General features: G+C 43.2%; 2 protein-coding genes and 1 non-coding gene across 3 annotated transcripts; all 3 read right to left on the bottom strand.

The window, feature by feature from the left end:
- Positions 1 to 30,240: 30,240 nt before the first annotated feature.
- Positions 30,241 to 47,308, bottom strand: LOC106585114 (calcium-activated potassium channel subunit alpha-1). Its single transcript, XM_014170958.2, has 28 exons — positions 47,204 to 47,308; positions 46,456 to 46,751; positions 46,199 to 46,294; positions 46,050 to 46,111; positions 45,841 to 45,931; positions 45,621 to 45,732; positions 44,094 to 44,172; positions 43,535 to 43,610; positions 42,911 to 43,081; positions 42,290 to 42,381; positions 41,855 to 41,965; positions 41,641 to 41,746; positions 41,044 to 41,126; positions 40,813 to 40,882; positions 40,560 to 40,715; positions 40,190 to 40,299; positions 39,797 to 39,865; positions 38,618 to 38,704; positions 38,423 to 38,508; positions 37,943 to 38,009; positions 37,064 to 37,205; positions 35,679 to 35,903; positions 34,964 to 35,234; positions 33,818 to 33,916; positions 33,402 to 33,532; positions 32,537 to 32,731; positions 30,545 to 30,648; positions 30,241 to 30,481 (listed from the first exon to the last, which is right to left on the bottom strand). The coding sequence occupies exons 2-28, from the start codon at positions 46,735 to 46,737 to the stop codon at positions 30,352 to 30,354; spliced, it is 3,303 nt and encodes a 1,100-aa protein (XP_014026433.1). The 5' UTR covers positions 46,738 to 46,751; positions 47,204 to 47,308; the 3' UTR covers positions 30,241 to 30,351.
- Positions 47,309 to 48,118: 810 nt separating this feature from the next.
- On the bottom strand, positions 48,119 to 66,822 carry LOC106585115 (nucleolysin TIA-1). The gene is made up of 12 exons (XM_014170960.2): positions 66,530 to 66,822; positions 64,990 to 65,086; positions 56,706 to 56,804; positions 55,733 to 55,787; positions 55,383 to 55,470; positions 55,112 to 55,187; positions 54,856 to 54,964; positions 54,543 to 54,638; positions 54,364 to 54,448; positions 54,100 to 54,241; positions 53,860 to 54,011; positions 48,119 to 49,441 (listed from the first exon to the last, which is right to left on the bottom strand). Exons 1-12 carry the CDS (start codon positions 66,565 to 66,567, stop codon positions 49,303 to 49,305), a joined length of 1,176 nt encoding a protein of 391 aa, XP_014026435.1. The 5' UTR covers positions 66,568 to 66,822; the 3' UTR covers positions 48,119 to 49,302.
- Positions 66,823 to 67,148: 326 nt separating this feature from the next.
- trnag-ccc (transfer RNA glycine (anticodon CCC)) lies at positions 67,149 to 67,219 on the bottom strand. The gene has a single exon. It is a non-coding gene; the product is annotated as a tRNA-Gly (tRNA).
- Positions 67,220 to 72,089: the final 4,870 nt, after the last annotated feature.

The following is a 72,089-nucleotide window of genomic DNA, read 5'->3' as shown; positions in this document are numbered from 1 at the left end:
CCATAATTCCCACGGAAGGTTTCCACCTCTGAATATTCCCCAAAATGTGCAACCCTAGCAACAACAAAATACCATTGTGGAAACCATTTTCATGTGTCTGCGTCCAGTATGAAGGAAGTTAGCATTGGCTCGTGAAACTACCTCTAACTAGCGTTAGCACAATGACTGGAAGTCTACAGGAACAGTTAGCATTCTAGCTGTTCCTGTTAATCCGACTCTGGGGAAGTAGATAAATGGCTTCATTGCCAAAATCTCAAACTATCCCTTTAATATGGAATATTTTATATACACTGAGTGTACAAAACATTAGGAACACCTTCCACTTTTTCCCTCAGAACAGCTTCAATTTGTCGAGGCATGGACTCTATAAGGTGTTGAAAACATTTCACAGGGATGCTGGCCCATGTTGACTCCAATGCTTTCCATAGTTGTGTCAAGTTGGCGGGATGTCCTTTGGGTGTTGGACCATTCTTGATACACATGGGAAACTGTAAAGTGAAAAACCCAGCGCCATTGCAGTACTTTGCACAAACCGGTGCGCCTGGCACCTACTACCATACCCCGTTCAAAGACACTTAAGTCTGGGTCGCAAGTTTGCCAGGGTGGGGGTCCCTGGGCAAAAAAAGTTTGAAAACCCCTGCTCTACTGTACTGTACTCTACTTTTCTTTACTGTACTGTTCTCTACTGTTCTCGTACTGTACTGTCCAAACTTGTGAAACGAAGATGTCTATGATTGGTTCAGATTTGGTCCGGCCAGGGCAAACTGACCAAATTTCAACAACTTTTCAATGTCCATGTACGTCCGATGTTGGTCGGTGTTCAGTTGGTGAGGATGCAATTTACAGTAAGTGGAAAGAGGGTAGGTGTCATAGTAGGTGTCAGTAAGAGTCGGAAGAGGCGGCATAAACTGTAGAGAGAGTGGCAGAGAGCGAGAGAGAGAGGGAGAGATAAGGCTGGTCCTGGCCATTCTGCCACCCTAGGCGAGACAAAAAAATATGTATTTTCCAGACGTTGACGTTAGGTTCAATTTAGGGTCTGACTGAAAGGTGGAAATACATATTTTCCAGACGTTGAAATCAGGTTCATTTTCGGTTCTGAATGAAAGTTGGAAAGATTTCATATTTATAGACATCTATGTTATGGCCAAATTAAGGCTGGTCCATACCGGACAAAATCTGAACCAAACCTAGACGACTATGATTGGTTCTGATTTGTTCCGGATTGGACCAAAAACCAACGTCAGTGGACATGGAAGTCAAGGCCGGTCAGGACTGCACCAAAAAAAAACGTCCAGTCCGGACAGGACCAAAGAAAGGATGTCCAAAAGACGTCGGCTCGTGCTTACTAGGGTGTAGCCTATCATGTCAATGGCATTTTATGAATGCCCATCCATGTGGTATGCCCACCATTTGTAAAACAGGACGTTGCATTGGCTTTATTAGTACTGATTCCTGTAACTAATATATTTGGCTATTTAAAGCTCTGAATATCAGCTACCCAACTTAATCAGGAGTTATCCTGAGCCTATTTGCAATGTGTTTACACATCGGGAAATGCATAAGTATTTTCTTTTTCGCTATGATCAGCTCATAAAACATGTACGGATACAAACGTGAAACCACTGATCATGAACATTTTGCCCACGGGATGAAACTCCAAGACAGCAGTTGTGAGTAGCCTGATTGTCCATTCCATATTGTCCATTTTACTTTGACCTGTCGTGTTTTTAGGATATGTTGTTTGTCAGCACATTTTTTTATTTGTTTGGGCGCCATTTAGGTTAGGCTATTTGATCAGAGAAAACTGCATGATGTAAAAAGTTTCCATCTTTAATACATTGTGATGCATTTTGTCTCCAGCCAGTGGTCTACAGAAAAGGTCACATACTCTTTCTACCTTATGCTATATCTGCTACATGATTTACATTAGATAATTTTTTTGACTGAAAAAAAATGTTGGTGGGGTTCCGTAGTGATGCGTCTCTCCAACAGCACCCTGGAGAGGCATGCTGGGAATGGACAAGATACATATTTTGCATCCCTGCCTTTGACAAAGTGGGCACTGCTTATCACAGGGTGGCATGAGATCTCACTTAAAAAGCCCATATGCCACTGGTTGAGAGAAACTGTCATTGTTTTTGGGCAGAATTATGTGAGGTTGTATGTGTTGTTGGAGGTGCATCTTGGTCAGTTTAGCTCAAAAATTGCCGCCCTCGTCAATCTGCCGCCATAGGCGCCGCATAATCCTGTCAAATGAGTGGGCCGGCACTGGGGAGAGTGAGAGATTGTTCAGACTGTTTTTACAGTCAGCAGATGACATAAAGAGAAAAAAAACTGTTACGAGCTGAACACAAAAGTATGTCAGTGGAAGGGAGAACAGTAGCAAGCAACCTAATTGTGGTTTATTGACTAGAATGATTTCCCATTGGAACTAACTAAATTTCAGTAATTAATTACGCTACAGATTTTTGGGTGATTCCATTACCAACTTGGTAACAGAATTACGAGTTTAATTCACTTAATAATTCATAAACAAACTTGATATCAGTAAAAACACTATAACTAATTGGTAGGTCTATCTTTACTTTTTACTTCTGTGAACTTTCTTTATCCTCCCTCCTCATGAGAGAATTTAGAAAAATTCTTAATGATATGTAAGTTTTGCCCCATACGGAAACAAATCATATTTCAAATATAATTTTAGATACATTTTTTATAATACATTTAAAATTGGCCAAATGCATTTTTTTTAAATGTATTTAACACATTTTAAATACATTCCAACATACATTATGGAATGTATTTCAAATTTATATAGATAAACATAATGTATTTCAAAATACATTTCAAAATACATAAAAAAATGTATTTTTGAATACATTTTCACATGTAGTTATCAATATATTTGGTAAATATATTTGAACATGTATTTGGAAATATTTTGTCAAAAATACTCCAACATGCATTTAATTGTATTTGCAATAAATATATTTTTTTATTAAAATGTATCACAAATAGAAAAAAAAATCACAAATTATAATGTAACAAAATAGTCTTAGAATTTGTTTTTATTTCACCTTTATTTAACCAGGTAGGCAAGTTGAGAACAAGTTCCCATTTACAACTGCGACCTGGCCAAGATAAAGCAAAGCAGTGCAACACAAACAACAACAGAGTTACACATGGAATAAACAAACATGCAGTCAATAATACAATAGAAAAAGTCTATATACAGTGTGTGCAAATGAGGTAGGATAACTGAGGTAAGGCAATAAATAGGCCATAGTGGCGAAATAATTACAAAATAGCAATTAAACACTGGAGTGATAGACGTACAGAAGATGAGTGTACAAGAAGAGATACTGGGGTGCAAAGGAGCAAAATAAATATAATAGATAACAGTATGGGGATGAGGTTGTTGGATGGGCTAATTACAGGTGGGCTATGTACAGGTGCAGTGATCTATGAGCTGCTCTGACAGCTGGTGCTTAAAGCTAGTGAGGGAGATACGAGTCTCCAGCTTCAGAGATTTTTGCAGTTCGTTCCAGTCATTGGCAGCAGAGAACTGGAAGGAAAGGCAGCCGAAGGAGGAATTGGCTTTGGGGGGGACCAGTGAAATATACCTGCTGGAGTGTGTGCTATGGGTGGGTGCTGCTATGGTGACCAGTGAGCTGAGATAAGGCGGGGCTTTACCTAGCAAGGACTTATAGATGACCTGGAGCCAGTGGGTTTGGCGACAAATATGAAGCGAGGGCCAGCCAACGAGAGCATATAGGTCACAATGGTGGGTAGTATATGGTGCTTTGGTGACAAAACGGATGGCACTGTGATAGACTGCATCCAACTTGCTGAATTAAACTTTAACAGGCTCTTTGGATTTTTTTGTATGTATTTAACCTTTATTTAACTAGACAAGTCAGTTAAGAACAAATTCTTATTTACAACGACGGGCTACCAAAAGACAAAAGGCCTCCTGTGGGGACAGGGGTTGGGATTTAAAAATAATATATTTTATATACATACAGTGAGGAAAAAAGTATTTGATCCCCTGCTGATTTTGTAGGTTTGCCCACTGACAAAGAAATGATCAGTCTATAATTTTAATGGTAGGTTTATTTGAACAGTGAGAGACAGAATAACAACAAAAAAATCCAGAAAAACGCATGTAAAAAATGTTCTAAAATGATTTGCATTTTAATGAGGGAAATAAGTATTTGACCCCCTCTCAATCAGAAAGATTTCTGGCTCCCAGGTGTCTTTTATACAGGTAACGAGCTGAGATTAGGAGCACACTCTTAAAGGGAGTGCTCCTAATCTCAGTTTGTTACCTGTATAAAAGACACCTGTCCACAGAAGCAATCAATCAGATTCCAAACTCTCCACCATGGCCAAGACCAAAGAGCTCTCCAAGGATGTCAGGGACAAGATTGTAGACCTACAGAAGGCTGGAATGGGCTTCAAGACCATCGCCAAGCAGCTTGGTGAAAAGGTGACATCAGTTGGTGCGATTATTCGCAATTGGAAAAAAACACAAAAGAACTGTCAATCTCCCTCAGCCTGGGGCGCCATACAAGATCTCACCTCGTGGAGTTGCAATGATCATGAGAACGGTGAGGAATCAGCCCAGAACTACACGGGAGGATCTTGTCAATGATCTCAAGGCAGCTGGGACCATAGTCACCAAGAAAACAATTGGTAACACACTACACCGTGAAGGACTGAAATCCTGCAGCGTCCGCAAGGTCCCCCTGCTTAAGAAAACACATATACATGCCCGTCTGAAGTTTGCCAATGAACATCTGAATGATTCAGAGGACAACTGGGTGAAAATGTTGTGGTCAGATGAGACCAAAATGGAGCTCTTTGGCATCAACTCAACTCGCCGTGTTTGGAGGAGGAGGAATGCTGCCAATGACCCCAAGAACACTATCCCCACCGTCAAACATGGAGGTGGAAACATTATGCTTTGGGGGTGTATTTCTGCTAAGGGGACGGGACAACTTCACCGCATCAAAGGGACGATGGACGGGGCCATGTATCGTCAAATCTTGGGTGAGAACCTCCTTCCCTCAGCCAGGGCATTGAAAATGGGTCGTGGATGGGTATTCCAGCATGACAATGACCCAAAACATACGGCCAAGTCAACAAAAGAGTGGCTCAAGAAGAAGCACATTAAGGTCCTGGAGTGGCCTAGCCAGTCTCCAAACCTTAATCCCATAGAACATCTGTGGAGGACGCTGAAGGTTCGAGTTGCCAAACGTCAGCCTCGAAACCATAATGACTTGGAGAAGATCTGCAAAGAGGAGTGGGACAAAATCCCTCCTGAGATGTGTGCAAACCTGGTGGCCTACTACAAGAAGCGTCTGACCTCTGTGATTGCCAACAAGGGTTTTGCCACCAAGTACTAAGTCATGTTTTGCAGAGGGGTCAAATATACTGCTAAAAAAAATAAAGGGAACACTTAAACAACACATCCTAGATCTGAATGGAATAAATAATCTTATTAAATGCTTTTTTCTTTACATGGTTGAATGTGCTGACAACAAAATCACACAAAAATAATCAATGGAAATCCAATTTATCAACCCATGGAGGTCTGGATTTGGAGTCACACTCAAAATTAAAGTGGAAAACCACACTACAGGCTGATCCAACTTTGATGTAATGTCCTTAAAACAAGTCAAAATGAAGCTCAGTAGTGTGTGTGGCCTCCACGTGCCTGTATGACCTCCCTACAACGCCTGGGCATGCTCCTGATGAGGTGGCGGATGATCTCCTGAGGGATCTCCTCCTAGACCTGGACTAAAGCATCCGCCAACTCCTGGACAGTCGGTGGTGCAACGTGGCGTTGGTGGATGGAGCGAGACATGATGTCCCAGATGTGCTCAATTGGATTCAGGTCTGGGGAACGGGCGGGCCAGTCCATAGCATCAATGCCTTCCTCTTGCAGGAACTGCTGACACACTCCAGCCACATGAGGTCTAGCATTGTCTTGCATTAGGAGGAACCCAGGGCCAACCGCACCAGCATATGGTCTCACAAGGGGTCTGAGGATCTCATCTCGGTACCTAATGGCAGTCAGGCTACCTCTGGCGAGCACATGGAGGGCTGTGCGGCCCCCCAAAGAAATGCCACCCCACACCATGACTGACCCACCGCCAAACCGGTCATGCTGGAGGATGTTGCAGGCAGCAGAACGTTCTCCACGGCGTCTCCAGATTCTGTCACGTCTGTCATGTGCTCAGTGTGAACCTTATTTCATCTGTGAAGAGCACAGGGCGCCAGTGGCGAATTTGCCAATCTTGGTGTTCTCTGGCAAATGCCAAACGTCCTGCACGGTGTTGGGCTGTAAGCACAACCCCCACCTGTGGACGTCGGGCCCTCATACCACCCTCATGAAGTCTGTTTCTGACCGTTTGAGCAGACACATGCACATTTGTGGCCTGCTGGAGGTCATTTTGCAGGGCTCTGGCAGTGCTTCTCCTGCTCCTCCTTGCACAAAGGTGGAGGTAGCGGTCCTGCTGCTGGGTTGTTGCCCTCCTACGGCCTCCTCCACGTCTCCTGATGTACTGGCCTGTCTCCTGGTAGCGCCTCCATGCTCTGGACACTACGCTGACACACACAGCAAACCTTCTTGCCACAGCTCGCATTGATGTGCCATCCTGGATGAGCTGCACTACCTGAGCCACTTGTGTGGGTTGTAGACTTCGTCTCATGCTACCACTAGAGTGAAAGCACCGCCAGCATTCAAAAGTGACCAAAACATCAGCCAGGAAGCATAGGAACTGAGAAGTGGTCTGCGGTCCCCACCTGCAGAACCACTCCTTTATTGGGGGTGTCTTGCTAATTGCCTATAATTTCCACCTGTTGTCTATTCCATTTGCACAACAGCATGTGAAATTTATTGTCAATCAGTGTTGCTTCCTAAGTGGACAGTTTGATTTCACAGAAGTGTGATTGACTTGAAGTTACATTGTGTTTTTTAAGTGTTCCCTTTATTTTTTTGAGCAGTGTACTTATTTCCCTCATTAAAATGCAAATCATTTTATAACATTTTTCAACATGCGTTTTTCTGGATTTTTTTGTTGTTATTCTGTCTCTCACTGTTCAAATAAACCTACCATTAAAATTATAAACTGATAATTTCTTTGTCAGTGGGCAAACCTACAAAATCAGCAGGGGATCAAATACTTTTTTCCCTTACTGTACACTACTGTTCAAAGTTTGGGGTCACTTAGAAATGTCCTTGTTTTTGAAAGAAAAGCATTTTTTTGGTCCATTAAAATAACATCAAATTGATCAGAAATACAGTGTTGACATTGTTAATGTTGTAAATTACTATTGTAGCTGGAAACGGAAGATTTCTTTTATGGAATATCTACATAGGCATACAAAGGCCCATTATCAGCAACCATCACTCCTGTGTTCCCATAGCACGTTGTGATTAGCTAATCCAAGTTTATAATTTTAAAAGGCTAACTGATCATTAGAAAACCCTTTGAAATTATGTTAGCACAGCTGAAAACTTGTAAATAGTACCCGCAAAACACCAGTCTCAACGTCAACAGGGACGAGGCGACTCCAGGATGCTGGCCTACTAGGCAGAGTTCCTCTGTCCAGTGTCTATGTTCTTTTGCCCAACTTAATCTTTTCTTTTTATTGGCCAGTCTGATATGGCTTTTTCTTTGTAACTCTGCCTAGAAGGCCAGCATCCCGGAGTCGCCTCTTCACTGTTGACGTTGAGACTGGTGTTTTGCAGGTACTATTTAATGAAGCTGCCAGTTGAGGACTTGTGAGGCGTCTGTTTCTCAAACTAGACACTCTAACGTAGTTGTCCTCTTGCTCAGTTGTGCACTGAGGCCTCCCACTCCTCTTTCTATTCTGGTTAGAGACAGTTTGCGCTGTTCTATGAAGGGAGTCGTACAAAGCGTTAAACGAGATCTTCAGTTTCTTGGCAATTTCTCGCATGGAATAGTCTTCATTTCTCAGAACAAGAATAGACTGACGAGTTTCAGAAGAAAGTCTTTGTTTCTGGCCATTTTGAGCCTGTAATCGAACCCACAAATGCTGATGCTAGTCTAAAGGAGGCCAGTTTTATTGCTTCGTTAATCAACAGTTTTCAGCTGTGCTAACATAATTGCAAATGGTTTTCTAATGATCAATTAGCCTTTTAAAATTATAAACTTGGATTAGCTAACACATCGTGCCATTGGAACACAGGAGTGATAGTTGCTGATAATAGGCCTCTGTATGCCTATGTAGATATTCCATAAAATAATCTGCCATTTCTTTCAAAAACAAAGACATTTCTAAGTGACCCCAAACGTTTGAACGGAAGTGTATATATATAAACATAGGACAAAACACACATCACAACAAGAGACAACACAACACTACATAAAGAGAGACCTAAGACAACAACATGGCAAGGCAGCAACACATGACAACACAGCTTGGTAGCAACACAACATGACAACAACATGGTAGCAACACAACATGGTAGCAGCACAAAATATGGTACAAACATTATTGGGCACAGACAACAGCACAAAGGGCAAGAAGGTACAGACAACAATACATCACGCAAAGCAGTCACAACTGTCAGTAAGTGTCCATGATTGAGTCTTTGAATGAAGAGATTGAGATAAAACTGTCCAGTTTGAGTGTTTGTTACTGCTGTCGCTAGCTGCATCGAACTGAAAAGACGGCCAACCCAGGGATATCTGTGCTCTGGGGACCTTTAACAGAATGTAACTGTCAGAACGGGTGTTGTATGTGGAGGATGAGGGTTGCAGTAGATATCTCAGATAGGGGGAAGTGAGGCCTAAGAGGGTTTTATAAATAAGTATCAAACAGTGGGTCTGGCGATGGGTATACAGAGATGACGAGTTTACAGAGTTGTATAGAGGTCAGTGATGTGTCCTATAAGGAGCATTGGTGGCAAATCTGATGGCCGATGGTAAAGAACATCTAGCCATCCGAGAGCACCCTTACCTTACCTGTAATCTAGCATGGGTAGTATCGTCATCTGATTCAGGGTTAGTTTGGCAGCTGGGGTGAAAGACGAGCAATTACGATAGAAGAAACCAAGCCTAGATTTAACTTTAGCCTGCAGCTTTCATATGTGCTGAGAGAAGGAAAGTGTACCGTTTAGCCATACTCCCAAGTACTTGTATGAGGTGACTACCTCAAGCTCTAAACCCTCAGAGGTAGTAATCACACCTGTGGGGAGAGGGGCATTCTTCTTACTAAACCACATGACCTTTGTTTTGGAGGTGTTCAGAACAAGGTTAAGGGTAGAGAAAGCTTGTTGGACACTAAGAAAGCTTTGTTGTAGAGCATTTAACACAAAATCCGGGGAGGGGCCAGCTGAGTATAAGACTGTATCATCTGCATATAAATGGATGAGAGAGCTTCCTACTGCCTGAGCTATGTTGTTGATGTAAATTGAGAAGAGCATGGGGCCTAGGATTGAGCCTTGGAAAACTCCCATGGTGACAGGCAGTGGCTGAGACAGCATATGTTCTGACTTTATACACTACACTACACTCTTTGAGACAGGTAATTAGCAAACCAGGCCAAAGTCCCCTCAGAGACACCAATACTCCTTAGCTGGCCCACAAGGAAGGAATGGTCTACCGTTTCAAAAGCTTTGGCCAAGTCAATAAAAATAGCAGCACAACATTGCTTAGAATCAAGGGCAATGGTGACATCATTGAGGACATTTAAGGTTGCAGTGACACATCCATAACCTGAGCAGAAACCAGATTGCATACCAGAGAGAATACTATAGATATCAAGAAAGCCAGTCAGTTGATTATTGACAAGTTTTTCCAACACTTTTGACAAACAAGGCAAAAGAGAAATAGGCCTATAACAGTTAGGATCAGCTTGATCTCCCCCTTTAAATAAAGGATGAACCGTGGCTGCCTTCCAAGCAATGGGAACCTCCCCATAAAGGAGAGAGGTTAAAAAGGTTGGAGATAGGCTTGGCGATGATAGGGGCAGCAACCTTAATGAAGAAAGGGTCTAAACCATCTGACCCAGATGTTTTTTGCGGATCAAGTTTCAGGAGCTCCTTTAGCACCTCGGACTCAGTGACTGCCTGCAGGGAGAAACTTTGTAGCGGGCAGGGGTAAAAGAGGGAGAAGCATCAGGGATAGTCGCATTAGAAGGTGTGGGGGATGAGGAAATGTTGGATGGGCAAGGAGACATAGGCAGCTGTTAGGAGGAGGGTTTATTCTCCACATCTTTAACCATTTCCCAGAACTTCTTGGAGTTAGACCCACAAAGAGAGAACTACTCCTTAAAGTAACTAACTTTAGCCTTCCAGATAGCCTGAGTGCACTTATTTCTAATTTGCCTGAATGAGAGCCAGTCAGCCTGAGTATGTGTGTGCCAAGCCTATTGCCAAATGCAATTCTTGAGGTGGAGTAATTGCAAGGTCACGGTCAAAACCAGGGGCTGAACCTGTTTTTAATTCTCATATGCACTTATGTCAGTCTCATTAAGACTGAAGAAATGGCAGTGTACAAGCTTAACCTTTCATGACAGAACACAACATAATAAATTAACTGGCATGGCAATCCGTCTCATAATCTGCTGCTCGAAAATGAATGTGTTTACATCCCCTGCTATATTGTGGATCAAGAGTTACCTGTCTAACATAACACAGTGGAGGTTCTTTTATGAAAGCATCTCTAACATAATCTAGGTAGAGTCAGGCATTCCCCACGGCAGCGGGCTAGGCTCCTTACTTTTTTCAATCTTTACTAATGACCTGCCACTGCCACTGAGTAAAGCCTGTGTGTCTATGTATGTTGATGACTCAACACTGTAAACGTCAGCTACCACAGCAAAACTTAACTAAACTTTTACAATACAAAACATACACATACAAACCACAACATGACAATTCAATAAAGACTTGCTAAAGTGCTGAAATTCGGCACCCGAATGTTAATCCACTAACCCCAAAACATAATCAGTTTTCACCATCATTGTAAAGCCCTAGTTATTTTGTTGCTTTGACAAGGTTATTTATGAAGATTAGTATTTATTTCATGGTTAGTGATTCATTCACGTTGGTTCCTCATTTTAAGGTCAACTCTGTTACGTGAACGGATCTCTTGTTTTAATATGGTGATCCTAATTCTTTAAAAATATTTATTTAAAAAGAAACATTGGACATCTAATAGTCAAAACATAGTGTAAAAGCAGGTGAGCTGGTTCTACTCTTTTTGGTCATTTTCTGGTGTTTTGTGGTGAAAAACTAAGTGCGTCGAGCATAACCCGTCAACCCGGGTGACATGTTATAAATAGAAAGGCTAGAAATGTTTTAACAATTGAACAATTGCATTCAATTGCCCCTCCCTGTTGCACACAGCAAGCTTCCATTCTCCCTGTCTCAAGGGAGATTCATGGCTGATTTAACTAGTAATTACCAGTTGGAGGGCCATTCAAGTGGATTTTTCACCGATGTGGTAAATTCCGACCTGGTTATGAACGCACCATAAAAACCGCTAACCATCCACTGTAGGGCCATGTAATACCACTCCCCACTGGGCACACACAGGTTGAATAAACGTTGTTTCCACATTATTTCAACGAAACTACATTGAACCAACGTGGAATACGTTGAATTGACGTCTGTGCCCAGTGGGTCATTGGAAGCACAAGACCTAGACCTGCACTTTGACATATTGTGGAGCATTGTCCGATTGATAGTTTTTGTTTAAATTGATAAAATCAAAAATACAATTCATAAAAACAGCCTAATGCCCACTCTCCCGATCTCGATTTTTGACATTATTTAATTAAGCTGAAGAGAGCCACTTACTATAGTAAAAAAATATATACAGTACCAGTCAAAAGTTTGGACACACCTACTTTATTTTTTACTATTTTCTACATTGTAGAATAATAGTGAAGACATCAAAACTATGAAATAACACATATGGAATCATGTAGTAACCCAAAAAAGTTTTAAACAAATCCAAACATATTTAGGATTTTTCAAAGTAGCCACCCTTTGCCTTGATGACAGCTTTGCACACTCTTGGAATTCTCTCAACCAGCTTCATGAGGTAGTCACCTGGAATGCATTTCAATTAACAGGTGTGCCTTGTTAAAAATTAATTTGTGGAATTGCTTTCCTTATTCATGCATTTGAGCCAATCAGTTGTGTTGTGACAAGGTAGGGGTGGTATACAGAAGATAGCCCTATTTGGTAAAAGATCAAGTCCATACGATGGCAAGAACAGCTCGAATAAGCAAAAAGAAACAACAGTCCATCATTACTTTAAGACATGAAGGTCAGTCAATCCAGAAGTTTTGGCTTGGTGGCCAAAGAAATTATCTCCATGGATCAATAAGTAAAAAGTAATTCAAGAACCCAAATTAGGAACCACTTTGGCCACCCTTTAGACTAGATGTAATAGCCATACATTTCTGGAATATTGTCAGGCATTACATGCATTTGAGCAATGATTAATGTGCATGCATTTTAAGGCATCATATACATTTAGCAAAGATGCAAAAGTATCTACATATATTTGAAATACATTTTACTTGACATTAAATATATAAAAATTATTTTTCTTTACGTATGGGTGGTAACGTAATTAGATAACATTTTACTTGACTCCCAGCGTCATAACACGTTATGACACAGTCATAACTATATCATAATATGACATAACAGCTGACATAATGTGTCATAACCTGTCATAATATGGTCATAACACTGTCACAGCCCATATATTTACACCTGTTGTGAAATATATTGCTTTATTTTATGGCTGGTTATGACACCTACATAGGAGTGTTAAAACTCACATTTATTATTTTTTCCCTGCCAAGAAGTTTCCTTTGTTTTAAAGTTTGTTTGTTAAGTCCCTTGTTGTTGTTGTAATTCAGTCTTTACAGTCATGTTTTTTTTCATCATATTTTAAATGACTTGCAGAAAACACACTTTATGAAACTGTTAAGAAGCATTATGACCATCACAGTCATATAAACCAGAAAAGCCAATCACGTACATGCCCTTATGTCAGTCATCAGTCAAAAAGAGGGAGTCTGGTCCTACTCTTAAAATCTGCTCCCACATTCATCCCAGTTATCAGCTACAGAGCATTGGGGTAGGTGCATGTCTGACATCAATTTGTGTACAATTACAATGATAATTTAATATAGTCAATTTCAAAAAATGTTACATAACATAAACATACTGTGACAAGTAGGCTATGATGTAATGGAATGTTTGGCCTTGTGTTGTAGGTTTTGTGGGTTTTGACACTCTTGTGTAGGTGTCATAACCAGCCATAAAATAACTACCATGGTAGGTTTTGTGGGTTTTCAAAATCTTACTGTATGTAGATATCATAACCAGCCATAAAATAATGTAATATAAATTATGTCACAACAGGTCTAAATATATGTGTCATGACAGTGTTATGACCATATTATGACAGGTTATGAAAAGTTATGTCAGCTGTTATGACATGGTTATGACTTTGTCATAAGGTGTTGACACTGGGTGTCAAGTAAAGTGTTACCCGGAATTACAAGGCACAAGGCAATGCTTCTTAAACTTACAGAATGTAAATCATATCTCCAAAACTAAATATAAGTGTTGATATTAGTTGGCAGGGGTCTTCAACATTATTGGTCAGGGATGCAAACTGGTGAGGGCCCAAAAAGGTGACCGTTTTTTTTTCTTCACTGAAACATGCTAAATAAATCCCTGCTAGGGGGAAATGCAGGTTAACTAACTAAACAACAAAGAATATGATCTATATGATCAGTCTCGTTGTGTAAAATAAAAAGTGTTTAATGTGAACCTAACTCACAGCTAAAAATCTAAAGAAAGCAATCCAATGTTATTTGTTGCCAATACTTTACTGCAAATGACACTCAGGTTGTAACGCCCTGACCTGAGAGAGCCTTTTTATGTCTCTATTTAGGTTTGGTCAGGGTGTGATTTGGGTGGGCATTCTATGTCCTTTTTTCTATGTTTTTGTATTTCTTTGTTTTGGCCTGGTATCAGGGACAGCTGTACATTGTTGTCGCTGATTGGGAGCCATACTTAGGCAGCCTGTTTTCCTTTGGGGTTTTGTGGGTAGTTGTTTTCTGTCTTGTGTTTTTCACCTGACAGAACTGTTGGCTTTCGTTTTTGTTTCTTTGTTTAAGTGTTTCGTCATTTATAATAAATTATGACCACTTACCACGGTGCATCTTGGTCCCCTCTTTCAGATGATCGTTACACAGGTCTTGAGAAAAAACAATACACTAATATTGCAATTAGCCATGACAGCCTTTATAATAGAACGCTTGTGACCACACACATCTAAATATTGCACTTGGGGGGAAAAAAACATCTTAAAGTAGAAATGAATGAAACAAACAGGCATTCTATTTTGCTCTATTATAGTGGCCACAATAGTAGACATCGATCAAGTGCACAAGGCTACATGTGTGCAAAAATAACGTTAATTGAGTAAAATATTAAATAATCCCCCCTCACTCACACACAAGTGTTATTGTCAAGTTCAACACAACTAAAGCAATATCTTTGGGCTACACTGCACATTATTACATTGTACACGTTCTGCCTGTGGACATCTGTTCTACAATGTGCCAGCAGAGCATGATACCCTTTGTTGGCATAATTGATGTCTTTCAAGCTGAGAGTACACCTGGCATTCCCCTTTTTATCCACTGTATTGAAAAAGTGAGAAATAGGGAAAGTGTGTGGTGTTCCTTTCGCCTCTATAGTGGCATCCAGCTTAAGCCAGGCCCAGCTCCAGCTACACTTGATCCCTGAATCCACTTGTTTAACAAGCAACGCCTCATTTTCACATAATTCTTTCATTCTGAAAATTAACCACATACTGTAAAGGGAAAACATTAGCTCACAGATAGTAGTTAGTTCATTAGTTAGTTAACATTTCACACAGATTGCCAGGGTCCAGTAAGCAACTAACGCGTTATAACTTGAGGAACGACAAGGAACGTATACCAGTTAATACTATAGATAATTGGTTAGGTTACCAATGTTAGCTCATCTGAAACTGTCTGACTTTATTAGCCAGCAAATTTTCACACCATAAACTCAATTATTTGATCAGTTAAGTTGGCTAATGTTGCTCACCATTTCTCTGGCTAGGTAATGGAGAATTCGATCCAGCTAGAAAAATTATTAACAATGCTTGTTCCACCACACTTTCTCCCTCACCTCAAACTTTCCAAATGGCAGTTTTTAGGTTACAGCTCATGAAGTACCTTCACCACCTTCTCAGCCTGTATCTGAGGTCAGGCTCTCACCTACCTCTTCATTATCCTTCAGGGGACACGCTGCTGTAACTGGCAAACTGCCTTTCCACTCTCTACTGTCCAGAGCGTGCGCTGATGCTGTAACTAGCAAATTGATTGGCTGAGCCTTGGATACACCAGTATTGCTCCAAACACACATCACTAGTTTGCTTACAGCCAGTAGTGCATCTGTGTATTGGTGTATTTCTAATACCTTAAGACTTTTTGATTGAACCTTTATTTAACTAGGCAAGTCAGTTAAGAACAAATTCTTATTTACAATGACGGCCTAGGAACAGTGGGTTAACTGCCTTGTTCAGGGGCAGAACCACAGATTTTCACCTAGTCAGCTCGGGGATTCGATCTAGCAACCTTTCGGTTACTGACCCAACGCTCTAACCACTAGGCTACCTGCCGCCCCCTTACACAACATCTAAGACCTCTTTTCCATCTGACCAGAAATCAAAGCCTTGCATATTGAACATTTCTGAGGATTGAAAATAGTAGAAAATGTTTATATGGCTTCATTTCTCGGAAGAATTGACTCTTAGCTTTCATTTGACACCCAATTCGACATGCTCCTATGATCTTCACGTTGGTGCTCGTGGGTCATTTTACATGGAAATACCCTATATCATCCCCATCTCTTTTCCTTTCTCCAAATTAAATGTCTCTCTCTCCATCTCTCCACTCCACCTTTATTCTCTCTGTCTCTTTCCCTCTCTCTTTCTCCAGTTTTTCCTCTCTCCCCTGCTCGCCTCCCTGCCAGGAGCTTTTGTTTTTTAACAGATTAATTATTGACTTAAACAGGGCCAATTAATCAGCAAGTAATGGGGCTGCTGGGAGGCCGAGAGAGAGAGACCATGCATCAGAGGTAGAGAGGAGCACTGTCAACCCGCACGCACAGCCCTCCTCAATCACTCCCACATTAACACCACAGAGAGGGGGAGGGCAGGGAGGGAGAGAGCGAGGGAGGGATGGTGAGGAGAGTAAAAGGAGGGTGAAAAGAGAAAGTGAGGGGTAGGGGACATAAAAAATAGAGAGAGGGATGGAGTCTGGTACAAGTTGGAAGCTCAGTTGGTAGAGCATGGCACTTGTAAGCATGGCACACGCATGACCAAATTGCTCTAATGGCGTCGGAGAGGACGGCAGATGTTTTTGGGGCTCCTGACCAATTGTGCTATTTTGTGGGTTTTTTTGCGCTGATCCTAACTTTTTTTACATAATGTTTCGGCCATCGTTTCATATGACCGAAAAGAGCTTCTGGACATCAAAAGAGTAATTACTAACCTCGATTTGGATGAGGAGTTCTAATTTCCAAAAATCGGAGGGGAAGGACATACTGCTCATCCCAGACCAGAGCCAAATCCCTGTCACTCGGAGGAGCCGGCGCAATAGGGATATCTAACGAGAATGCAACAGCGAGTGGATAAGTTGCCATTACCCTCTGTTCTATTGGTGAACGTGCAATCACTGGACAATGAACTGGATGAGCTCCGGTCGAGACTATCCTATCAACGTGATCTGAAGAACTCTAATATCCTATGTTTCACAGAGTCGTGGCTGAACAAGAACATGGAAAATATAAATCTAGCTGTTTTTTCTATACATAGGCAGGACAGAACAGCTCCATCCGAAAAGCAGAGGGGGGTAAATCTAGCTGGTTTTTCTATACATCGGTAGGACAGAACAGCTCTGTCCGATAAGCAGAGGGGAGGGGGGGTGTGTCTCATTGTCAACAACAGTTGGTGCGGAATCTCTAACATTAACCCTCTAAAGTCTAAGCCCTGTCTAAGACCCCTTAAGGTACACTATACACGTGGACACCTCTTCACATTATTGAATTTGCCTATTTCAGCCACACCCATTGCTGACAGGTGTATAAAACTGAGCACACAGTCATGTAATCTCCATAGACAAACACTGGCTGTAGAATGGCCTTACTGAAGAGCTCAGTTACTTTCAGTGTGGCACTGCCATAGGATGCCACCTTTCCAACAAGCCAGTCCGTCTAATTCTGCCCTGCTAGAGCTACCCCAGTCAACTGTAAGTGCTGTTATTGTGAAATGGAAATATCTAGGCGCAACAATGGCTCAGCCAGGAAGTGGTAGGCCACACAAGCTCACAGAACAGGACAGCCGAGTGCTGAAGCCTGTAGTGCGTAAAAATCGTCTGTCCTCGGTTGCAACACTCATTACCGAGTTCCAAACTGCCTCTGGAAGCAACGTCAGCACAAGAACTGTTCATCAGGAGCTTCATGAAACGGGTTTCCATGGCCAAGCAGTCGCACACAAGCCTAAGATCACCATGCACAATGCCAAGTGTCGGCTGGAGTGGTGTAAAGCTCACCGCCATTGGACTCTGGAGCAGTGGAAATGCATTTTCTGGAGTGATGGATCGCACTTCACCATCTGGCAGCCTGATGGATGAATCTGGGTTTGGCGGATACCAGGAGAACGCTACCTGCCCCAATGCATAGTGACAACTGTAAAGTTTGGTGAAGGAGGAATAATGGTCTGAGGCAGTGGTCTTTCATGGTTCGGGCAAGGCCCTTTAGTTCCAGTGAAGGGAAATGTTAATGCTACAGCATACAATGACATTATAGACAATTCTGTGCTTCCAATTTTGTGGCAACAGTTTGGGGAAGGCCCTATTCCAACGTCTAGTGGAAAGCCTTCCCAGAAGAGTGGAGGCTGTTATAGCAGCAAAGTGGGGGGACCAACTCCATATTAATGGCCATGATTTTGGAATGAGATGTTCGACATGCAGGTTTCCACATACTTTTGGTCATGTGGTGTATTTACAAATAAATACGTGACTGGCTGGGGAACTAATTAAGCTTCATAATGTAAAATAATGTGACAGGTGAAATAAGAAAGGTGATCTGCTTTATCTCCTAATGCATTGCACAAGTTCACTGCTGGTATTTACTTAATAAATAGCTATAAATATTCAAATGTATTGGGAAAAACTTCAAATAGTTTCATATTGAAGGTATTGGAAAAAAAACATCCTGTGGCTATTTCCAAATACCCTGGTATATGGTATAACGCCAAACTCTAATTCAATCTCTCCCTATCCAAGTCTGTTGTCCCCACTTGCTTAAGATGTCCACCATTGTTCCTGTATCAAAGAAAGCGAAGGTAACTAAACTAAATGACTATTGCCGTGTAGCACTCACTTCTGTCATCATAAAGTGGTTTGAGAGGCTAGTTAACATATCACCTCCACCTTACCCGACACCCTAGACCCACTACAATTTGCATAGCGACCCAACAGATCCACGGATGATGCAATTGCCACTGCACTGCACACTGCCCTATCCCATCTGGACAAGAGGAATACCTATGTAAGAATGTTGTTCATCGACCACAGCTCAGCCTTCAACACCATAGTGCCCTCCAAGCTCATCAGTAAGCTCGGGGCCATGGGTCTGAACCCCGCCCTGTGAAACTGGATCTTGGACTTTCTGAAGAGCCGACCTCAGGTGGCAAAGGTAGGCAACAACACCTCGCCACGCTGATCCTCAACACAGGGGCCCCACAAGGGTCTGTGCTCAGCCCCCTCCTGTACTCCCTGTTCACCCATGACTGCGTGGCCAAACACGTCTCCAACTCAATCATCACGTTAGCTGACGACATAACAGTGGTAGGCCTGATTACCAAAAGCGATGAGACATTCTACAGGGAGGAGGTGAGAGCCCTGGCAATGTGGTGCCAGTAAAATAACCTCTCCCTCAAAGTCAACAAAACGAAGGAACTAATCGTGGCCTTCAGGAGACAGCAGAGACAGCACGCCCCCATCGACAGTGGAGAGGGTGAAAAGCTATACGTTTCTCGGCATGCACATCACTGACAACCTAAAATTGTCAATTCCAACAGATAGTGTGGTTCACAGGTGCAACAGCTCCAATCTCAAGAGGCTGAATAAGTTCAGCTTGTCCCCTAAGACCCTCACATACTTCTACAGATGCACCATTTTTTTAATGTATTTATTTATTTAACCTTAATTTAACTAGGCAAGTCAGTTAAGAACAAATTCTTATTTACAATGATGGCCTACCGGGGAACAGTGGGTTAACTGCCTTGTTCAGGGGCAGAATGACAGACCTTTACCTTGTCAGCTCGGGGATTCGATCCGGAACACTTTCGGTTACTGGCCCAACGCTCTAACTATTAGGCTACCTGCCGCCCCAGAATTGAGAGCATTGAGAGCATCCTGTTGGTCTGTGTCACCCAAGCCACAACCTGTTCACCCCGCTACCATCTAGAAGCCAGAGACAGTAGAGGTGCATCAAAGCCGGGACCGAGAGACTGAAAAACAACTTCAACCTACAGACCATCAGACTGCTAAATAGTCCAATATCCTGCACTGAAACTTAGTCACTGTTACTAGCCGGCTATCACCCGATACTCTACCCAGCACCTTAGAGACTGCTGCCGTATGTACAGTACATAGTCATTGAATACTGGTCACTTTAATAATGTTTACATACTGTTTTACCCACTTCATATGTATTTGTATTCTAGTCAAGGCTCATCCTATATAACTACTGCTGTACACACCTGTTCTATTCATATACTGTCTGTACACACCATTATATACATACAGTGCATTTCGGAAAGTATTCAGACCCTTTGAATTTTCCACATTTTGTTACGTTACAGCCTTATTCTAAAATTGATTGAATTGTTTTTTTCCCCCTAATCAATCTAAACACAATACCATATAATGACAAAGCAAAAACAGGTTTTTAGATTTTTTTGCAAATATATACAAAATTAAAAACTGAAATATCTTTGGCATCAACTACAGCCTCAAGTCTTCTTGGGTATGACGCTACAAGCTTGGCACACCTATATTTGGGGAGTTCCTCCCATTCTTCTCTGCAGATCCTCTCAAGCTCTGTCAGGTAGGCTGGGGAGCGTCGCTGCACAGCTATTTTCAGTTCTCTCCAGAGATGTTTGACCGGGTTCAAGTCTGGGCTCTGGCTGGGCCACTCCTGCATTCAGAGACTTGTCCCGAAGCCACTCCTGAATTGGCTTGGCTGTTTGCTTAGGGTCGTTGTCCTGTTTGAAGGTGAACCTTCGCCCCAGTCAGCGATACTGAGCGCTCTGGAGCAGGTTTTCATCTAGGATCTCTCTGTACTTTGCTCCGTTCATCTTTCCCTCGATCCTGACTAGTCTCCCAGTCCCTGCCGCTGAAAAACATCCCCACAGCATGATGCTGCCACCACCATGCTTCACAGTAGGGCTAGTGCCAGGTTTCCTCCAGATGTGACGCTTGGCATTCAGGCCAAAGAGTTCAATCTTGGTTTCATCAAACCAGAGAATCTTGTTTCTCATGGTCTGAGAGTCTTTGGGTGCCTTTTGGCAAACTCCAAGCTGGCTGTCATGTGCCTTTTACTGAGAAGTGGCTTCCGTCTGGCCGCTCTACTATAAAGGCTTGATTGGTGGAGTGCTGCAGAGTTGGTTGTCCACAGAGGAACTCTGGAGCTCTTTCAGAGTGACCATCGAGTTCTTGGTCACCTCCCTGACCAAGGCCCTTCTCCCCTGATTGCTCAGTTTGGCCAGGCGGCCAGCTCTAGGAAGAGTCTTGGTGGTTCCACTGTGTTCTTGGGGACCTTCAATGCTGCAGAAATTTTTTGGTACCCTCCCCCAGATCTGTGCCTCGACACAATCCTGTCTCGGAGCTCTACTGACAATTCCTTTGACATCATGGCTTGTTTTTTGCTTTAACATTCACTGTCAGCTGTGGGACCTTATATAAACAGGTGTGTGCCTTTCCAAATCATGTTCAATCAATTGAATTTACCACAGATGGACTCCAATCAAGTTGTAGAAACATCTCAAGGATTGTCCATAGCTTATGCCTTCCCATACCATAACCTCACCGCCACCATGGGGCACTCTGTTCACAACGTTGACATCAGCAAATCGCTCGCCCACACGACGCCATACACGCTGTCTGCCATCTGCCCGGTACAGTTGAAACCGGAATTCATCCGTGAAGAGCACACTTCTCCAGCATGCCAGAGGCAATCAAAGGTGAGCATTTTCCCACTGAAGTCGGTTACGACGCCGAACTGCAGTCAGTTTTAATCAGCTTCTTGATATGCCACACCTGTCAGGTAGGTGGATTATCTTGACAAAGGAGAAATGCTCACTAACAGGGATGTAAACAAATCTGTGCACAACATTTGAAAGAAATAAGCTTTTTGTGCATATGGAACATTTCTGGGATGTTTATATTTTTGTTCAGTATATTTAAATTCTGGACTCTTGACATTTCTCGTTCTGATATTTCTTGAGAATTTGTTTTATTCTGGGGGGGGATTTGTGTGTATTGTTTTGTATTGTTAGTAGAAACATAAGCATTTTGCTGCATCTGCGATAACATCTGCAAAATATGTGTAAGCAACCAACAACATTTGATTTGATACATAGACCATACATAACATACATACATAGACCACACATACAGGAAGTGAATTGAAAACTGCCCTTGTTTAATTTTCTGAGAATTTTCCAATTCACTTACTGAATTGATAACTGAATTTATCGTAACCCTGATCACATAAATCACATAGGGAACACACAAGACCATGTAGACAGGATGGCTTGTCAGATAACACTGTCAGCCTGTGGCGGAAGGCATTTGTGTGTGTGTGGTCTGATCTGATCTGATCTTGTCTGGTGTCCAGTGTAGACAAACAGGGTTCTCTCTCTGTGTGTCTGACTGGGTCCCAGTGTTTCGTGTCTGGGTCAGATGAGATCACACACACGGCTGTGTCAAACACCAAAACACAGCATGCCAGGGATCAGGACGACATCACAACAGCACAGATAACAACTTCTCTGAGCTCTCCACTCAGACCTACACACCAGTCAACACACAGCCCGGAGAAACACGACTTACAGCTAGGCCAGCGTTTCCCAAACTAGGGGTCGCGCCTGGTTTGAAAATGGGGTTGCGAGAGAAACTAGCTTGGTTTATAGAACCTGGGTTACGTCAGTAACCTCCGGTAGCCGCTAGATGCGGTTGTAATAAACAGAGCGGTTTCTGTTTTCTTCCAACAAATGTGGCTCTATCTTTTGAACCGTTCAAGATACAAAATGTTATGACCCCGTCACTGACCCCTGAATATTATGACCCCATCTGTTTCCCTCTACAATGTCCACAAGCCTCATTAGAACAGAGTGGACAAGACAAGGCACTGAATCAGACTGGGGGGAAAAGAACATCATCTATGATGATGTTCTTTTCTACACAGAAGATCATACAACATTATTGCCTGCTGATCTTCAGAACTTCCCAATACCTTTCTGATGCATTTCAGTCACTTCAAAGCATACTTGAAGTACTGTCAGACTGATTTGTAATATACTGTCAAATCAAAATTGTATTAGTCACAAGCGCTGAATACATCAGGTGTTGACCTTACAGTGAAATGCTTACTTACGAGCCCCTAACCAACAATGCAGTTTAAAAGAAAAAGAAAAATATGAATAAGAAATAAAAGAAACAAGTAATTAAAGAGCAGAAGTAAAATAACAACAGTAAGACTATATACAGGGGGGTACCGGTACAGAGTCAATGTGCGGGGACACCGGTTAGTTGAAGTAATTGAGGTAATATGTACATGTAAGTAGAGTTATTAAAGTGACTATGCATAGATGATAACAACAGAGAGTAGCAGCGGTGTAAAACAGAGGGGGGGGGGGGGGGCAATGCAAATAGTCTGGGTAGCCATTTGATTAGATGTTCAGGAGTCTTATGGCTTTGGGGTAGAAGCTGTTTAGAAGCCTCTTGGACATAGACTTGGCGCTCCGGTACCGCTTGCCGTGCGGTAGTAGGGAGAAGAGTCTATGACTTGGGTGGCTGGAGTCTTTGACAATTTTTAGGGCCTTCCTCTGACACCGCCTGGTATAGAGGTCCTGGATGGCAGGAAGCTTTGCCCCAGTGATGTACTGGGCTGTACGCCCTACCCTCGGTAGTGGCTTGCGGTTGGAGGCCAAGCAGTTGCCATATCAGGCAGTGATGCAACCAGTCAGGATGCTCTCGATGGTGCAGCTGTAGAACCTTTTGAGGATCTGAGGACCCTTGCCAAATCTTTTCAGTCCCCATAGGTTTTCTTGTGCCCTCTTCACGACTGTCTTGGTGTGCTTGAACCATAATAGTTTGTTGATGATGTGGACACCAAGGAACTTGAAGCTTTCAACCTGCTCCACTACAGCCCTGTCAATGAGAATGGGGGCCTGCTCGGTCCTCTTTTTCCTGGAGTCCACAATAATCTCTTTTGTCTTGATCACATTGAGGGAGTGGTTGTTGTCCTGGCACCACAGGTCCAGGTCTCTGTCCTCCTCCCTGTAGGCTGTCTTGTCGTTGTTGGTGATCAGGCCTACCACTGTTGTGTCATCTGCAAACTTAACGATGGTGTTGGAGACGTGCCTGGCCGTGCAGTCATGAGTGAATAGGGAGTACAGGAGGGGACTGAGCACACACCCCTGAGGGGGCCCTGTGTTGAGGATCAGCGTGGCGGATGTGTTGTTACCTACCCCTACCACCTGGGGGCGGCCTGTCACAAAGTCCAGGATCCAGTTGCAGAGGGAGGAGTTTTGCACAGGGACTATGGTGGTCTGCTTAAAACATGTAGGTATTACAGACTTGGACAGGGAGAGGTTGAAAATGTCAGTGAAGACACTTGCCAGTTGGTCAGCGCATGCTCGCAGTACACGTCCTGGTAATCCGTCTGGCCCTGCAGCCTTGTGAATGTGGACCTGTTTAAAGGTCTTACTCACATCGGCTGCAGAGAGCATGATCACACAGTCTTCCGGAACAGCTGGTGCTCTCATGCGTGTTTCAGTGTTATTTATAGTAGTTTAGCTCATCTGGTAGGCTCGTGTCACTGGGCAGCTCTCGGCTGTGCTTATCTTTGTAGTCTGTAATGGTTTGCAAGCCCTGCCACATCTGTCGAGCGTCAGAGCCAGTGTAGTACGATTCGATCTTAGTCCTGTATTGATGCTTTGCCTGTTTGATGGTTCGTCGGAGGGCATTTCTTATAAGCTTCCGGGTTAGATTCCCGCTCCTTGAAAGAAGCAGCTCTAGCCTTTAGCTCAGTGTGGATGTTGCCTGTAATCCATGGCTTCTGGTTGGGGTATGTACGTACGGTCACTGTGGGGACGATGTCATCGATGCACTTATTGATGAATCCAATGACTGATGTGGTGTACTCCTCAATGCCATCGAAGGAATCCCGGAACATATTCCAGTCTGTGCTTGCAAAACAGTCCTATAGCTTAGCATCTGCTTCATCTGACCACTTTTTTATTGATCGAGTCACTAGTGCTACTCCGGCCCCTTTTCTCCGCCTTCTCTTCACGCAAATGACAGGGATCTGGGCCTGTTCCCGAGAAAGCAGTATGTCATTCACGTCGGGCTCTAAAGGAAAAAAAGGATTCTGCCAGTTCGTGGTGAGTAATCACAGTTCTGATGTCCAGAAGTTATTTTCGGTCATAAGAGACGGTAGCAGCAACATTATGTACAAAATAAGTTAAAAAATAAGTTACCATCAACGCAAAGAAACTAACAAAAAAAAACTATTGGATAGGAACACGTAAAACGTCAGCCTTCTTCTCCGGCGCCATTGATTACATCATTTTATTTGCATGGTGGGGTCGCCCAATTTTTTGTATGAAAATGGGGTCGCGGGTCAAAAAAGTTTGGGAACCCCTGATCTAGACCTACTTTATTGTCCCACAAAGACAAATTGGTTTGTGACAGTTTAAAAAAGACATGACAACAGCAAATACATATCAGAGTGAGTATTTAACAGAACTCATAGCCATGACAGAAAGCTTGAAGGTTAGTAATTTGAGCCGGTTTGCTACAGAAAGAAAATAGTCCTGCAGCAACAGAAAATTTGAATTATTATGTAGATTAAAATGAATGGACATTTTTGTAAGGGTTGATAGATTTTTTCGTTAGGGCAAATCAAGACTGAGATTTCAAAGTGCAAATTACAAACTTTTGAAACCTTTTTAAAACTCCTTTTGCAGGAAAATTCTGGGCAACAAAAGAGTGATCAAATTAAAATCCTACATCTGTATGCTCCTTTTCATGAAAGATAACTTCTAGAGTCAGTTTCCTGGAGCCAGATGAAGCCAGGCTATAGAACTGTCAATGGACCTCCCCATTAAGCATGCTTTTTAGTCCAGGAGTATAGGCCTAATCTCAGCCTGACAAACCGGTCCCTAGTGCCTGATTCCATCTTGCATACTGAATACAAGGGATTTTAGGTGAATATGTCAATAATGATCACAGTATCTCATGTATTACTGGGGAAGGGTGATGCACCATTGCTCTCATCTCACTTTGACTATGTCAGGCACACCATTATAGTCTCATTCTGTGAGATTGACTTATCTGAGTCACGTTGGTAAAGCCTTTACAAATACCACCGACATGTGTCAATCACTGGAATTGGACTATCAGGCAACTGCATGTCAAATAATAATCCTTCCTCCAAGATACCGTCACGCTGGAGTAAAATAGCCACTTAATATGCTGTCCATCAATCTCTATCTCCGTCTATCCTCTACTCCTCTCATCCTCCTCTCTCTCCCAGACAGTCCATGACAACTAGCAGATGAAATAGCCTCTGAAAAGTATTTTTTCTTCCTGCTGATTCAGTCTAAGGACTGCCACAGAAATACAAATAGGCCTAGCTAGTAGAAGTTCACATCACACACTTTCTCATCACTCAAACTCCTAAAGCACTTCTGTCAGACTCAGCAGTAACTCTGTCTGTACAAGGTACGATCAACGCCTTGATAATCAATCATAACCCTGAACCACAACCCAGGACAAGAAAGGGCTGTGAAAACTAGAGTACTAAACTCTGTGTATTCAACTGCAGCAAAGCAAAGCAAGCCTGTCGAGCCTCAGCTACAGTTTATATGCAAAACACCTTCTCTCCAAAACCCAGAGATCTTTGTGTCTGGTGGAGTCTGTCTGTAGTGTTTTGTTTTGGCCAGGGGCTGGAAACAAGGTTAAACTTGAGAGAGAACTCGAAAGACAAAGAGACACAGAGAGAATGAATGACGCAGAGCCTTCGTTCATGGAGCTATTGTCCTTGGTGCAGCTCTCTCTCATGTGCCCTTCCCACTCTCCCTCCTGGCCTGTGTGTGTGTGTCTATGTGTGTGAAACAGAGTGAGATGTGTGTGTGGGTGAGCTCTGTGGGTGATACCTTATCTGTCCTCATGCTCAATTATCCATCCGTCCTCTTTCTCCACATCTTCTCTTTCTCCCCCCCCCCCTCCCCCCCGCTCTGTGTTCCCTCTATTCTGAGTTATGCCAGGGTTGAACGAATATACAGTATCTCTTCATACATCTTCATTAACAGACATACAAACAGTACACTTTCCTTTCCTGTCTGTTCCCCCTCTCTGTGTGTGCGTGTGTGTGTGTCAGTCAGTCAGTCAGTTAGGGATTGTTAAGTGAGTACAGACGTAGTCTAGATGTGTATATTCATTTCCCCGTTGACAGAATGCTTGACTCAGTGTACTCCTGTCCTGGCTGCCTGGGCCTCATGCCCTCTACGCTGACAGACGTAGGAGGCATGTATCCCAAATGGCACCCTATTCCCTAAATAGTGACTACTTCGGGACCCTGGTCAATAGTAGTGTACTAGATAACGAATAGGGTGCCATTTGTGACGCTTCCACAGACCACAGGCAGCGACACGTCTCCTCATCTCTCTATATCTCTCTGTGTCCAGCCAGCCGTCACTCTCTGCCACACACTGTGTGTGTGTGTGTGTGTGTGTGTGTGTGTGTGTGTGTGTGTGTGTGTGTGTGTGTGTGTGTATGTGTATGTGTATGTGTGTGTGTGTGTGTGTGTGTGTGTGTGTGTGTGTGTGACTTGCCTATGTACACTGTGTGACTGTTTTTTGTTGTGTCACTCACTGCGGCAGTAGGAAATGGAGCTGAGAGGACTGATCCCGTCCCCTGATAGGGGGCGACTGACAGGACAGGACAGGACAGGACGAGGGGGTAGAGGAGGTGATGTGGCGCCCCTGGCAGACTGACTGGGCAGGTAGCAACATGTGGGCTTCATTCCCATAATCCACCTGGAGATCTGAGCTCTGACTGCTCCACTTACACACACACGCAGACAAAACCAAGGTCTTCACGTCACCGTGTCCAACCACAAAACGCTCAGACAACACAAAACACACAGAAAACATCCAGGCAGAGAATATCCATATAGAACACCTAGACAACATCCAATAGAACATTCACTTTAGCATTTAACGCCAACTGTTTTACACCCAACTGGTGTAACCGGACCCTAGTGAATAACTAAAGACTACTAGAGGCTCCAGAGCACAGAGCACATTAATGGAATGCTAACATTAAGTATATTGCCTAGAGAACACAGAATACTCAAGAACAGCCCTTCATAAGCCAGTGTGGTTTTCTGTAAGGCAGAGAGGCCATGTCCTTCTGACTGCTCCAGTAGTGTTATAACTGAAGGTAGAGAGACTGAAGGTGGAAAGAATGATGTGTGCAGGGGGAAGGAGGGGGAAGGCAGCAGCAGGAAGCAAGCTCCTCTCTAGTCCCCCTGGCCCGCTCCGTTCTTCCCTCTCACAACTGTGTGTGTGGGTAATGTCGAGTGACACGTGTAAGCGGGCGCTGTCAGCCCTATGTATGTCACCCTGAGTGGCAGTGCTACTGAGGTCCAGTGACAGACAGACAGACAGACAGACAGACAGACAGACAGGCAGGCAGGCAGGCAGGCAGGCAGGCAGGCAGGCAGGCAGGCAGGCAGGCAGGCACACACACACACACACACACACACACACAGAGACACCATTTTATACTATCGTTTCACTGGGATATGCACTCTTAGAAAAAAAGGTGCTATCTAGAACCTTAAAGGGTTCTTCGACTGTCCCCATAAGAGAACCCTTCAAATAAAAATGTTTGGTTGCAGGTAAGTAAGAACCCTTTTGGTTCCAGGTAGAACCCTTTTGGGTTCGATGTAGAACCATTTCTACAGAGGGTTCTACATGGAACCCAAAAGGGTTCTACCTGGAACCAAAAAGGTTTCTACCTGGAACCAAAAAGGGTTTTCGTATGGGGAAAGCCAAATAACCTTTCTGGAATCCTTTTTCTAACAGTATCTGCTATACATGACACACACGACCAATAGATTCACACCCACGCCACCCTGTTTTCATATTCAACATAGACACACACTCCTAGACACACTGCAAATACAAATTAACTCAAAAATGCATAGACACACTCACAAATGAAAACCCACAGCTCACACAAACTCACATTCAGGGCACTCTCCCGCATGTACACACTTGCATGCTACATGGACCCGTAACATAGCTGGGACTGTTCTGTTGCTGCATGGACCTTGCTACATGGACCCGTAACATTGCTGGGACTGTTCTGTTGCTACATGGCTGAGCAGTGTGTGTCAAGGTTTCTTTCTGACGAGTGTGTGTTCTGGGAACAGCATCTGTGTTGTCATCGGCCATTCTCTCACACTTTTTTATTTTTCCCTTTTATCACTGTCCAGCTCTCTCTCTCTCATATATATAGATATATATATCAGTCTCTCTGTTTCAGCACAGTACAGCCATAAAACTGTCAACAGCTCATCTAGAGCAGAGTGAGGAAAAACTCAAGCATGAAGCACTGTCAGAAATATCCCCTTTCTGGCATAGATTTGCACATCTCATTTTTCTGAGTGACAAAGTATATAAATATGCTTGGAGGAGCTGGGGCTGGCTTGGCAAGTGATCCTCACTACTCTGGTTTTAGTTGGGTGGAGGAGTAGGGATTTGAACATTACTGTTTGATCTACAGGGTCCACAATCTCTTCTGGTGGTGATGAACGATGAGTCAAGTCAGATGGAGGGATTTTCATTTGCAATGCTATACAGTCTATGATCATTTGGGGTTAGCCAGAGGCAGCCTTTGTCCTACATACACGGAAAGTCCTCTGAAGACTGTGTGTGTGTTTTCGCAGACAGACAGGTGTGTGTGTGTGTGTGTGTGTGAGCCCAGACAGGAAGTGGGTCAGGCTGAGCGGAGCGGCAGACGACTGGTGTCCTTCAGCGTCTCCTTTTCTCCTCCTCCTCCTGGGCAGGCAGGCAGTGCTGACAGGTGACTGATGGGGTGACACACACCTGTCAGTGCTTAGTCTCCCCGCACTGACAGGAACGCCACCACCACAAACACAAACACACACACACGCACACGCACACACACACACGAACACAGACAGAGACACACACAGCCCTTGAACCAACTCAAGTACAGCACAGTGTGTGTGTAGAAAAACTTGCCGCAGTTCACCGAAGTTTAAATATAGTTCTATATTTGCATATTGACTTAAACAAACCATAAACAAACAAACCATTGGAGCGGCAGGTAGCCTAGTGGTTAGAGCGTTGGACTAGTAACCGAAAGGTTGCAAGATCGAATCCCCAAGCTGACAAGGTAAAAATCGGTCATTCTGCCCCTGAACAAGGCAGTTAACCCACTGTTCCTAGGTTGTCATTGAAAATAAGAATTTGTTCTTAACTGACTTGCCTAATTAAATAAAGGAAAAAAATATATAAAAAAATAACCGTATTGGAATAATAAACCATACATGTCAACCTAAAGCTACATTATAAAAACATGTCACCAACCCTATGCAAACAATAATAGCCATTGTCAAACACTGTCATGTCTCCTACTGTATGGCATTGATATTCATAACCAGTACAGTATAGAAGAAACACTCACAATAGAGGTTGTAAATCATCTCTCTCCTAAACTACCACCATTGTGCCCTTGAGCAAGGCACTCCCAGTGTGTGCGGTTGGGTACTGTGTCAGCAAAAATAAGAATTTCCATATAAAGATTTATAAAGACTTTATAAAGAGATTTACATAAATCAAATTGATTGTGTTCTGTTTGGAGTAATTGATCTTGTGGTGTCCAAGCGGAGGGCGGGGGTGTAGGGGAGGTTCATAGGTGTTGGCTGATGTTCTTGGCTCTCCTCAGGGTGAGCAGGTGACTCTGGTGGAAGGGTACGGAGCAGAAGACTCTGTCTGAAGGCAACAACGGGAGCTCTGCTGACGGGTTGGTGATTACAAACCTGCAGAGACAGTGGTACAGTAAGTGTGTGCCAACAGCAGAGGGAAGAGCATAGGTAGTGTACCTCTTCATGGAGGGGTTAGGAGGGTCCAGCAGGCGATACAGCCCAAAACACAGGATCTCCAACGAGTCCAGAGCCTGGCAGAACAACTCCTTGAAGTCCTCACACTGCAGAGGATATGGATGATAGGGAATCACTAGGACGTGTGTGTAGGTGGGCCTGTTTCTAGAACCGATGCACTGTGGGTTAGTGTATGTATGTGTCTATATACACTGAGTGTACAAAGCATTAGGAACACCTTCGTAATATTGAGTTGCCCCCCCTTTCCCTCAGAACAGCTTCAATTCGTCGGGGCATGGACTCTACGAGGTGTCGAAAGCTTTCCACAGGGATGCTGGCCCATGTTGACTCCAATGCTTCCCAGAGTTGTGTCACGTTGGCTGGATGTCCTTTTGAGTGGAGCACCATTCTTGATCCACACGGGAAACGGTTGAGCTTTCTACTACTAAACCCCCGTTCAAAGGCAATCTTTTGTCTTAGCCATTTTGTGTATTTATTTAACTAGGCAAGTCATTCCCCCTCTGAATGTCCCACATGCACCATCCATGTCTCCATTGTCTCAAGGCTTACAAAATACTACTTTAACCTGTCTCCTCTCCTTAATCGACACTGATAGAAGTGGATTTAAGTGACATCAATAAGGAATCATAGCTTTCACCTGGATCTACCTGGTCAATCTATGTCATAGACAGAGTAACTGTTCCTAATGTTTTGTACACTCAGCATAGGTGTGTGTCCATATAGGTGTATACTACCTGACCAAAAGTATGTGGACACCTGCTCGTTGAACATCTCATTCCAAAATCATGGGCATTAATATGGAGTTGGTCCCCCCTTTGCTGCTATAACATCCTCTACTCTTCTGGGAAGGCTTTAAACTAGATGTTGGAACATTGCTGCAGGGACTTGCTTCCATTCAGCCACAAGAACATTAGTGAGGTCGGGCACTAATGTTGGGCGATTATGCTTGGCTCACAGTCAGCGTTCAAATTCATCCCAAAGGTGTTCGATGGGGTTGAGGTCAGGGCTCTGTGCAGGCCAGTCAAGTTCTTCCAAACCGATCTCAAAAAAAACATTTCTGTATGGACCTCGCTTTGTGCACGGGGGTATTGTCATGCTGAAACAGGAAAGGGCCTTCCCCAAACTGTTGCCACAAAGTTGGAAGCACAGAATCGTCTAGAATGTCATTGTATGCTGAAGCGGTAAGATTTTCCTTCACTGGAACTAAGGGGCCTCATCACGACTCAGGATAAGACCCAGATGCGCATAGTACGGTTCTCAGAATATTTATTATAACAAAGGGGGCCGGCAAAAGGCAGGTCATTGGCAGGCAGAGGTTTGTAAACCAGGTCAGAGTCAGGCAGGTACAGGACGGCAGGCAGGCTCAGGGTCAGGACAGGCAGAAGGTCAGAACCGGACTAAAAAACAAAAACTGGAGAACAGGAAAAACAGGAAACACGCTGGTATGACCTGAGAAGACAAGACGAACTGCCAACTGACAAACAGAAAATGCAGGTATAAATACACAGGAGACAATGGGGAAAAATAGGGTGTACCTGGTGGGGGGTGGAGACAAGCACAAACAGGTGAAACAGATCAGGGGGTGACAGGCCTAGCCCAAACAATGAACCGAAGCAGTCCCGTTCTCGTGTGAGCTTGTGTGACCTATCACTTCGAGCCTGAGCCGTTGTTGCTCCTAAACGTTTCCACTTCACAATAACAGCACTTACAGTTGACCAGGGCAGCTCTAGCAGGGCATAAATTTGACAAACTGACTTGTTGGAAAGGTGGCACGTTGAAAGTCATTGACTTCTTCATTATGGGCCATTCTACTGCCAATGTTTGGCTATGGATATTGCATGGCTGTGTGCTCGATTTTATACACCTGTCAGCAATGGGTGCAGTTGAAATCGGCGAATCCACTAATTTGAAGGGGTGTCCACATACTTTTGTATATATAGTGTATGTCTGTGTGTGTTTGTAGTAGAAACTCACAGCGAGGCTGCAGAGGGGCTCATCCTGCACTGCCAGCTGTGCCAGTTTGGAGCGTTGGCGCAGCGCCCACATCTTCATGGACATCTCCCCTCCCCGCAGCTGGTTGTCCTCTGCCAGCTGGGCCTCCAGTAAGGGGGTGTCGCCACCCGTCACCAGCGTACAGATCAGACCAGGCACGTTGGCGTTGAAGTACGTCTACACGACAGACAGACAGACAGACAGACAGACAGACAGACAGACAGACAGACAGACAGACAGACAGACAGACAGACAGACAGACAGACAGACAGACAGACAGACAGACAGACAGACAGACAGACAGACAGACAGACAGACAGACAGACAGACAGACAGACAGACAGACAGGCAACCACTCAGAGGTAAGGTTAGGTTAGATTAGGTTAGTTATTGGTTATGTTAGCTAACCCTCAGCTCACAGTAACACTGTGTGTTCTACCCAAGGCCAATAACTAGAAATAGAGTTCCCCCACCCTGTTAAAATATACAGGCAGTTTTTCAGGTTAGTTGACTGGTTAGCTAGCTATCTTGGGGAGGCTATCAATCGTCCACCATCTTCGGTGCTCCAAATGCATGATCTTATAGCATTGAGAAGAGAAGAATGGATAAAGTAAAACATAAGTGGTATCATGCTTCCCAATGGTAATAATACTTTCAAGCCAAGAATTATAGCACTATTATAAGCAACTAAGTAGTACAGCTATTGATTAATTACTATTGCTATGGATTGAATGCTTTCCAAATGGCTATGGCTATGCCTATGGAGAGCTGATCAAAAATAGTGCACTATATAGGCAATAGGGTGCAACTTAGTACTCGGCCGTTGTGTCCTGTTCTGTCTACTCACGGCTGCCATGAGAGAGTCCAGTAGGTCGACAGAGAAGACGGAGCCTACAGAGAAGGCCTGGGTGAGGGTCAGGCTGGAGAAGTCCTCTTGGCTGTCCGCCTCGTTCACAAAGCACACGTTAGAGCTGTTCACTGGGGGAGAAAGGGACTAGTTAGTAGTCTAATTACAGTACAGTCAGTATAGAGGTCAGTGAAAGTTTCTGATTGGTCTAAAAGTTTTCGTTTAAACAGGGATCGCTGTGAATAATAGTACTGTACTTTTTTTTTTTAAATTTATCAATTGTCACCATTCACCTATAACTACATGGTATTTCCTGGTTTTCTCTGACCATGTGACCAGACCAGGAACGTCAGAAAAAAAAATCCTGTCCCTGTTTCGATGTAGCAAAGCACTAGGAAGTGAAATAGGCACAATACCCAGCTCTACCAGCAGAGGGACAGTGGTGCCGGCGCTGTGAGCAGGGGTGACCTCAGCCTTCTCGGGTATTGTAGGGATGTGGGAAAAGTCTAGTGTGTCTGCACAACACAACACATAACACACACTGTTACAATGGCACAAACTGAACACGACAACTACAAAAGTATAAATCAGTGATACACATCTATACCATTTCGACCTTACATTTTGGTCATTTTAGCAGTGTAATCAACTAAGGTAAAAACCCTCAAAAGAATGGGATTCCCAAAAGCATTTGCATAACATGATTGGTAAAACAGTGATTATTTTGTCACTAAACATGTGAACATTTCAGGTATTAGTGTGTATTACTAGGACATTATGCACCAATGTCCCCTACAAAAAATAACCCAACCTCAACACGCACGCACGCACGCACGCACGCACGCACGCACGCACGCACACGCACACACACACACACACACACACACACACACACACACACACACACACACACACACACACACTCCTGTAGTACAGATAAACAGTCATTGATAGGCAGCCCAGGCGGGTCGGTCCAGCCACTGTATGGCTCCAGTGAGACAGCATGCCTTAATTATGGATTAATTGTGTCATTAGCACATTCTGCTGTTGGCGACACATTGAGCCTGTCAAGGTTAATTACTGGAACATGTTTATTTTCTGTCAGCTTCTGTGGCAGGCTGTCACGTACACACACACACACACACACACACACACACACACACACACACACACACACACACACACACACACACACACACACACACACACACACACACACACACACACACACACACACACACACACACACACCCCATTCGCTCACACCGTTCCCGGAACACTTCTGCTGAGCCTTCAGGACTTTCTCTCAGCCCCTGTCTGTCTGTCTGTCTGTCTGACCACAATCTGTATGGCGCTCATACCACGGACATGACACACACACTCTTCACAGACAATATAAACACACACACACACACACACACAATCTCTCCTCTCACACTGACAGTCCAGCCTCGAGCCAAGCCAACGAATCGGATATTAAAGCAGCTAACAAACATTTAACAGTAATATTCTCCCAGCCCCCTGAACATTCTCCATGAACCTCTCTGGTCCCTCTCACTGACCGTGGCTCGGCCCCCGGTTATGACCACCAAACCCATGACCAAGCTCCAGCCCCTGTCCGTGGCCGTGACTTTGAGTGTGACTGAGTGTGCAGAGTGGGCCTGGCTCGGGGCTGAAGCGGATGTGGTAGAGGTTAACACAGAAGTGGATGGTCTCCTTATCCTGCATGGAGGGCTCAATGTAGATGGAGCTGGACAGAGAGCTGAGGACCACCACCATGGCACAGCGCTCCAACTTCAACGCACGCAGGTCTGCCCCACACAGAGGAGAGCCCTGGGGGAGAGAGTGGGGAGGGGGAGACGGAATGAGAATAGGGATGGGGTGAGGGGACAGGGGGAATCAGGCAAGGCAAGAGGAGTGGTACGTTCTATAGTCCTAGACACCTCTTCTACCTCGTTAGTCTCTTTACTAGGTATTCTAGCGATTAGAGTATCCTGACCAGTGGAGGCTGGTGGGAGAAGCTACAGGAGGACAGGCTCATTGTAATGACTGGAATGGAATTAATGGAATGGTATCAAGCACATCAAACACATGGACCCCCCCCCTTATTCCATTCCAGCCATTACAATAAGCCTGTCCTCCTATAGCTCATACCACCAGCCTCCTCTGATCCGGACCTATGCCTGTCGTGTATGTCAGCAAAAAGTCAAGTTTCTGTAGAATAATGGATAGATTTCAGATCTATTATAGAGTATTCCCACATGTCCAGAGACTCACAGGCAGGAAGTAGATATTGGGGAAGTATTGTATGTTGGGCCACTCCCTGCTGAAGTAGTGTGGGTCTCCCAGGAACACGACCGTCCTCAGCTCTGGGGCCGTCAGGCTGCTGGCCCTCAGAGGCATCATGAAGTCCCCCAGGCCCAGCAGGCTGGAGCCCCCGTCCCCAAAGACACACACCACCACGTGGTCCTGCAGCGCCAGGGTACTGGCACTCTGTCTGGTCTGAGGAGGATACACACAGACACACACAAATGCATGACTGGTGATGTTTATTATGTTATTACTACATGAATGTATTCTAGCTGGCTAGGTACAAGTAAGCTAGTGCCAGTGTGTGAGACAGTGAGTGTGTTCCTAATAGTGCTGAGCAATTAGTACTTTTTGAGGACGGTTCGGGTTCGGTTTCGGTTCGATTCTTAGAAAATTATCACGGTTTTTGATTTCGGCTTTAAAAAAAATAATGCATTATGAAAAATGTACATTCCAAAGCCAAAGCCAAATACAGTGAACATTCAATTGCCAAAACATAGAAAATATTCCATTGTCTCCGTCAGATCCACATTGGGTAGACATCAACAGAATATAGTAATAGTATTTTCAGTTGGGTAAATTACAATTTTATTTGATGACTTTATTATTTTTAAAGTGATCATTTCATCTCTGCTCAGTCAGTAGCAGCCAGTTAGACAACGTTATCTCTGTGCACCCCAAACTGTACTGTCTTTAGTCATCCTATTTAGCTAGTCTAGCCTGCCTAAGTATGCTGCAGAGCTGTCTGACGAAATCATTTTGCTAGTTCTTCAAAGTAGATAACACACACTTTCAGGTATCAATCAAATCAAATGTATTTATAAAGCCCTTTTTACATCAGCAGATGTCACAAAGTGCTATACAGAAACCCAGCCTAAAACCCCAAACCGCAAGCAATGCAGATGTAGAAGCACTGTTTCTATCCCTCTCTCTCTTCTTGTTGTGTTGTGTACGTTCCTCTCTCATGCAGTCTAAGCGGTCTGTGTGTATCTTACCAAACACAGCAGGCGTAAAAGTGTCCGAGACAGAAATAACAGGTGCAGTGGATTATGGTCATTGTAGTTAATTAACGTGTTTCTGCGCTGAACTTAGGTTGAATATTTGCTCAATGAAAACTACAACTCCCTTTAGCCCAGAGTCGCACATAGTTCTTGACTTGATTTCTCTCGTGAATTATTTGATTTCTCTCTAGAGAAACGGCACGTTGGGCTTACACAAAAAATAAACTAAATGGAATTCAAGTAATTGAACCGACGTCGGTCAATTAGTTGTTTAATAACCGGAAGAAAAAATATATGTTAATCGCTCACCATTAGTGCCTAATTGCCTATCTGTCCATGTCCCAGTCTTACCAGTGAGATGTCCTTCAGGGGAACAGGTGGGCACCAGTGGAACAGTCCTGTAGAGTCCAGCCCCACCTCCTCCTGCTGCTCCTCCTGCTGCTGCTGCTGCTCCCACACACACTCCCTCTCTCGAAGAGTCTCTCCCTCTGGGCTACAGCAGAGGACACACACACACACACACACACAAGCCTCAAGAGAGTGTGGGGGAAAAAGGGTGGAGGGAGAGAAGACAGGGGAGGCACACAGAGACTCATGCATACAGACACATTACCTATACACACGAGCACTGTCCACCAACTCTGGATGTCAAGAGCACAAAAGGGGAAATTAAAGGTATTCACTAGGGTAGTGGAATCACAGATAAAAAGGGTGGGGACGAGACCGGATAGACGGAGAGAGATAAAGAGAGGGAGACAGGAGTGAGAGGGATGGGGGGGGGGGAGAGAGGAAAGAGAGACACGGAGATAGAAAGAGGGAGAGAGCAGGGCACTACAATTTATTTAATCTGTATTCTGCTCACTAACTCACCTTCTGACCGTGCTCTCTCCTCCCTCCTCTCTCCTCCTCCCTCTCTGTCCTCCCTCCCTGTCCTCCTTCCCTGTCCTCCCTCTCTGTCCTCCCTCTCTGTCCTCTGACAGGATCTCCCAATATTAATGCCCAGAATGGGTTGAGTGAGGCGGCTGGGGAGCCGGCCCATTAATCAGCCTGTCAATCCCAGCCTCCTATTCCACTGTGCTCAGCTGTCCAGGACATAGCCTGCCCGCCTGCCCGCACCAGGCAGCCTCCACTAATGACAGTGCGATATATCATGGTGAGTTTTAAATTAAGTATTTGTCTCAGCATGTTCAAAACAAACATATTCCTGTGTAGAAGGCTGTGATTTCTCACCTGAAGGGCAGAACTCCCAGTGATGGACGTCTGAAGCCTAGACTCATGGCGGAGGTGTGAGATGAGACTGATGGGACACACACACACACACACACACAGATGAGAAACACACGGGTGAGAGACAGTCTTGCCGGTCAGACACACCCATAGGTGACAGACAGGCTCATAAGAGACATAGAAGGGTGACAGACAGCCATTCTGAGTCTCTGCTCTGTGTGAAAATGTGTAATGAGGCGAACAGGACAGACAGAGGCGCTTGGTGCTTTCTGCTAATATAGGTCCTAAAGAAAAGCCTGATTTTTCAGCCCAGTGGAGAAAAGTGGGATGAGGACTCCCCCTAGTGGAAGAGTTAGAGACTGCACCTTCTCTGCACCTCTCAACATCCGTCTCAGTTGCTTTGCTCTTGTGAAACTGAGGTTAGTACTAAAAAGGTCTGTGAGTGTAAAAAGGCTTGTCTTGGTCATTGTATTGTTGCCGTACCATCTTTCTGCTCAGTGCACCTGCAGGGTCTCATCCTGGGCAAATCCTTGATGTCTCTGTGACACACAGAGCAGTACATACTCGCCCTGACAAACACACAGGTACGCAAAAATGACTAACATGAATACTCCCCACATACAGAAGTATTTGAGTCAAGGCTCTAGTTTATGAACTAATATTAGAGTGGTACAGTACCTTCTGGCATCACTGGCATTGCTGGCTATGAGGAAACCCAGAGTCCACAGCTTTATTTTGATGTGACTGGGAGGATTCACCAACACACTGACAAACAACAAAACAACTTTAACAGGCAGCCCATCCACAACACTACTGTTAATGTGTAAAATAATCAAATACCTGTAAGCATTATAAAAATGACTATCTACTACTACAACTACCACAGATAGAACAATGAGACAGATATTTTACTGTATAAATGTGAAGGATCTGCTTGGCATTTCCACTCACTACCAAATATGGTAGTGAGAGGAAGCCCACTGGCGGGCAGTGGGAGAAGACGGAACGAGATGGATTTTGGCCAACATTCTGCAGGTTTTCTCATCTATTAAACATTTGATCTCAATACAGTTTTCTGTTCCCAAAACTAGAATCTGTTATGAACAGTGGACTAAGATTTGTAGACTTTACCCTTTGCAAAAGTTTTTAAAAATGCGTTGTTTAGAAGAACTGCAAAGGCAAATTGAGTTATTGCACACGCGCACTTCACTGAGTAGGTGTTCCCTAACGGAAATATGCAGATAATGCTAGAACACGCCAATAGGATGTCGCTAGCTCGTGCTTGGCTCTACCCCCCTCCTTGCATGTTCTGCCCACTATGGCTCATTTGATCCCATTGGAAACAACAGGCTGTGGTCGATCTTGGTTTAGTTCTAAAAATCTTTGCTGCTGCTGCTACTGCTACTGCTACTACAGGAAGAGTGGGGATCCTTAATAAATTCAAATACTACTGATACTACTACTACTTCTACTGCTCCTGCTACTACAGCAAGAGTGGGGATCCTTAATAAATACAAATACTATTACTGCTGCTGCTGCTACTACTACCGCTCCTACTATGCTACGACTACTGCTGCTACTACTACTGCTACTGCAGGAAGAGTGGGGATCCTTAATAAATACAAATACTACTGCTACTACTACTGTTACTACTGCTGCTACTACTACTGTTACTACTGCTGCTACTACTACTGTTACTACTGCTGCTACTACTACTGTTACTACTGCTGCTACTACTACTGTTACTACTGCTGCTACTATTACTGTTACTACTGCTGCTACTACTACTACTACAGGAAGAGTGGAGATCCTTAATAAATACAAATACTACTACTGCTACAACTACTAGTTACTTACTTGAAATCTTGGTCTCCGCTCTGATACTCAATCCCAATCAACAGCAACCTCAGCTTCAGGAAACATAGCCTGACCCATACACAGGCACACAAGCAGACAGGCACACAAGCAGACAGGCACACAAGCAGACAGGCACACAAGCAGACAGGCACACAGGCACACAAGCAGACAGGCAGGCAGGCAGACAGGCACACAGGCAGACAGGCACACAGGCACACAAGCAGACAGGCACACAGGCAGACAGGCACACAGGCACACAAGCAGACAGGCACACAAGCAGACAGGCAGAAGGGCACACAAGCAGACAGGCAGGCAGACAGAGAGAGAGAAATCATGTTTGTTTGTAGTAATAGAACACTGATATGTCTCTCTGTAGCGGACAGAAAAACTGACTTGCTGGCCTGAGCGAAGGACATCCCTATGAAGGAGGGGGACAGGTGCTCTGTGTAGATCTCATTGTAGAGGCCCTCTCTGTACAGGTTCTGCCAGGTGTCTCCATCCTGCTGTAAGACAAAGTGGCAACAGAGATTCAGTAGCAACAGAGATACCTGACAAAAAGTACAGCACTGTGATGGAGTCTAGTATAACAGTTAAAGCTCCTGACTTCGGACCACATGTCCCCTGGCGACAGGGGTTGGAGTCATGTCTCTCGGCCAAGCCTGTCTGTGCCCCCATCTCCCTCTCTGCTCTCCCACCCTGCTTTCAGAAATACATTCAAATACTTAATAAGGGATCAGAATAGTGCACTTTATTGTTGACATACCTCGATCTCACTCTGCATGGTGAACAGGTTGGTCAACAGCGTGGAGAGGCCAGGCACCAGGCAGCTCTGAGACATGAAACCCAGTTTGAGCTCTGCCAGGCAGATCACTGCATCACCTCGACTCCAGTCCCAGTTAGGCACGTTCTGCAGGAACGCCTTGGGAGCACACACACGCACACACGACACATCATCCAGCAACAGTAGCCATACTTGTTAGTAAGACGTATATAGGCATCGAGGACTGGCAGCCTACCTTACTGTTGTGCTTCAGCATCTGAACTATAATCCTGGTGTTGGGACAATACTGTTTGATGGAGATCACCCTGACAGAGGACACACACACTCTTAAAACATGTTGTTTTATCTTATTATTTAGATTTAGCTTTGTGTCAGAAAGGATAGCAAACTAGAGAGCAGGTGAACGTGTATGTGTGCGCGCGTGTACTTGTCTAGCTATGTGTGCATGCACCTGAGCCCTCCCTACCTCATGAGATTGGCAGCGTCCTCCTTATGCTGGTCTGAGGTGAACCTGTCACAGATGATCAGGCAAGCTCCTGCTTTATGCATCTACACACAGAGGATAGCATCAAGCCAGTACTACCATGTACCACAGTCACTAAACCATCATTACTCTGCATCCCTGTGTCCCTCCTGTACCCTTCCCAGTGTACGTGTCTCCCTCTCTGTGTTGGTGGCCTAGTTGTACGTGGTAAGCAGAGGCTAGCCAGTAACTTCTAGCCACTGTGGTGACGTGTAACCTTCCTGAGATCTAAGAGCCAACAGTCGCTCCAGGAGGAACAAGCTAGCTTCTTGCTCTAGATTCCACAACTGTGCACAGTTGGCTTGGAGTACAAGCGCTAATGTTAGCATCCGATTGCTAGATGGTAGTATGTCCAGTTACACACTCAGTCAAGTCGGAGAGTTTGTCTGGACAAAAATGATTACAAAACCATTGTTTGGTGTCCCCACAATTGGTGTGTGTGAATATTGTTTGTGCAGACTAACTTGTTGTATCAAAACAGTTGTGTCAAATGTGTTGTACGTCCGTTATCCAAACTGAGTGTGTACTTGGCTCTAGTACCTTCACTCTCTCCAGGTCTCTCCTCTGCATCACTGAGCCCTGGTAGAAGGTGACCTTCAGGAACCACCTCAGGAAGAACGCCTCCAGCTCCTGGTTAGGACGGAAGCTGGCAAAGGCAGAGATAGCAGTGTCTGAAACGGGACCCTAATCCCTATGTAGTGCACAACATTTGACGGGGGCCCAGGTTGGGCTCAAAGGTAACGCTGTGACTCACTTTCCCAGGAAGAGCACCTTGACGTCGACCTCTCCCCTGTCCTCATGTAGAAAATCTTTCATAAAGGCAGAGGCGCTGCTCAGAGTGATGTGACCACACACCACCACATGGCTAGCGTGCACGCATGCACACACACACACACACACACACACACACACACACACACACACACACACACACACACACACACACACACACACACACACACACACACACACAGGGAGGAACATTAACATGGATGGGTGGAGATAGAATGTTAGTCTTTCTCTCATTCTAAGAAGCATTATATCAGATATACTGAGGATTTCGTCGTTTTTGTTTAGGTCCAGTGTATATTATCATGTTGTGTGACATAAAAAAATTTACCTTGTAGCTGCTACTACACCAACTGCTTTATTTTGGTCATCTCCGATAAACTGTAGTAAGATGACTCACGTCTTGCCTGAGACACCCGTGAAGCTTCCATCAAACCTCTTCCTGTTAATGATGATCTGAACCACCTCTGGGACAAAGTTGGCAAACAGACCCTGAGAGAGACAGAGAGAAAGAGAGAAAGAGAGAGAGAGAGAGAGAGACAGAGACATGATGTGTATCTAAATCACATCCTCAATGGACCACTGACAGTGACTCCATCCCAAATGGCACCATATTCCCTATGAAGTGCACTACTTTTGACCAGAACCCTATGGGCCCTGTTCAAGGTAGTGCACTTTATAAGGCAGGGATGGGCAACTTTGAAATAAATCTGTAGTTTGCGGGTCTGCGTACCCACAACCATACCCAGATACGCAGTCAGAGCCAGTCCTAGCCTTTTGGGTGCCCTAAGCAAAATCCCAAAAATGTTAGCTGACATGAGCTAATTTGTTTATTTTTCGAAATTTATCCATAGGCCTACAAAAAGGGGGGCCAAGGGCCGCATCCCTGATATGGGGGGGATCGGGTGCCATTCGGGAAGCAGACAGTAGCTTTCATGGACTGGATTTCCATAGCACTTTCCTATGCTTAAAGGCTCTTTACATTGTATGGGGGGAGTCAATACTGTCTTATGAGATTTACCAGTCCAATAAAGATGAAGATGATGACGAAGAGGCGTCCCAGGGTCGTCCTCAACTCCACGTCACCATAGCCCACCGTTGACATGGTAACAACCAGGAAGTAAACACACTCAAAGTAGTAGAGAGGTTGGGGGTTGGAGAAGTCCAGCCAGGGGTCACCTGAGTTTTCCAGCTGCAGCAAGACCAGGTCTCATGAGAGAGAGTGGTTAAAGTTGAGATCCTCATAAGGTGAAACAGTGCCACTGGTCTCCCCAGGCCATTTGTTATTGTTTTGTTTATGAAACGGAGGAGATGAGCATCCAGCATTGTGGTAAAAAAAAATCAGAGTACACACTCTACTATTCTATTGCGCGTTCAATGATGTCCAACATCATTTTTTTGTTGAAGTATTGTCTTTGTTGTTATAATATCGCAAACAGACGTGGCAGTTTCACCGCTATGGATTCCAGCTTTAATGTTAGCAGAATTACTCATTTTAGTATTAGCTGAATTAATCATAATACACAAATTTACAAGATTAGTGCAATAGTGCCTCAACTGTCTATCAAAATGGTTTGCTTATTTCTCTGTGAATGTAAAGAGTGTGGAGAGAACCAAGACATGAATGGAAATGACACAAACACACCAGGTGGATGAAACCAGCTGAGGTCAGCAGCGTGCCTGTTAGGATGGCAACCAGGCGGGAGAGTTTCAGAGTGGTGCTGGGAATACAGAGTGACAGAAAATGTGAGTGGGACTGAGAGAATGTAAGTGAGAGAATGTGGTGAGAGAGAGAGAATGTGTGAGAGAGAGAGAGAAAGTTCAATTGAATTAACAGGCAGACATGCATTTAAAACAAGTCACATTGCTTGTATCTCATACATGCTGAAAATGTGAAAGTCAATGGAATCATCATCCTTACTTTTCATCCCTGTTCCGGCCTCTATTTGATGCACATTTGATGGAAATTGCACATTGTAAATATGGTACTGGTACTGTATATAGTATTCTTACTTACTTTATCATGTTCTTATTTATAGATCGTGTGTGTTTTTGTTGTATCTTGTTATTTTTACTATTACATCGTTATTGATTACTGTATTGTTGGGATTAGAGCTTGCAAGAAAGACATTTCACTGTACTTGTGCATGTGACATTAAAACTTTAAACTTGATGTAGATGTACCGTATGTGTTGCTGTATTACCTGTTGCTGTTGAAGACGTTGAGAATCTGCAGAACGACTGGTAACTCCAGTATGTGCAGAGCTCTGATGAACCTCAGACCTGGGCCAGATATGCAAAATAAGACATTAGCTTATAGGGTTGCAAAATGTCAGTAAATTCCGGTAAATCTTCCAACTGGGGTTTCTGGAAAACCTGGGAATTTTAGGAAAGTTACCAAAATCTTGCAACACTAACTTTTAGGAAAGTTACCAAAATCTTGCAACACTCAGTTCGAAGAAGAAAAAATACAATAATAATAATAATTTAAAAAATAATAATGAAAAGCTTATATTGGTTATTAAAACCAATATTGGGAGAGATTTGAACATCCCATCCCATGTTGCTTTAAATGACCCATAACGTTGATGGCGTATAAGTGTGTAGACCAACTGCATGTGGGTCGTTCCACCAATTCGGTGCCTTTAGAGAAGTGTAACTTGGTTAAAAAAAAAATGTACGTTTGATTTCACCTAATTTTTACATTTTGTCATAATGCCTATATCAACAAGATTTCCCATCTCAAGAGGTTAAATTAAAAAAAATACTATCGTAAGTGCCAAATAACGTTACAGGGTTGACTGTAACCGATTGCCGATTTCATTATTAATCAGCCATAAATCCCATTGTGACAGGGCGAATGGAAGCTTGTTGTGTGCAGCAGGGAGTGGAAATTGAATGCAAGCTTCACAAAAAAATTGAAATTGTTAAAAAAAAAAAATCAACCCTATCTATGGGTAACTGGATTGACATGTTATGCTCGACCAACTCAGTACTTTACCACAAAATGGCCAAAAAGAGTTGAACCAGCTCACCTGCTTTTACACTATGTTTTGATTATTACATGTTCAATGTTTCTTTTGAAAAAAAATATTGTAAAAGGAATTATTTCACCAAATTAAAACGAGAGTTCAGTTCACGTAACAGGGTTGACCTTAAAATGAGGGACCAATGTAAATGAATCACTAATGACATTAAATAAATAATAATCTTCAGAAATTACTTTCTCAAAGCAACAAAATAACTAGGGCTTTACGGTGGTGAAAACTTGGAGAAATGTTGGGGTTAAGTGGGTTGAATCTTCCTAGAAGTGACAGAGGGTGCACAGCAGGAATGGTCAAAATGCTGAATTTTGGCACTTTAGCAAGTATGTCAGAGGAAGCTAGTGGGAGGAGCTATAGGAGGACAGGCTAATGGTGATGGCTGGAATAATGGAAAGGAATCAAACATATAGAAACCAGATGTTTGATTCTATTCCATTATTCCTTTCCAGCCATTACAATGAGCCTGTCCTCATATCGCTCATCCCACCAGCCTCCTCTGGTCTTTATTCATATTTTAAAAATCGGATTAATTGAATTCTCCATGTGGTCTATATTAAAGGGCACTTCATTTAATATACAGTAACAGGCTTTCAAAATGCAATATTGTTCAAATACAATTTATAGTTAAAATATCAAAGAGGCGCAAAAGGCACTCTTTGTGGAATGACCCATGTATGAGTGTCTTACCCAGCCAGGCTCGACGGGAAAACAGGGTAACAATGGAAGGAGTAATGGTGAAAAAATCCACCAGGGATCTCAAGTCAACCCAAACCGTCAGCTTATCCTGGGCCGCCAAAAACTGGTGAACAATGACACACAGGAAAGACAAGAGTAATGCACACTGCTTTGTCTAAACCCAAAATGTGTGACATTATTTTGTATGTGTCCTATTGGCTAAATGCCTCACCCTGAGCCCAAAATACAGAAGGTGGCAGATGTTGAAGCTCAAATCAATGAGGAAAGCTATGCTGTATTCTTTCATGCAGGACTCTACTGGGCTGAGAGGAGCGGGAGAAGACATTTTAGTTTCTCTCTGGCTCTTTGTCTTGGACCTTTCTAGTGAACAAACAAAACTTTGTTTTGATCCCATCACCATGATATTATGATGCAACTCACTCAGTAGAGAGGATGATATAGGTCAGGATGGAGCCAATGTTGAAACAGAATATCAGCACCATCTGTTGAGGAAGGAAAGCGTGAGAAATACAATAGTAGGACTGAAGAAGAAAAACATTAGTCGTCTTCCTGCATGTCTTGTGACTTACTAGGACTTTGCCAGGCAGATGTTGAGCCGATATCACAGAGAACGCCCATTCCTTCAAGGCATTCCTCAGATTGAAATCTGTCTGCACACTAATGCTCTGCAACATCACAGTAACAAGACTCTAACTGTTCATAGGCCGGCACAGTACACACCAGATTGACATGTGGTCACACTGTAGATGTAGGCTTACATAACTCTGCCTTTGTCATCCCCCTACTCTCTTCCTCTCCATCTTCTCTTTCTACCTTTTCCCCTCACCTGTCTGTGTGCCCAGCGCTGTCGTCGGGGTCTGAAAATCCCAATGCTATTGAACCCTCTGTGAGCAACCTTCCAGAGCAGCAGGGCCAGCAGCCCCCCCAGGAAGACAGACAGGGAGGAGAGGAGGAAGGCCCACCACAGCCTGTGCCCCCGATAGAGGCAGTGGGTGTGGGAAATAGGAGGGAAAGTGTGGGGGATCTTCATGGCCATGGGGGTGTGCCAATAAATGTGCGGGGCAAAGGGGGGCGGGGTGGTGTAGGTGTAAATGGAGGCAGTCACCATCAGTTTTACAGTTCCTTTTGAGGCCAAAAAAAATGTGTTAGTCTAACTTGGCCTGTGTTTTAGTGGAATGAATGGTTGTTCCATCTACTAGCTAGCTGTCAGTTACATTGTGGTATCCCTATGATGGCATCACATCATTGGTAAAGAAAATAAACCATTACATTACATACAAGTGTCAGTAAACTCCCTAATCAGCAGATGCCAATTTGTATGTTTTTGTGAACGACATAATGGCTAACGTTACTGTAGGCTAAAAACGTTAGCTAGTTAGCTAACGATAGTTAGCTAGCTATTATGCAGAGATAGCTAATTTAGCTAACTCGAATAGGATTCTGTGGCTAAAAGTTTAATTTGAAGGTCCCACATCACTACAAGATATTAAGTATTTAGCTACAAACTCTTATAACAACCCTAAATTGACAAGAATTGTAATTCAATTTGTGATCATCATCAGATAGCTAGCTACCTGAAAGGCAAGGCTTGTCTTCGTCAAATCAGAGCGCGAGGATCGGTGGGCGTGGTTGATAACAAGGGTACGGGATGATTATTGGTGGACCGTACAACCAAAAATGAACCCTTTTGGCGCGTTCGAACATGTATTTGTGCAAACACGCTTACTTTGTGAAGTACTGTGTGAAATAACTCGTATTCGTTCTTGCTCTCCAAACCTTTGACAATGTCAAGTCTACAAAACGTAGTCCACTCTGCCAAAGTTTAGGAGAGAAAGAACGACAACGAGTTATTTCACATGACATATTTTAGTTTTGGTAACTGAAAACTGTATTGAGATAAGAGAACATTATCACAATGTCGCCGAAAATCTGTCGCGCGCCATCTTGGTTTCACTAGTTACCAGGGCCACAAAGGGTGTGTTCGTAAATTCACTCTGGAGTGCGCTCTGGGCGTTCGTAAATTCAGAGTTTGTCAGATTGCCCGTTCGTACATTCAGGGCGTTTCGCTCTCGGAGCGCTGGACGCTCTGGCCAAGGTGTATGGTTGATCCGATGAGAGAACTCACTATTTTGCACGCCATAGCAGAGCTGGTTAGGCTATTTAATCACGTTTTTTTTTTGCCGACGTTTACTGACACTGGTCATTTTCGATAGGTGTTGCGTGTGTTTGTATATTCATCAGTAATTATGCGCTCTGGCACACTGATGAGTGGTCGGAAATCAGTAGATCGCCTGAGTGAATTTACAAATCCACCCAAAGACTGTCGCTTTTTCCCAAAAATGTATTTAAACGAAAATGAGCTGTTTTGTTCTTCATTTAGGCTTCGGTTAGTCATAAGGTTAGCAGTGTGGCTAAGGTTCGGTTTAAAATCACATTTTATGAAGATAAAGTGTCGAAATATTTTCCAATCTTCACTGAATCACATAGGACACAGAAAATTGTTTATTATGCACATCAGCATTTTAATTGGACAAAGCAAGAACAAATATAGTACCAAACCCCCAGAGGAGAACACTTTTCAAAACTAAAAAGGTCAGAAAATGTCTGTAGACAGTGCCTAATCTGAACGATATTGTGTCCGTTCAAAGCAATCAATTCTAAGGCAACACAATGGGTCTGGTATTAAAACATGTCTAAGTTCACATTTCTGATTAGCATTTCTGGTTCAGGTTTTTCCATAAAAAATACTGATCTTACTTCATAGAAAATGGCAGAAAATTCAATTTATGCACAGAATTAGTATTCAAAGTCAAAATTGAGTGAATTTATGCACTGCATAGCAATGCCCTTTCCCTTCCCAGAAGTCCATGCATCACTGTGCCAGTTACCATGGGTATGCACTTGATGGTGTTGCTACTAACAATGTTTCATTTCTTCAGTTATCAAAACAAAAAGAAAGCACCAAACTCCCATTGTGAACATTTGCATTTTCCTTTATACAGTTTGAAATATATGTATGGTTATTTACACATGAAGCAAGTTGAGGCCTTCCAAAAGAAATACAGGGGAAAAATTTAATGCAAAAAGAAATCCTCTTGGAAATTTTTTTTAAAAATAGAATACTGTGCAATATGTCTGCCCTTACAGAAAAAAAAGCAGTGGCATCTATCCCTGCAATTGGTTTAATTGAAATCAAAATGAGAGAAAAAAGATCCATTTTGACTACTTCCATTACTTTTTACATGATTCATTGCATCAAACTCAAAATTGATTATTCATCTTAAAAAAAAAAAAAAATCACAATCACGTTATTTTGACTGTTCAAGAGTCCTTATGAAAATGGTAGCAGTTCGAGACACTAAACAAACCAACAAATGCGCAAATCCAAATGTCTCCTTAACAATTATATTACATTTACAGTTCACTTAAAATGGTACCGTCCTGCCCATGTAGTCTGTCTAACACAAGGGCAGCATAATACCTGTGTAGTTTATTCCAGTTCTCCATGTATCCCCTTAACCTCCCATGAAATCAGTTTCATTGGCTTTAGTAGAGGTCAACTTCCACTTCAAATTCCATGTACCAACAAGTCTTAGTCTGCCACAAGTGGATGGGATATAACACAGGTCCCGGTGATGCTCCAGTAGCCAGTAAAGAGTTGACTATCCCCCTATCAGTGTGTGGGGTATCCAGTGGCTCCCATACCGGCCTGGTTTGCTAACATACTCCCATTCAATCCCTGCGTAGCTTCCATAACCCCACCGTTACTGAGGGCACTCACACCTGTCCACCCAGCACTGGCCGGTAAGTGACTGCAAACAGGAAAGAGAAAAACGCCAGCAGGTTAGAAAAAAGGCGCCGACAGGGGCAAGACAGAGGTTTCGTCTCAAATGGTACCCTATTCCCTTTATAGTGCACAACTTTTGTCCAGGGACCAGGTAAAAAGTAGTGGATTTATATAGGGGATATGGTGCCATTTGGGACGCAACCAGAGAACACACCAAACGGAGCAAGAGCCAGCTGAGGAGAGGATGAGCGAACAAAAGGTCAGGGTGCGTCGGAGGATAAGCCGAAATCTAAGACTGCAGAGAATTGGTAGGAATTGAAAATGGTAGGAATTGAAAATGGTAACAGGGCGAAGAGATAGTACTTGTGGGAGTGGGTATACGGACAGAGCATATGCTCAGTGTATAAAATTAGTCACAATCCACTGCGGTGGAGATTTACTTAAAATAAATACATGTCTTGACTTCTCGCATCCCAACCAAAGCTGCTGAAATTGGTCAATGTTGCAGAGAATGGCTGAAGCACGACCAGCTGCATTTAAAATTTGGCCGTGGAGTTGAATTTCACACTTTTTCCCCTGAATCCTGTACCACTGCAAAGTGAAAAATGTTTATAATTTCATGCCTAAACCCCATTCATGACTTCTGTTATTCCTAGTCAAATCTTTAGCAACAGCCATTATGCAACAAATACCTGAATGGAAAAGTTAACGTTTGGTCAGTCAGCACATTGGGTATTGGTGGCAGTCACAGATAAAGTCAATATAATAACAAGTAGGAGAACATGTAGTTCAGGCTGAGATTAATTTTAGGATTAAACTTCAACTATCGTTATAGGTAGCCTACTATATCATAATATTTTCATGGGCTCTCAAACAAAGACATTTACATACAAATAGAATGTAAGTACAGTGCCTTTGTAAAATATTCACATCCCTTGCTTTATTTCACATTGTTGTTACAACCTGAATTAAACAAATGATTATTTGTTTACCCATCTACACACAATAATGACAAGTTGAAAACATGATTTTAGAATTTATTGCAAATGTATAGAAAATGAAATACATAAAATATTGTATTTACATAAGTATTCACACCTCTTTGCTCTGACACTCCAAATTGAGCTCAGGCACATCCAATATTCTTTGATCACCCTTGAGAGGTCTCACCAACTTGGAGTCCACCTGTGACCAAATCAATTGTTTGTACATGATTTAGAAAAGAAACACCTATCTATACAAGGTCCCACATTTGACAGTGCATGGAAGAGCAGAAACTATACCATGAAGTCCAAGGAACTATCCCTAGATAGAATTGTGATGAGGCATATATCTGGGGAAGGGTATAAAGAAATTTCTACAGTGTTGAAAGTTTCCAAGAGCACAGTGGTCTCCATTATTGGGAAATGGGAAGAAAAAAAAAAAAAACACTGGCTAGTTGGCCGTCCGATCAAACAGTCAGGAAGGACCTTAGTCCGGGAGGTAACCAAGAACCCAATGACGACGGAACTACAGAGCTCCTTGGCTGAGATGGAAGAAACTGCCACGACAACAGTCTCTACAGCAGTTCCCTAATCTGGGCTTTATGAGAGTAGCCCGACAGAAACCAGTCCTGAGAAAAAGGCACATGAAGAGAGATCATAAATGCAAAAGACTTTGTGGTCTGAAGAGACAAAAATTGGCCTGAATGCAAAGTGCCATGTCTGGAGAAAACCAGGCAGAGCTCAAAACCTGTCTCACACCATCAATACCGTGAACGATGGTGGTGGCAGCATCATGCAATGGACACTTTTCAGCGGCAGGGACTGGGAGCAATGTTCCCTCAAAAAGATTTCAGCACTGAGCAAATTTCAGGTCTGTTGAGGGAAAACTTCAAAGTTGTGAAAATTCTGGCGCACGTTTAATGTGAACAGAGGCTGTAGCCGCTTTAAGTTAAAACTAAGTAGGCTTCCGTGGCTATTTGATTATAATGTAAGCCTACCATAAACAATGGAAAATGAATCCCATAACATTGTAACATGGAAATAGCCGTTCTATTGTTCAGCCTAAAGTAGCAGCCAATGTGTGGTGTTCAATGTAGACCTACATTCCATAACTTTTGAAAAAAAAAAAAAACATGCACGGCTAGACATTAAACCTGTTCGTCCACTTGTCCTTCAGACAAGGAGGTGACTGAAAATGCGTTTGATGCAAGAAACCACTTTACAAAATAAAACGCATCATTATTTCCATGCCATTATTACAGAGAATCAGACAAATTATACTATCCTCTGCCTATTGGCAACTTAGCTTATTCAAGCCGGTCTCAAAATACAACACTGCCCCTTTAAGACAAAAGAAAAGCCCTTTACCTGACTCGTTTTTCAAAGAGGACTAGAAACGCACACTTGTGTGCTCTCGTAGGAAGCAATCACTCTCCCATTGCTGACTACATATTATCTAGAACTTGGCTAATAACTCACTAACTAGCAAAGGATATGAACAAATGTGCACGTCGCTACATGTAGCTCTCTCTTTGATCTCAAAAGAGGGCATTTACGCACGACCGCTCATGCAGTTAACCGTCCAGTTCCAAGAGAACGGCACAGATCCATATATGGCAATGATCCATTTTCATATAGCCCTACTGCAGCTGATTGGTTATGGCGCAGCGGTCTGTGTAGATTTACGGGCCTGAGTTGTGCCTGTCAATGCAATAGAATCCTACTCCAATGCGTTCGGCCAACAACAAAATCTCTCGCATAGTTCGTTTTGTTTCAGTATGATGCATTGAAAGTGGCTAATAGCGTTGATTCAATCACAATTCCCACAGTAAAGGGAAATGTTGAGTGTTAACAGGGAAAACTCCATAAAGTTGAGTGAAGTTTAATTTGGTGCTTTTTTGCACAGGCAGATATTTTTTCTGTGTGGCAGCCCCGGGGGAGGGAACATCAACTGGAAGACTGGTAAGGGTAGAGGGAACAATTAATGGAGCCAAATACAGGCAAATCGTCGATGAGAATCTGCTTCAGAGTGCAAACAACCTTTAACTGTGGCGAAGATTTATGTTCCAACAGGACAGTGACCCTAAGCATATAGCCAAAGCAACTCTAGAATGGCTTCAGAACAAGAATGTTCTTGAGTGGCCCAGCCAAAGCCCAGACTTGAATCCCATTGAAAATCTGTTGAAAGACTTGAAGATTGCTGTTCACCGCCTCTCCCCATCTAACTTAAGCGCTTGAGAAAATCTGCAAGGAATGGGCAAAAGCTACCAAATCCAGATGTGCAAAGATGAAAGACATACCCAAGACAACTCAGCTGTAATTGATGCCAAAGGTGTTTCTACAAAGTATAGACTCAGGAGTGTGAACACTTATGTAAATTAGATTTCTGTATTTCAATGAATTAGCTTTATTTATTTAAAAAAAAAATGTGCACAAACATTATGGGGTATTGTGTGTAGATGGGTGAGAGAAAAAGCATATTCCATTTTGAATTCAGGCTGTAACACAATGTGGAATAAGTCAAGGGGTATGAATGCTTCATGAAGGCAATATATAATTGCAATTTCTATACAAGGACTTCTATTTCCAAAACTAAAACTTTCAACAAATGATTCAAAGTTACTGCATTCTTTGGTTCATTACATTAGATTTAAAAAAAAAAAAAACAAGTGAACAAAACAATCATATTACATAACTGCTGTGATACTCTGTTTCTGTTGCTATACAAGCAGTTAAAACAGCACTCAAACTCCATTATCAATTTGAGACATGAAAATGACTAGTGATATTTCAAATGTAGCTATAATCTAAATAACACCCCATTTCAAGTAGCAATGTACTTAAACTCAGGAGAAAAAATTATATTCAAATTTGGATGGCAAATGAAAGTTCATACAGCAACAACAAAACAAAAATATGCATGAAGTAACAAAAGATGACATGGACAAACAAAAAAATGAATAAAGTGGATGTAACACGTGCACAATAAAATTATGTATCCCTCTGCACTGGGAGAAGCTTCAGAGGGCATGAGGTCCTGTTTGTGTTTCAACAATCCCACTTTCCTCACTTTCTAGGACTATTTAGTTCATTGAGTACACACTCATATCGGGGGCAAGTCCAATTCGACCCAGAACTGTGGCCATTTTGAAAGGCCAAAAAGGGCATTCATTAGTGCTCATTTTATTTAAAGAAAATGGATGAAAATGCTGTTATCTTGACCAATAAATCAAATCATCTATATTCTTTTAATGTGTTTTGTCATTGTCCTCGTTAGCTGGATACGGTGGAGAGGGGAGGTTGAAGGACATTATGGCTCCTTCCTTCTCCTGGCCAGAGCTGCAGGCAACTGAGCTGGAGCCTAGCTGCCCTTGGGAAGCCCAAGGACACTCAAAACACTCAGCTGCAGCCCTGATTGCTGGAAGAGAAGGGAGCCCTGCTGATGTCCTTATGTACTTACTTAAAACCCTGCTGGTTCCAGGCCTGGGCCTGGCCGTAAACCCCATAGGTGGGTACCTGCCACCCGTTGGGGACGTACTGGCCAATCTGCTGGGCATTGCCGTACCACTGGGCATACTGGCCGTAGGGCTGGGCTGCAAAGCCCACTTTGTTCTGTCATAGGGGAGAGATGGCAACAGTGTAAGAGTGTGTGTTTAAGTGGTGTCGATGGGGGGGGAAGCCTCTGGCTGTGGTTTCATACCTGGGGAACTTGTTGCACCTGCTGCATAGGACTCATCATGTCTGTGGTCTCTTTACCCCAATAACACTTCACCATATGGCCCTCTATCGAAGTCCCATTCACAGACACAATGGCATGGGCTGCTCCCTCGTGAGAGGTAAACCTGGACAAAGGAGAGGCGTCAAAATACAGATTGCAAGGTACTGAGAAACATACGCAGAAATTATATTTCAAGGATAATAAATGTTTGTCAGAGGTCTGTTTAGTGATTTGATCATGACATACCGCACAAAAGAGTATCCTTTGTCTGGGAACACACGGATTTCCATGATTTGTCCAAAGGGGGAGAAGGTCTGTCTCATCAATTGTTCTAGAAAACAGGAGGGAGACATGTCAAAGACCTGTGTTTGAGAAAGAAACACACACACACTAGAAAGTGACCACTTCAATAACAGACTACTGACCTGTTAGACCAGTGCCGACTCCTCCACAGTACACAGTGCAGTTACTGGGGCTGGACTGGTTCACAACCTCATCAAAGGACAGGTGCTTCGTGTTTGCTTTTGGAAACAGGGGAATTTAGAGTGAATAAATGGATTGCCATTCAACAAAAGAGGATCCGAGGGACATAAAATATAGTAAAATGTATACAATTTTTATCTGCACTTAACCCGTTTTAGAGGACAAAATAGAGTAAACATTTTTTGGGTAAGATAAAAACCAACCATTTCTGCTCAATGGCAAATTGGCTGGAAAGCCTATCTTGTCTGGACTCACTTTCATAGGTGGTTTTAGGAGCAGGGGGCTTTCTAGCGGCCCAGTTGGTCCTGATCTGTCTGCCGCCTAGCCATTGACCACCCATCTGCTGAATGGCGTTCTCTGCATCCTGTTGGTAGCAACAGATATATTAAATCACATGACCCATCTACGCACCCAAATACCAAAGGATAATGTTATGACTACATATACAGGAACCCCTTCAGTTATGACTAAATCCTCTATGTAAGTGATTTCATCCAGCTATAACGCTTACCCACTTGTTGAAGAAAGAGACAAAGCCATAGCCTTTAGACTTCCCTGTCGCCACATCTTTGACTACACGAGCATCCCTGAGGAGAAACACACTATTTACTCAATATGAAGAAGGAGTAATGTAACCATACAAACAAACTACTGTCTGATATGTCCTAAAGAGTAATGTGTGATATCAAGCCATCCAATGCATTATTATTATTATCATCTCATGAGTGACTTACTAATCTTGTGAGATCGACAGAGCACATAAACAATAATGAGGTACTTACGATATCCTCCCAAATGGACCAAAGGCCGCTTTTACATCATCTGTGGTGATTTCGGGGCTGAGGTCTCCGACAAAGACATGGAAATGATCTGTTGGAGGACAGGAGATACGACTACTGTGACTCCTTGCTGAATGCAGCACTTACTGAAGAAATCAAGAATTGCCTTGCTTTTATTTCAGGGGGGGTGCTACCATAGCTCTATGGTCTTCCACACCATAGAGATATGGAAGTCACTGGATAACAGCATCTGCTAATTGACTAAAATATCAATTTAAAAAGGACCACATTCTCAGAGGAACCCTCACTAAGATTTTCTATGGAACTGACTGAAAAGGTAGCTAGGCACTTACTGCTTGTGTCTTTTTTCTGACTGCTTGGCGTTGTGGCCCAGTTGACTTTAACCTCCTAAAGAGAGAAAACAAGCCAGGTAGGGTACGTTTATGTCATTTAGATACCGTATTAATACCTCAGTTTGTGTGGTGCTTTGTGTGTGAAAGAAATGAGCCAGCCATGACCAAACACAGTGTGAATCTCTGAATGCAGTGATGCGCAGAGAACAGAACACAGAAACCCTGAGCACTCAAACTGAAACAAACTACGGAATAAAAGGTCCAAGTAACAAAGGACTTACAAACCAGTGACATTATCAACTTGTATTACTCTTCAAATGGTCCTTCATTACCTGTTGAGGATAACATAATTTGCACTGAATATATTTCTGCTGAGGTTAGGACCTATATTTGTTGTGAAGCTGTGGGTCTAGAAAAGGTACAGAAATTGTTTTAGTTGGCCATTGCCAAGGACAATGTAATGTACAGCTACTGTGGATTCCTTTGGATAAGGAAAGGGCCCATTTCCCTTGAAAAGATAGTGGTTTTCCAAAATAAAACAGTGATCGGTCAAGAACATATTTTAAATCTCTAAGCTATAGTCAAATCAACCACTAAGAGAAAATGCACTTGATGTCCATACAACAGGCCTAGCGTACTCCATATCTGAAGAAACGGAATCAGACATTATACATGGACACACCAGGTAATCAACATTGGAACCAACTATGCCGGTTAAGTCATTATTTTAAAATCAGATCACACATCTATTAGTCTCATTTACTCTGGGGATGAACTTACTGCTGGACGGGAAATCGGAATAAGCCATCATCACTTTACAAAACAATTCGTAACTTTGCCATTTCAACTTCGGTGAGATAGTCGCTGCCCGACTCAGATAATGCTCTCATAATTTAGGCCTAATGGTTGGTCAAACTTCTGCAACAACAACAACCCACCCATCCCAACTCACCCTTTAGATACGATAGCTTACCTTACCCATAATTTTACGTCCATTCATGGCAGCCAATGATGCGGCAGCATGCCTGTGCTCATAGAACTCCACAAAGCAGTATGGGTCATTGCCTGCAGTCTGTAAGAGGACAACAAGAGTTAGGCTACAAAGAGTCCAAAGCATTGTCTGTCAACCACATGTACATATCAGACAGTTACCATCACCATAAACATCTTTCGATTAAGAGAGAACATTTTAACAAAATTGGGATAGTTAACAAAAAATCCCTAACTGAAAACAAATTCTGTAATGTTCGGAGATATACATCTTTCAAATTATTTTCCACTAATATAAAGCACTCTGCACATCCGATGTTAAGTTGGAAAAATGTCTACAAAAAAAAGTCCTGTATGGCAATACATGGTGAAATGTAAACTTTGTGACGTGGAACAGAGGCACAGTAAAGGTAGTACAGGTGCAATATTTAACCATCTGAAAAAGGGTGAGAGGCAAACCATTGCTGGCAGCAGCACAGGTCCCCAACAGACAAGACAGTGTCGCACAAAATAAGTGCGATAAGGGACGGAGTGAGTTGCAGTTGCAGTTGAAATGAAGCCATTGTCAATGGTTGAGGGTGTTGGCTTCAATACCTGATGGTATATCTAGAACAAGACTACAACATGGAATGTGGAAAAACCATGATGGCCTGGGTAGAGAAATCGTATCACGATTGCTCGGCAAGAACAACGCGTGAGCTCTCAAACCCCATAGGTGGCGTTAAGAAGAGATTGTTGGACATCTGAACATGCTGTCATACATCATTGCAATGAGTCCTTATCACATTGATGAGAAGTGGGACATGAAGTCTCTTGTCCTGACCACTGAGAACATTGAGAAGCACACAGCCATAGAGATAAAGGACTCATCTGTGCCATTATAGCATCTGTGAAATCATGGGCAGTGCCATTGAGGCTATAGCCCATAGGAAACCCCACCCAGTCGACTACTTTGCAGGGGTTGGAACCGAAATGATCATTGTTCTTCATCATCCTCCTCCCTGATGTGGTACCCTGCCTGCATGCTCATGCTGACATGACCCTCCAGCATGACAATGCCACAAGCCATACTGCTCGTTCTGTGCGTGATTTCCTGCAAGGCAAAAATGTCAGGTTTCTGCCATGGCCAGCGAAGAGCCCAGATCTCAATCCCATTGAGCACATCTGGGACCTGTTGGATTGGAGGGTGAGGGCTAGGGCCATTCCCCCCAGAAATGACTGGGAACTTGCAGGTGCCTTGGTGGAAGAGTGGGGTCACAGCAAGAACTGGCAAATCTGGTGGAGTCCACGAGGAGATGCACTGCAGTACTTATAATGCAGCTGGTGGCCACACCAGACACTGACTGTTACTTTTGATTTTGACCCCCCCTCCTTTGTTCAGGGACACATTATTCAATTTCTGTTAGTCACATGTCTGTAGAACTTGTTCAGTTTGTCTCAGTTGTTCAATATTGTTATGTTCATACAAATATTTACATGTCAAGTTTGCTGAAAATAAACGCAGCTGACAGTGAGGGGACGTTTATTTATTTTTTGCTGAGTTTAGTTATCAAAACATCCCACCAGGGTAAGCCTAGACAAAACACAGCTCTTAAGTTTTTCTAAAATTCCTTATTGGAAAAATTTAAAAATGGTGGAATAACTATTGGAATCATTTCCCTGTTTGACTGCTAGGTTATGGGTATTATGACTCATACTGTCGTACTATGGCGCTGGCCATGCCAAAACAGCCCTTTGGCCACTAGAAACCTCTATCATTCTCTAAGCACACAGCAGAGAACCTAAAACGGAATAACCTTTTAACGTGCAAGTTCCAAATATCTCTAACAGTTCCCCAGAGAGTTTCTTTATGCATGTGATGTCAAAATGCACTCACTGTTCCAAAATGTGATTGTTATGCAACAGAACAGTTAACCTCTGCTTCACATAGAAGTAGCCCATTTCACTGTGGTGGACAATTTAAGTTCGGCTCATAGTAATGTCTCAGACAAACGTCTCTTCGATGAGAGCCCAAGCACTTCCCCAGTGTTTCCCCAGGTCAAGTATGCAGACATTTACACACCTCCAGTCAGAACCAGCACAAAACCTTTTCCCCCTGGCGCATTTTCCGATTGGTGCCTGCACTGCTTTCATTGTCGTTTTCCTTACTAATTACTTTGGACATGATTGCGTTCCTAGCTAAGTAAGTGCCTAATTATGCTATAATAGTGTATGTATATTGTGATGTTTCTTATGTAGCACACCGTATGTATGGAGCATAATGTATTCTGTATGCATTTCTTTATAGCCACATACACAAGGTACTAATTTCATGTAGCTAGCAACATTCTAAGCTCTGTAAAACAATGCTAATGGCATCAGAGAAGTATTAAGTTTGTGTTGTATTCTTTGAAGCTGCCCTGGCCTTATGGCCATGGCATGGGTTTTCTGCCCTGCCCCCTTGTGGAGCTCTTCAGTTACAGTTTGTTACAGTTATATTATTCATAAATGTGATTGTCAATGCAACGTATTATTTTTATAGCAGTTGTGCTACTTAAATTGTTTTGTTATATCCTGATATTGTATGCTAATAATTCCTCTTTATTCGGTACTTTCAGAAACCACACACACAGTATTGAACAATTTGCCAACATTATAGCTGGACATCGAGAGGGAGTAAAGAGGATGAGGAGTGGGTGAGATATTTTAAATATAATTGCAGAACAGCATTTGATTCATTTGTGAACTGTATGTCCAAAAAAACATGTTCAATAATCATCTCACTTGTTAGCTGGTGAACTATGCGGCCATTGAAGATAGCAGTGTCGATCAAACGGAAATGATCTCATACCAATTGGTGTTTTTTTAAGAGTGCATGCCACAAAGCTGTTTATCATATCCACCTTATCCAGTGCCCCCATTTTCTAATTATAGTCAAGCACATTGTCTGGTTTGATCTTTCTCTCTCCCATCAGGTGGTCCACCTTCCCTGTGGCTCCCTCTTCCCCTGTAGCTCCCAGGCCTAGCGATTGGTGTCCTCCACTATGTCCCTGTCAGAAACAGCTTGAAGCACTTTGCCTCAGAGGGAGATGGCAAGGGGCTTTACACTCCAGACTGGGACTTAACGCCAACAGCAGGGCCAGGAGGGGTGAAACGGCCTTCCAGCTACCGCAGACCTCTAATACTTCACCACTACCAGCATTTTAAGAGGGACCTGGGTCTTTGTCGGTGGTCAGGGTTCTCAATGGCCACAAGGTTGGGTTTAGACCGTCGTGAGACGGGTTAGTTTTACCCTACTAATGATGTGTTGTTGCTCCTCACTGTCAGAATCTGATAGCTCAGAATAACTGTCAGAATTTACAAAAATCTCCTGAATTTCCACATTTGTGAGTTGTCTCCTTTTGAAAGGCATTGCTAATGTTACAGCTTAGCCCACTAGGTATATACATAACACTGAATGGTGCCATGTGAGTGTCGGGGGTGATGTGATTGGTTGCCAGTGTGGTGAAACTGATGCCTTATTTCCACAGAATGATTGTTTACATTATATGGTTAGAATTATTAACATGGCAAGTTAGAACGCAGCAGGTTAGGAGAATTAACGTAGGAAGTTAACCTGTTGTGGTATAGGGGGCAGTATTTTCACAGCCGGATAAAAAAAACGTACCCAATTTAATCTGGTTACTACTCCATCCCAGAAACTAGAATATGCATATAATTAGTAGATTTGGATAGAAAACACCCTAAAGTTTCTAAAACTGTTTGAATTGTGTCAGAGTATAACAGAAATCATATGGCAGGCCAAAACCTGAGAAGATTCCATACAGGAAGTGCCCTGTCTGACAATTTGTTGTCCTTCTGTTGCATCTCTATCGAAAATCCAGCATCTGTGCTGTAACGTGACATTTTCTAAGGCTTTCATTGGCTCTCTAAAGCCGCCAGAAAGTGGAATGGGGTGTCTGCGGTCTCTGGGCAAAGAACAGCAGCAGAATTTGTAAGTGGTCAGCCTGGGGACAGTGAGACTGAGATGCGCGTTCACGAGACTACTCAATTTTTTTCTTTCAGCCTTTGAATGAATACAACGTTGCCCGGTTGGAATATTATCGCTATTTTACGAGAAAAATAGCATAAAAATTTATTTTAAGCAGTGTTTGACATGCTTCTAAGTACGGTAATGGAATATTTTGAGATTTGTCGTCACAAAATGCGCTAGCGCGTCACCATTCGGATAGTGACCTGAACGCACGAACAAAACGGAGCCATTTGAATATAACTATGGATTATTTGGAACCAAAACAACATTTTGTGGAAGTAGAAGTCCTGGGAGTGCATTCTGACAAAGAACAGCAAAGGTAATCCAATTTTCTAATAGTAATTCTGAGTTTAGGTTGTCCCGAACTTGGTGAGTGTCAAATTAGCTAGCCGTGATGGCCGAGCTATGTACTCAGAATATTGCAAAATGTGCTTTCGCCGAAAAGCTATTTTAAAATCGGACATCGCGATTGCTATGTCCGATTTTAAAATAGTTCTGTATCTATAATTCTTAAAATAATTGTTATGTATTTTGTCAATGTTTATCGTGAGTAATTTAGTAAATTCACCAGAAGTTTTCGGTGGGTATGCTAGTTCTGAACATCACATGCTAATGTAAAAAACTGGGTTTTGATATAAATATGAACTTGATTGAACAAAACATGCATGTATTGTATAACATGATGTCCTAGGAGTGTCATCTGATGAAGATCAAAGGTTAGTGCTGCATTTAGCTGTGTTTTGGGTATTTGTGATGCATGCTAGTTGCTTGGAAATGGCTGTGTGGTTTTTTGTGTCTATGTACTCTCCTAACATAATCTAATGTTTTGCTTTCGCTGTAAAGCCTTTTGGAAATTGGACAACGTGGTTCAATTCAGGAGAAGTGTATCTATAAAATGGTGTAAAATAGTCCTGTTTGAGAACTTTGAATTATGACATTTTGTGGTTTTAAATTTGGCGCTCCGATTTGTCACTGGCTGTTCAATAGTGTGGAACGATTTCGTCCCACCTCCCCTAGAGAGGTTAAGAGAACAAGGTTAAGGAAAGAGTTAGGCTTAGTTACAGTCATCAACAACTGTTGCCCCCGACGCGACCACTAGATAGAGATGTTTGTCGGCCTAACTACTCTAGCCACAGTGGTAGAAACGTAAACAAACCATCTGTGGCAACAAATCACCACTTTCATAATACAGGCACAGACCATTTGTATCAATATTTCACTATCAGAAAATGGTTTGTGGGGTAATAATTTATTTATTTACTGTTTTATTCACATTTTGAAGTACTGGTGACAAATCATACACTATGCAAGAATCGGAATGCAATGACACTCACTGGTCAGTTTATTAGCTACACCAGTTAGTAAGGGGTCAGACCCCCATTTGGTCATCTGCTGCAATAGCCCATCAGTGACAAGGATCGTCGAGTCATGCGTTCCGAGATACTTTTTCTGCACCGTTACTTGTCTGTTCTTGCCATTCTCCTGCGACCAATCATCAACGAGTTGTTTTCGCTCACAGGACTGCCGCTGACAATGTTTTGTTTGTCACATCATTCTCAGTAAACTATAGACACTGTCGTTCGGGAAAAGCCCAGTAGGGCATAGGTTTCTGAGATACTGGATGCAGCGCGTCTGGTACAGACGATCAAACCACGATCAAAGTCGCTTAGGTCACTTGTTTTTCCCATTCTAACATTCAATTGAACAGTAACTGAATGCCTCTCTGCCTGCTTTATATTGCAAGCCATGGCCATGTGATTGTCTGTAGGCGCGATCCGTTTTCGTGAACGGGGTGGTGTACCTAATAAACGGTCCAGTGAGTGTATGATGTGTGCAAAATATTTTTGGGAAGGTTGGACTGATGAGCTAATGCTAAACTATTTGCTGGCTATGTGTGGAACAATGTTTGTTTACATCATTCAATCCACTCTGGGTGTCACGTAAACGTCTGTCAGACCAAAGATGCTACAGTAACGGAAGTAGCTGATGGTAGACCACACCCTCCCTTCAATATGCATACTCAAAACAGACAACTCATCACCTCTCATCTTTGGTTGACGCAGAAAAAAAACAAACACGGCGGCACACAAACTACCCGCCGCCGGATTACTTTCGACGTTTAGAAAGTGTTTTACTCAATTATTTCAATCACTGGTGAGCTCACCCGTGATGTGATGAATTGTAAATAGTAACTGGTTTCTAGCAGCTGAAAGCTGTTAAATATGACCGCTTGTGTTAGCTCACTACTCAGAGATAGGACTACATTTCCATATTTGGATGAGAATTTTGTTATGCTGCTTCTATTTGTGAATGTCTGAACATTGCATCCAAAAATAAACTGCTCACATTGAGGACATAACGTTGTAAAGAGTGTACTAAATATTTAAGTGAAAAAAACATAGCCAGCTCGAACGCTAACTGTTGAGTCAATCGTAACTAACTTTCTAATGAAGTGTTCTAATTACACTGATTTGAGTGTATGCTGCAGGGACTACTGTAGAATGATCACAACTGTGTGTTCATACACATCAAAGGGGTAACTATGATTGTTACTGAGTGGGTGGGGGACAGCAGTAAGGGGAGCGCCATTGTCAAGTAGATATATTGCCTCCTTAGCGGTCATACGGAATAGGACGCAATCTGACCATATTTTGCATTGTTAATTCACGTGGAATTGAATAAATATTTCATATCATTTTAAAGAAAAAAAGAAAAGAAAATGGCAGCTTAACCTCTCTAGGGTAGGGGGCAGTATTTTCACATCCAGATAAAAAACAAAAACGTACCCGATTTAATCTGGTTATTACTACTGCCCAGAAACTAGAATATGCATATAATTGTTTGATTTGGATAGAAAACACCCTAAAGTTTCTAAAACTGTTTGAATGGTGTCTGTGAGTATAACAGAACTCATATGGCAGGCCAAAACCTGAGAAGATTCTGTAAAGAAAGTGCCCTCTCTGACCATTTCTTGGCCTTCTACGCTCTCTTTAATCGAAAACAGAGGATCTCTGCTGTAACGTGACACTTTAAGGCTCCCATAGGCTCTCAGAAGGCACCAGAACGTTGAATGATGACTTTGCAGCCCATGTCTGAAAAACAGTAGCGCATTTGGATAGTGGTCGATCTGAGAACAATGAGACGGGCGCACGCGTTCACGTGAAGAGGCCATTTTACATTTTCAGTCTTTGAACGGAAAAGACGTCTCCCGGTCGGAATATTATCGCTATTTTACGAGAAAAATTGATTTTAAACAGCGTTTGACATGCTTCGAAGTACGGTAATGGAATATTTTGAATTTTTTTGTCACGATACACGTCCACGCGTCACCGTTGGTATAGTGTCTTGAACGCAAGAACAAAACAGAGGATATTTGAACATAACTATGGATTATTTTGAACCAAAACAACATTTGTGGATGAAGTAGAAGTCCTGGGAGTGCATTCTGACGAAGAACAGCAAAGGTAATCCAATTTTTCTTATAGTAAATCTGAGTTTGGTGAGTGCCAAACTTGGTGGGTGTCAAATTAGCTAGCCCGTGATGGCGAGCTATCTACTCAGAATATTGCAAAATGTGCTTTCGCCGAAAAGCTATTTTAAAATCTGACACCGCGATTGCATAAAGGAGTTCTGTATCTATAATTCTTAAAATAATTGTTATGTTTTTTGTGAACGTTTATCGTGAGTAATTTAGTAAATTCACCGGAAGTTTTCGGTATGTTTGCTAGTTCTGAACATCACATGCTAATGTAAAAAGCTGGTTTTTGATATAAATATGAACTTGATTGAACAAAACATGCATGTATTCTATAACATAATGTCCTAGGAGTGTCATCTGATGAAGATCAAAGGTTAGTGCTGCATTTAGCTGTGGTTTTGGTTTTTGTGACATATGCTAGCTTGAAAAATGGGTGTGTGATTATTTCTGGCTGGGTACTCTCCTGACATAATCTAATGTTTTGCTTTCGTTGGAAAGCCTTTTTGAAATCGGACAATGTGGTTAGATTAACGAGAGTCTTGTCTTTAAAATGGTGTAAAATAGTCATATGTTTGAGAAATTGAAGTAATAGCATTTCTAAGGTATTTGAATACGCGCAACTCGATTCCACTGGCTGTTGACTAGGTGGGACGATTTCGTCCCACATACCCTAGAGAGGTTAAACATTAAGCAAAGATTTACATTTGTCACATCCCTAATATCAAAATCATACAAATCTCAATCTCTCACTTGGGTCCAGGACCCAGGGATACTCACATCAACAATCATTTTACAGCTCTTGCAGGGGCCGATCTGTGTGAAAACCTGTAGGATGAGGGGCTCAGTGACATCCCTGGACAGGTTCCCTACATACCTGGAGTAGAGGGGAAAAGACAAGCACTTGTGACCAGACTTCCAGCAAGTTTACTTCATCCAGGGAAGCAAAAGTTTAGGGTGGTATGCAGTGGTGTACAGTACTTATGTAAAAATACTTTAAAGTACTAAAATAGTTTTAGGAATCTGTACTTTACAATTTGACAACTTTTACTCCACTACATTCCTAAAGAAAATAATGTACTTTTTACCCCTTACATTTTCTCTGACACCCAAAAGTACTCGTTACATTTTGAAGGCTTAGCAGGATACAAAAATCCCTACTGCCTCTGATCTGGCAGATTCACTAAACACAAATGCTTCATCTGTAAATTATGTCTGACTTGTGTGCCGTTGGCTATCCGTAAATTAAAAAAATAACAAGGAAATGGTGCCGTCTGGGTTGCTTAATATAAGGAATTTGAAATGATTAACGCTTACTTTTGATACTTAAGTATATTTAGAACCGAATACTTTGAATTTTACTGAAGTACTATTTTACTGGGTGACTTTTATTTATACTTTTACTCAAGTATGACAATTCGGTACTTTGTCTGGTGGTATGGCTGCACTTAGCTACACAGTTACACTGAGTTATGTAAGTTAACCTTCAACAGTTGTGTTTGAAGCATGGTTTTTCAAATTCGGGCCTTCCCACTAAACTGAAAGCAACTTGTCCAACTCTCGTTGACGTGGCCATCTTCCTCCCCAGAGGCTGACAAAAAGGCATGCATTTTATAAAAACAATTAACAGTGGCGGCCACGATTTAGCAACGGCAGTACACCACTGCTAAATGCATATAGGGGAAACACTTGGCTAGTTAGGCCACCTAGCTAGCCGTCATATTAAACTAATAATCAGTTCATAACATACGGATAAAATGCAATACTAGGAAAATTGACTAGCGTAACAGGTTCGTGGATGACACGTCTGTCTCTGTATACAGTACTTGTAATTTGCCGCTCTGTTAGCCAACAATGCTTGCTTCTCTGCCAAACCGGTACATGTAACTAGTAACACAGTACAGTTAGTAGCTAGCTAGAATTTCTGAAACGGACAAGTGAACCATGGCTACACAACTCACTACCACGTTATTTTTAGGATCAAGTAATGAACTAGCTTGTTAAAACAGTATCTAGCTAACCAATGTATTTGGTGAGATAACGTAACGTTCGCTAGCGAGCTAGTAGCTAACGTTACCTAGCTTGTTTGCCTAGCTATGTGTTCTGAGAAGGCTCGAGCCATGGACTGACATGATTGATTTGCACCATCAACTTTCTCTTAGTTAATGGTCACACCGTGACAGTCGACAAGACATGAGTACATGGACGTTTCTAAATGCTGGAGTATACTTTCTTTGTAGCCCCATTTGAAGTAGCTAGCTATTGTTCGCTAACGTTACTGCATTGATATATGGCTAACTAGCCCGTGTTAGCTACTTACAGGGTTTTGGGCTGTTCGTCGTCCATCATCATCATCATGTTTTCGTAGGTCGTGCCCTGAGTGAGTAATCCGTGTAGCTATGGTATTTTGAGTAATGCACACACACTTTCTAAATATGTAACTTTTGGATAATGCTCATGTAGACTTAAACAAGTTGTTATAAAAAGGCGCACAAATCAACCCAGTCGCTGACCGCAAACCAACAATGATTAGCTTGTATGAACAATGGTTGTACAACCGAAGAGGAAGATGGCGGAAAATCAAGGGGATGTCCACCACTGTCGCATGCGCAATGAATGGACCATAATTAAATACTTTGTTTCGCATTTCAGCAGCAGCAGGCGTCAGTAAACCACTAATACTAATCATTTTTCAAAACAATATCTGCGATTAATCTTTAGTTTTAGAATAATGACGACATTTTAATGAACAAAAAGAACACACGTCTGGGAAACCCACGTGACTGATCACAATTGGCAACGTTTAGCTCGCACCTTTGGAAATGTTTGCTTTGCGTTCGTGCGGGATAAAAGCAAACACATAGGTAAAATTGACAAATTACTCAATCCATACCTTTTTCAAAATGATTTTGATAAGTAGTTTGGCGAGAAAAAAAACGTGCGCCGCCCGGGAATCGAACCCGGGTCGAAAGAATGGGAATCTTCCATGATACCATTACACCAGCGGCGCAGATAAAATGTTACAGAAATCCAAGGATCATAGTGATGAGATACATTGAGCTTTTATTCATTGTAGAAAAAAATAGGAAGGAATAAGCCTATGCATAAGATTAAATAGGCCTATTCTTCAGAATAAATAGGCCTACCCCATGTACAAATGTACAGAATGGTTACCTGGAGGGTACGCAATTTGTCATACTTGAGTAAAATTAAAGATACCTTAATAGAAAATGACTCAAGTGAAAGTCACCCAGTAAGATACTACTTGGGTTAAAGTCTAAAAGTATTTGGTTTTAAATATACTTGAGTATCTCAGGTAAATGTAATGGCTAAAATATTCTTAAGTATGAAAAAAGTATAAATTATTTCAAATTCCTTATATTAATTAAGCTAACCAGAAGGCACCATTTTCTTGATTTTTTTAAATTTACAGATAGCCAGGGGCACACTCCCAACATTCAGACATTTACAAACAAAGCATTTGTGTTGAGTGAGTCTGCTAAATCAGAGGCAGTAGAGATGACCATGGATATTCTCTTGATCCAGGCTGTATCACATCCGGCTGTGATTGGGAGTCCCATAGGGCAGGGCACAATTGGCCAGGCGTCATTCAGGTTTGGCCAGGGTAGGCCGTCATTGTACATAACAATTTGTTCTTAACTGACTTGTCTAGTTAAATAAAGGTAAAATTAAAAATAAATTGATAATTGTGTGAATTGGACAATTCTCCTGTCCTGTTAAGCATAAAAAAGTAACAAATACTTTTGGGTGTCATGGAAAATGTCTGGAGTAAAAAGTAAATTATTTTCTTTAGGAATGTAGTGAAGTAGAAGGTGCCAAAAATATAAATAGTAAAGTAAAGTACAGTTACTATCACATTTGAAGGTAAGACCCAGGTGCAGACAATGTCGAAGTAACAAAAGTTTATTAATTAGAACACACGCAGGCAAAGGTCAGGCAGAGGTCAGTAATCCAGAGTAATGGGGCAAAGGTACCGGACGGCAGGCTCAGGTCAGGCAGAGGTTGGTCATTCTGAATAGAGGGTAAAGGTACAGGACGGCAGGCAGGCAGAAAGGACAAAACCGTGAAAACTAGAAAACAGGAATATAGACAAGGCAGGAGCAAGGGGAAAAACGCTGGTAGGTTTGAGGAACAAAACGAAATGGCAACAGACAAACAGAGAACACAGATATTATATATATACACAGGGGATAACGGGGAAGATGGGTGATACCTGGAGGAGGGGTGGAGACAATCACAAAGACAGGTGAAACAGATCAGGGCATGACAGATGTCCCTAGCGGAGACCCAGCACCTCTCCTCCGGGCCATAACCCTCCCAGTCAACCAGGTACTGGAATTCCCTGCCCCGAGGTCGAACCTTCAGGAGACGCCTCACCATGTACGCCGGTTGGCCGTCGAAGAGATGGGGAGAGGGGTGGGCCTGGAAACAGGAGACAAAGGTGTGAGACATGGGTTTAATTCTAGACACAGGAAAGGTAGGATGTAGACGGAGGGTACGGGGCAACAGAGGACAAACAGCAGAGGGGCTAATGATCTTGGAGCAGGGGGGAAGGTCTCGGCTACTGGAGGTGTAGGCGCGTGGCTATAGCAGCGTGCTAGCGCATCTGGTTTGACCTTCATTGATACCAGTCGGAGCTGCGGAAGCGAAGTTGCCCGGGCCTTACTGAACCCCTCCCAGAGGTCCTGGTACTCCGTGGGGCTGGCGGAGAGGTCCGGGGGAAATTCCAAGCCCCAGGAAGACGTCCCGAGGCAGGCAGAGCTAACTTCAGGCAATGAGTGTGGCAGAACGGACTCCAGCCCACGATGGCACCAGTAGAGGGATTGTGTCACTGGAGCCAAAATAATCCCAATACCACGGGAACCTGCAGAGACTCAACCAGCAGGATTTGGATCATCTCGCTGTGGTTCCCCGACACTCGTAGGTTGACGGGGTGGTCTGGTGGATGACCTGGCCTATAGAGCACCCGTCCAGTGCTTTAACACCCATGGGAATGGAGAGGGGTTGAGTGGGGATGCCCAGCTCGGATGCCAGAGTAACGTCCATAAGACTCACATCGGCCCCCGAGTCGATAAGTACCTAGAGAGACTTGGACTGGTTGCCCCACCGCAGGATGGCACGGAGAGGGGGGCAAGCAAGGGGAGACAAAAAATTATCATTAAGACCCACCAGAGTACTCACTCCAACGAATGAGCCTAGCCCTGCCGAGCTGCATCGGCTCGGGAAGAGGTGAATCGGCAGTCTCTGAAGGCTCTTGGAGGGACTCGGGTAAGCTCGGAAAGACGCCAGGGTTCAACAGATGCAAGGTGGGATCCTTGAGTGAGCGATTGGGACCGCAATCAGACCTCTTCTCCCTCCTACGTTCCCGTAGCCAACCATCGAATCGGATGGTTAAAGCGATGAGTGAGTTGAGATCCGTCGGTAGTTCTCGGGCTGCAAGCTCATCCTTTACCTCCTCCAATAATCCATGCAGGAACGTGTCAAACAGCGCTTCCATGTTCCAGGTACCCTCGCTCCTAGTGTGCGTAACTCTACCGGAATAGTCTGCCACACTGAAGGAGTCCTGCCGAAGCTGGAGTAACTTCCGGGCAGCTTCCCTCCCAGACCACGGAGCCTCAAAAACTTTTTTCACCTCCGCCACGAATCCCTCCAGACTGAAGCATACGGCCGACTGTTGTTCCCAAATGGCCATAGACCAAGCGAGGGCCCTCCCGGACATCAGCATGATAAGGTACGCTATCTTAGAGCGGTCTGAGGGAAAAGAGGAAGGCTGCAGCTCCATGATGATGGAATACTGAGCCAGAAATGTCCGACAGGAGCCAGACTCTCCATCGAAGCGCTCTGGGGGAGGTAAGCGGGGTTCCCGGGAAACCAGGGTGACGGTGCTGCTACCAGCTGGGTTACTGAGGGGCTGTGAGGTTACCTTTGTGCTAGGCTGCCTAGTAGACAACCCACAGACTTGCTCCCACAATGTGTCCAATGCTTGGTTGTGACGTTCGGCTACGGCCTGGAACCCTTCCATCAGTCCACGAAGCAACTCCTCTTGCCTTCCAATGACTCCTTGGGAGGCGATGGCATTGTGCAGCTGGTCCGAGTCTGCTGGGTCAGTCATAGCCAGTTCATACTATCATGTTTGAAGGTAAGACCCAGGTGCAGACAATGTCGAAGTAACAAAAGTGTATTAATTTGAACACTGGCAGGCAAAGGTACAGGACGGTAGGTAGGCTCAGGGTCAGGTCAGGCAGAGGTCAGTAATCCAGAGTAGTGGGGCACATTTACCAGACGACAGGCAGGCTCAGGGTCAGGGCAGGCTGAGGTCGGTAATCCAGAGTAGAGGGCAAAGGTACAGGACGACAGGCAGGCTCAGGGTCAGGGCAGGCAGAAAGGACAAAACCAGGAAAACTAGAAAACAGAAATATAGACAAGGGGGGAACGCTGGTAGGTTTGAGGAACAAAACGAACTGGCAACAGACAAACAGAGAACACAGGTATAAATACACAGGGGATAATGGGGAAGATGGGCGACACCTAGAGGAGGGTGGAGACAATCAAAAAGACAGGGGAAACAGATCAGGGTGTGACAGATATCCAAAACGGCATAAGTAGTACTTTAAAGTAGTTTAACTTAAGTACTTTACACCACTGCTTAATAGATTATACAGTGCCTTCAGAAAGTATTCAGACCCCTTGACTTTTTCCACATTTTGTTACGTTACAATCCTCAGCAATCTACTTATATTTCCCTCACTAACTTTAAACATCAACTATCTGAGCAGCTAACCGATCGCTGCAGCTGTACATAGCCCATCTGTAAATAGCCCACCCAATCGACCTACCTCATCCCCATATTATTTTTATTTACTTTTCTGCAATTTTGCACACCAGTATTTCTACTTGCACATCACCATCTGCTCATCTATCACTCCAGTGTTAATTTGCTAAATTGTAATTACTTCGCTACTATGGCCTATTTATTGCCTTACCTCCTCACGCCATTTGCACACACTGTATATAGACTTTATTTTTTTTCTATTGTGTTATTGACTGTATGCTTGTTTATTCCATGTGTAACTCTGTGCTGTTGTTTGTGTCGCACTGCTTTGCTTTATCTTGGCCAGGTCGCAGTTGTAAATGAGAACTTGTTCTCAACTAGCTTACCTGGTTAAATAAAGGTGAAATATATTTTTTTTTTTTAAACACACAATACCCCATAATGACAAGCCGAAAACAGTTTAGACATTTTTGCAAGGTATTAAAAATCAAAAACAGAAATACTGTCACGTCCTGACCATGGTAAGTTGTTATTTTCTATGGTAGAGTAGGTCAGGGTGTGACAGGGGGGTGTTTGTCTGTTTTTGTATTTCTATGTTCAGTTTCTAGTTTTGTATTTCTATGTTGGTGTTGTTTGGGTTGATCTCCAATTGGAGGCAGCTGATCCTCGTTACCTCTAATTGGAGGTCATATTTAAGTTGATGTTTGTCCCTCCTGTTTTTGTGTGTGATTATATTTTGAGTAGTGTGTTTTCTCTCTGCGTCACGGTTTGTTGTTTTTGTCAGTTCAAGTATTTAGTGTATTGCATTACGTTTCATGAATAAATAAAGATGTGGAACTACAAACACGCTGCATTTTGGTTCGATCCTTCAGACAGCCGTGACAGAATCACCCACCAAAAAAGGACCAAGCAGCGTGCCCAGGAGGAGCAGGGATCCTGGGCCAGGGAAAGGAGAGAACGGAGGACGTCCTGGACATGGGAGGAGGTAATGGCAGGGGACAAGACCCTGCCATGGAAGCAGGTGGAGACAGCGAGGGAGGAACGGCGACATTACGAGGAGCTAGCCCAACGAAGGAAGCACGAGAGG

Source organism: Salmo salar, chromosome ssa24, assembly GCF_905237065.1.
Source record: "Salmo salar chromosome ssa24, Ssal_v3.1, whole genome shotgun sequence".
Classification (NCBI taxonomy): domain Eukaryota; kingdom Metazoa; phylum Chordata; class Actinopteri; order Salmoniformes; family Salmonidae; genus Salmo; species Salmo salar.
The sequence above is the reverse complement of the archived record's forward strand: the minus strand, read 5'-3'. Positions and strand labels throughout refer to the sequence as shown.

Bases quoted from the DNA above. Each gene is read 5' to 3' on its own strand.
- LOC106585114 (XM_014170958.2), bottom strand. From the start codon at position 46,737: ATGGTGACTGCCTCCATTTACACCTACACCACCCCGCCCCCCTTTGCC. The intron at 35,904-37,063 runs GTAAGACTGGGA...TATCCTCCTCAG, and splicing joins CCCTGAAGGACATCTCACTG to ACCAGACAGAGTGCCAGTAC. The intron at 33,533-33,817 runs GTATTGTGCCTA...TTTCTCCCCCAG, and splicing joins CCCTCTGCTGGTAGAGCTGG to TGAACAGCTCTAACGTGTGC.
- LOC106585115 (XM_014170960.2), bottom strand. From the start codon at position 66,567: ATGATGATGATGATGGACGACGAACAGCCCAAAACCCT. The intron at 65,087-66,529 runs GTAAGTAGCTAA...CCTCTACTCCAG, and splicing joins GACGAACAGCCCAAAACCCT to GTATGTAGGGAACCTGTCCA. The intron at 56,805-64,989 runs GTGAGTATCCCT...GTCCTCTTACAG, and splicing joins GCTGTAAAATGATTGTTGAT to ACTGCAGGCAATGACCCATA.